Below are 72089 nucleotides of genomic sequence, written 5' to 3' on the forward strand. Positions count from 1 at the left end.
GGGTCCCGGGAATATAGTTAGTTCATATTTCAGCCACACCCTGCACACGACGACTGCACGGTTGCCACCTTTCACTCCACAGCAAAAATTTCGTTTCGTGATGTCCGGCCATATCGATTGTACTGCTCACACGACCACACAATGAACCCGGCTCCACAGTTTCCACGGTCTTCCCCTGATGAATCCCATGCACAGTCTACGTAATCCCATGGGTCATGGCTTCGGTGCACCACCAGCTACACACCCGGCCCACACCCACTCGGCGCCGTTTCCCGGGTCACGGCTTAATCCCAGCCAGACGTTTGCAACGCGCCGGCGCGAGCTTTCCGCAGATTTCACAGGGACTAAATCTGGTGCCCGTTCTCAAGTTACTCTTGCAAGTGCACCCGGACAGCTCAGACGTTGCAGACCGCTTTTCAATCCTTGTCGTTTCAATCGCTTGTTCATCCCGAGATGTCTGACAACGTAGATGAGCCACGCCCTGCAGAACAGGGCAACGTCAACACGACACAGCAACCCGCCAACGACATCGACTGGTCCCAGTTGTACGACATGTTCATGAAAATTGAACAACGTTTGCCAGATTTTGATCACATGTTGATGGCTATGAATGATTACGCGTTCCAGAGGTGAGGTTTTTCTCACAATTATTTATTATTTTACGATAGCTGGTCTTATGACTGAATAATATATATTATTATAAATTGAAAACTTGTACAAATATGCATCCATAGTTTTAAGATTATAATATTATCCTCGTTATCCACGACCTCTGTAATGCGCACTGTATATATTTTATTATCGTGTAACAATGAAATAAATCATACCCCTGCCTCGAGTTTTATGATCACTCAGTCGAATACCCTCAGTCTATCGCACGGGTATATCATATGTATTATATTGTTGTTGTGGACCGGTTACACCGGTTCCTTGTAGTCATTATTTTAACAACGCGTTTGATTATTTCCCGTCTCGTTCTTATAAGTGCTTATCTATATTGTAATATTTCGAAAGCGGCGAAGCACCGATCGAGAATTTTTTCCACACGAACGTATAAAATATTTAAATAAGTATATTTTTTTCAACACGTTTCACCTCTACCCGTGAACCCGTCCCATGTTATTATTTCGTCATATATTACATTGTCACATACATTAAATATACCATATGTTACACAATATATTATGTACTCTTTGCCGTAACCAAGCATTTTTTCGTGGGGGGGGGGGGGGCGGGGTGGTGGTGCTATAGTGCAGTGGTTCTTAACCTGTGGTTCGCGGCCCCCTGAGAGTCCGCGATACTCATGTCGGCGGTTCGCGGCAGCCTTAACACATAACATACGTAAATAAGTGCATTATTACAATATTGTTGGATTATTATAATTTATTTTACGATCGTAGTATCGTACTCAATTATAGCTTTATATTACATTTTTATAAAAAATGAATTGTAATAAAAATAATTATAAACGTGTATGTTTTGTTATGTCTACTTATGTAATTTGTAACATAAAATAATTATTATAATTTTGGTTATGATAACATGTCAACATGAGAAGTTTTGTAAAACAAGAGGTATTCTAAAATAATTTAATAAGGGAACTCACAATTTCTAAAAATCTTTCATCAGGGGTCCGTGATCTACAAAAGGTTAAGAACCGCTGTTATAGGGTTTTTGTAAGATCATTTGTTTTAATATAATATAAGCTAAAATAAACACGGGTAATGGTGTGAGGGGTTATAGCCCTCTTCATCCCCTCCCTTCTGGCAAAGATCCGCAATGTTTTTTTGTCCAAAACAAAGTTTAGGCTTCAATTTTCGAGGAAAAAATTATTAATTAGTACCATAATCATTTCAGTCAATATACGATGAAATACATTATGATGGATTATAAAATATGGTCAAGTTTTTCAGTGTTTGTGTTAAATGTTTACTCCTACAGGTACCACTTGCATGAACATGATTATTTAGTTATTGTTAAAAGCGGTCGTCTGGTATTGCAAGCACGCATGCGCACCTGACTGATCGCTTTCAACCACCCCTCTCGGCTTAATGGACCACCCCAACTACTTCACCCAGTTAAATCTTGAACGACTTACTACTTCACTCCTTCAGAATGCCAGGCCGAGCACCACCCCACCACATCTTCTTTTCAAGAAGACTACCATATCTCCCCTAAATGGCTCGATTGACTAAAACCATACAGCCCATTTGTGTTCAACCCCCTCACCCCTTCGAAACTACCTCACCAAACCTCAGTTTTATTGATCCACCACCCTAGGTTTTAACTACTCACCCCGGCACCATCTGATACGTTCGCTTCTGCGCAGCGACCAAAAATTGTGTTCATCAATCCTTTGTTAACGTGAAAGAGTTATTTCTTTTACATATTATTTATTATTTACACATATTATTTATTATTTATACATATTATCGTAGCCCTACTATTCCACAGTTCGATATGCAATTTGTTATTGCTATCCCCTCCGAAACTACTGAACCAATCTTCATGAAACTTAAAATATACATTTTTAATGGGTACATAGATTAAATTTTTGCAATTCTATGTGCCGTCATTAATTATGATTAAAATCCATTAATATCCATTAAAATGTTTTGGCTAGATACACGATTTTTGTTTCTGACCGATTTTTCGTAAGGATTGTACCAATAACTTCCCCTTTCAGAAAAAAATCATGTTTCTAGAAAAAAATGTCCTTTAATGCTTACCTATGCTGTTAGCTTTCATAGGTAGAATGTTGGGGATAACATTCGAAAATGCTATATACTCTTTTTCAAATGAGAACGCACCGGGCGGCGGACGAAAACCGGTCGAAACGCGCGCATGGCCTCCCCACTCCCGACAGTTTCAGCTGTCGTAGGTGGTGCCACCTTGTATACGTAGTGAGTTGTATTTCCACAACATTGACGGCCGTTCGCACAATATGTGAAACGATATCTACTGTTTTGTTTACGCGCGCTCAGTAAATATATTGAATTTTGGCTTGGATTTGTGCGTTTAAATTATTTTTTTTATCGTGTCCTGCTTATTGGACAAAATTATGGATGACGAAATAATTGTTACACCAACAAAAAAAAATCCAAAGGGAAAGGTTTGTATTATTGTGATTAATTATATTATAGAATAGTGTATATTATGTTATTTGCAATGTATACAATAATATTATTATCATACATTTATTTATTCCAGTTTGTTTCATCAAGTCAAAAAGTGATGATTATCAATGCGTACAAAATGGAGTTGAAAAACAATCCGAAAATCACTATTAGGGAATGTCGGATAGTTCTTTCCAAACGCCTAGGCATTGGGCAAAGAACAATTTCAAACACTATTAGTGAGTACAATACCTCAAAGACTGTGATGTCTCCAAACAGAAAACGATGTAAGAAATCGTTTAAAGACGATTTCGATGATTTACATCGTAACACTGTGCGTCGTCATGTACATTCTTTTTGGTACAACAAAACCATTCCTACATTGGCCAAAATATACGCAGTTATTAAGGACGACGATAGTTTACCGTATGTATCAGAAACCAATTTATATCGTCTTTTAAAAACCATGGATTTCGAATACACCAAACGAAGCCGCAATAGTGCTCTCGTCGAAAGAGACGAAATAGTTGTATGGCGTCAACATTACTTGGAGGATATAAAGAAATACCGGGAAGAAGGGAGACACATGTACTACCTGGACGAAACGTGGGTCAATGCAGGAGAATGTACCAACAAAACATGGGTAGACAAAACCGTCAAATCGTGCCATGATGCATTTGTTCGAGGCCTCACAACAGGGCCGAAAAATCCAACAGGGAAAGGCAAACGACTGATCATTCTACACATAGGGTCGGAAGACGGGTTTGTACCAGGTGGACTCCTATGTTTTGAGTCAAAAAAAAACACGAATGATTATCATGACGAGATGAACGGTGACACATTTTTTGAATGGATGCAAAATATATTACCAAAACTAAAAGAAAACTGTGTCATCGTTATGGATAACGCATCATACCATTCAGTAAAGGCAGACAAAATACCTACTACATCAACAAAAAAGGCGGACATAATTAAATGGTTGGAAGAAAAAGGTGAAGTTATCGACAAGCCTATGGTAATTCCTCGACTACTTGAAATAGTACGCAGAATTAAACCAATGCACGACAAATATGTAATTGACGAACTGGCCAAAGAACACAATCGCACCATCTTAAGACTCCCACCGTACCATTGTGAGTTAAATCCGATAGAGCTGGCTTGGTCATCAGTCAAACATCACGTCAAAATAAACAATACCAGCTACAAATTACCTGATGTGAAAAACTTGTTGTTGGAAGGTATCGAACGGGTAAATTCCGTTATGTGGAAAAATTTCATAAGTCATACCGAAAAAATCGAAAAAAAATTCTACGAAATGGATTTCATCGTTGACCAAATGTTGTCTGCAGAAGTAGAACCTGTTGTCATCAATGTAAGTAATTCCTCTTTCGAGTCTGAGTCTGACTAAATGTATTTTTATTTTTTATATTTGTAATTTTTATTTTTTTTTTATGTGTAATAAAAAAAGAAATATTAAACAAATGGTTTTCTGTACTTATTAAAATATCATCCATAAACCTATCCATCGTGTTTCTGTGTATAATATAATCAAATAAAATAATGAAGTATATATATTTATATACATTTATATGTATAAAAAAAAAATTTTTAAATGTTTTTTTGTTGTAAGTGATATACAATTATAAACTAACTACCTATCTGATCGAAATCAATTTAATGAACCGTTTGATTAATTTAAATACATATCTAATAATTATACAATCATGAAGAGCCAAAAAAATCTTTAAATTCAATATTATATAGGTACGATTAGTGTCGTACTTATATAAATGCGTATTATAATATATGAGTTGATATACATCATAATATATTATATATTAGGTATAATAGGTGTGTGTGTGTATATATATATATAAGTATATATATATATAAGTATATATAATTATCCCATTTAGACCCTAACACATGGATGTACTAAAAAAAATATATATATAAGTATAGCATTTATATACACGCGTTAATATTGTGTACGTATAACATAATATAATATAATGGTCCCCACGATGCTATACTTTATATATATATAATAATTAATAACACACCAAGTATATTATCGCCAAAAATGTGTACGAAATCTTCGCCGACCTGCTATGAATGTTCGAATTTCAAAACGTACATTCTCATCACAATAACCTCGTGCGGCCCGCCGCCGGACGTACACAATATATATTATACTATAGGTCAGAGTTGGGCCAAATTTTATCTAGATAATTATTCGAATAAATATGTATTCGATTAATTATTTATTCGAATAAAATGTTATCTCAATAATCATCTAAATAAAATTTCATTCGAATAACGCCCTACTCTGCTATAGGTAAATACTATGGACTCAACAAGTCCCTGTGGTGAACTGGCACCACAGCCTGCTACGACTGCTATGGACGATTTAATAATTTTGTTTTAAGAATTAAAATATATAGGTATTATTATAGATACCATATTACCACGATGCCATAATATCGACAATATGTATACTATAAGAAATACATCAATAAATAATGAATAATAATAATCCGTAAGTGTTTACGTATTTGAGTATAAAAATAATAATATTCTGTGGCGTGCAACAGTATGATGCGGTAGATAATAATTATAATAATAATTGAACATTCTGTATGCCCGGCGGCGTCGAAAGTAGCCGATCATTGGCGACTAATCAGAAATTAATTACTAACTTTGTGGGAGGGGCTTGTGGTTCCGCCTCTGATAACGATGCGCGACCCGGTGCGTTCTCATTTGAAAAAGAGTATAGTAGATATTGATGATGTTGAGTTTCAAATTGGCCTAAAGTATGTATGTATGTATGTGCTATCACAAGTGAATACCAATTATTTCAATTAAAAGTATTAATGCAGATTTTACTAAACTTTAGAGGGTCATAATTAATAAACTAGCGAAACAAAACTGATGATTTGACTATCAACATTTTCAAAAAAGAAGTTTTACCAGAATCCATTAAAAAATATGGCAGTTGCTATTTGAAAAAATAAAGTTGATTTTGCTATTGGTTCACCTGTGTATTTAAAAATTTTGAAATTGTTATAAAAAAAATTGCCTGTTAAAAATAAAGAAACGTCTTTTTTCGTTTTAACGAAATTCTATGTCATCGACCCACAATCATTAAAAAAACTTCACGTAAAATGACATAAGATACACTCTGTATAATACACTATTATTATTTCAATTTGCAACAATAAACTAAATTTTTATTTCATTATTTAGTTTATTTTTTTCTGGACAGATGTCGCCACTGTTGTATTTTTGACATCCAAATTTTCTACTTTTCCGGTGGATTTTCCTAAAATTTTATTTCATAAAAACCTTTTTTGTGATATACTCTTTCGTTTAAAAAAAAAATCAAGAATATCTGATAAGTAGTTCCAGAGTTTAGCCTGTAGAGAGATTTTCATGTCACATTTATATAGTTAGATTATAACTAATATTTGACATGAACCATATTTCGATTTAAATTCCAACAATATATCTAGGTACCTTTTTTTAATTTATTTCTGTATCAATCATGGTAAATTTGTCCAGTGATTGCATTTATTATTTGAACTTTGGGTCAAGCACTAAGATTATAATTATTTAAGAAATATTGAATTATTTGAAACAATAAAATTTACAAGTATTTCTCTTTCTCACTTGACTCCGACTTTATCAATCACACCACGGCCCAATTGACCACTAATCCTAAATCTAATTTATCATGACCTTCTAGATAGCATTAATTAGTTCTGTATTTATAGGAGGTACCTATTATCTGATCACACACATAAACATACGCACGCGCACACACACACACACACATATGCAAATACGTACGTATATCAGATATAACAATATATTATATCGTATAAATGAAGTGGTTGCCCGATATAATGTAACTCTATAACTCTTCTACCACAGTACCACCCCGCTTCACTACGTCAGTACGCGCGGTTGACAACCGCTCGAACAATCAACATTTAGTTTCTTTGTTACTACCTCGCCGCAACAACACAATCGTTAATTGATTCACCACTCACCACCTTCCCCAATTCGTAACTGCGCAGTGCGTCCCATAGTATACGTCAAGATTTGCACTCGATTTCTTCACTGTTGTTCACGAGAAAAATATATTTCAGATCAGCTCGTAAAATATTCTTTACCAAAAAATATTTTCAAAAACGCATATTTCAAACGTCTGTATCTCTTTGAATAATTATTGTTTAAGTATGAGAGTGAGACCCACACCATATTTCTTAGATAAAGACATACTTTAAATCAAAGCAAACTTATTTTTAGTGTTGAGATATTCATTAAACTTTCACATCAAAAAAAATATTGGAGTTGAAGATTGAAGCATTATATCTATTAGAAAAAGAGTCTCGGCTACAAAAAAAAAATCACACATACATCATTGTACAATTAATACTGGACCTTGGGTCAAGAAGGGCCAATCTCACTTTTTGGTGAAAATGAGATACAGTGCTTAACATAATATGTAGGTACATAACATATATTATAGGTACATAAATTGAATATGTTAAGGCACTTTTATTTCACCAAAAAGTGAGGTTGCCCCTTATTATATGTATTATACATCAATTACTTATGAGCCATTCTCTTTTGATGACTCACCTAATTGGTGATGTAAATTAATAATAAAAGTTAATTTATTTCATCCATAATAACTATCAAATAACTAATTTAATAAAATATGGCCCAATTTTCATGGCATAGAATAATAAATAATCTATATAAAGGAATATTAATTTCTGTTTAATCTAATACATATGAAAATGGTTTTTTTTTAGAACTTCGAGACAAAGACAAACAAATGATTTGAGTGAATTTTGTGGAGTGCTTAAAAAAGGTTTTTTTGATTGGTACACAAGTAGTATCAATAATGAAATTAAGTAAGTATATATTATGTGCATTTAGTATTTAATACAGTAATTTATATTTTCCTTTGTGATGTTTTTTATTCCATAAAATTAAACTTATAACATACTAAAATAACCAATAAATACCTACTTGACAAAATAATTAGGTATTGAATACCTATACATATACAAGATGTAACAGTAAGACCTGACAGAAGAAATAACTTTTGTTCTAATCAATATTTTTAAATTGTTTAGGTTAGGTTAGTTAGGTTTATATTGAAATTCATAGTCACTTGCGCTACACATAATGTAAAAATAATTATTTTTATTTTTTTACACTGAAAATAAATAATTTAAAAAACCCAATTTGTAAATCTGATTATATGAACAATTTTGATGGCAAAAATGTTTATATAAGTTAAGTAGTTTATTTTTTAGAATTTATTTCAATATTATTATTTTTTGAGTAAATTAATATAAAACGTACCTAATATAATAATACTTTTTCCAAATATTATTTTTGGGAATTTCTTGACATGAGTTTTTGATATTTCTTAAATTATTTCTTAATTATATTATAGTTTTTACAATTTTTGTCATACTTATAAGTAACATAATTTTTTTTTTGTCAGGTTTTTCTGTTACACTATATATTATCTTATGATAATAAGAATATAATTAATGCACTATGTGTTTTTAATTAAATTAATTGTTTTTAATCTAATACTCTATTATAATAACAGTTATAAATAATTCCTAATATGTATACATTTTGTATAGTAGAGTACCCAATTTTATCGATTTGACAAATAAAGTTTTTGATGATGACATATTGATGAAATTTGACAAGAAACTAGTTAGTATCACAGGTCCTAACATAGATACAGACAAGTGTATACAGACAAGTGCTAGTACAGATGCTAGTGAAAGTACAAACACAAATGCCAATGCAGATACTATTAATATCACAGGCACAAGTGCTAATACAGATGCTTATAAAAGTACACACACAAGTGCTAATACAGATGCTAGTGAAAGTATAAACACAGGTGCTAATACAGATATAAGTGAAAGTACAAACAGAAATGCTAATACAAATTCTATTAAAAGTACAGACACAAACACTAATGCAGATGCTAGAAAGAGTACAAGCAAAAATGCTAATACATGTTCTCATACAAGTGCTAGTACACGTACTAATAAAAGAGCTAGAATAAGTACGAATTCTTATTCAGTGATGATGGCTACAAATCCGAAAAAATTGTAAGGACTAATTAAACTCAATTTTATCTTAGAATTTTTAATTGATAATTTTAATTTTTTAGTTACAAATATTTAGAAAGTGCAGAGGCATTAGAAACTTTATCTCAGTTAAATGAGCAGTCGACTGAGCAGTCAACTGAGCAGTTAAATGAGCAGTTAACTGAGCCGTCAACTGAACAGTCAACTGAGACAAATGTTGTAAACGATCACAGTTTCAAAATAATAATGCCAAATATGACTGAAAAATTCACTCACATAAGGTAGGTTCTAATTTAAATCTGAAAATGGTGATAAAATATAATATAGGTTCTAGCTATATGTATAACCCAACTATTCATTTGGGTAAAAATAAACATACACAACATATGACGCTATATGCCTATATTAGTGTATCTCAGTCTTAGTGTACCTCAGTTCAATAGCAAATGGACATCGGTGTACCTTGATTTGTGAAGTAGTTCGACTGAAATGGATAATCCACGTGTGGTGGATTGAAAATATCACTTAAAATATATTATGTAAATGCTCTTTACTTTTTTTGAAATCTGAAAGAATAATCTCTGACATTTTCTTTAAAACCATTTAGTACCTAGTTTTTGAGTCTATAAGCTACGGACATTGCTTGTTGATGTAAACTTTAATAACAAACAATAAATAAATAATAATTTTCTTTTATTTAAAAAAATCCCATAACATCACATGGTAAATAAGTAACCAATGGTACCCCTATATATTATATAAACAATAAAATATTCGTATTTCATGAGCCAAAATGAAAAATTCATGAGTGAAATTTAGTGATCTAAAGGGGTTGAAAAACGAAGCTATAAACACTCCCCCAATCTCAAGGAATATGATGTGTGCAAAATGCAGCTCCAAATGGTTCAGTATTATCAAAACCTATAAGCACCATCTAAACGTACATTCATTTATGTAAAATATAGATTGATATTCTCACCGTTTCGAGCTATTGAGCCATTAAATTTATTGACGTTCCACTATATTTCATTTCATACAAGTTTAGTAGGTTATTATTTTTAATTTGTATTTATTTCGATGAGACTACTTTGTCAAATATCTTGTCATAAACATAAAAACATTAGAACTGCATAGTACGTACCTACATTTCTAAAAGTTATACATTAATATTTATTTTAATTTTGCAGGAAGAGACTACTTATCGATTGTAATATCCATCTTGGAATGGATTATGAACGTCATTGGTGGAGACAAACAAATGATAAAATTGTTTTAAATGTAAGAATACTTAAGTAAATGTACAGGATAAAACCAATAAACCTTTTAAATAAATAGATTTTAAAATATTTCGTTTCGCGTTATTTTTTGTTCAATGATATTCTATAAATTACGTTTTGCGTTATTTTTCGTTTAATGATAGTCTATAAATCATGTTTTGTTTAATGATATATATTACATTTTGTTAAGAGGACGTAATACCCGTATGCATTGTCTCCGTCTTACAAATGTACAACATAGCAAAAAACTGTTTTGTGCGGGATAGAACCACTCCCTTGGTAGTTGGTATTTATAGTAGAATTTCTAAAATTCCACAACGCATAGGGAACAACTTTATCTATGTCGTAGCGTTTTTATTTTTTTTTTTATAGCATTTACCAATAATTTATAATAATTAAATGAAAAAAAAACCCTAGGTTAGATTTTTAACTTTAATTTTCTTTATGTTATCCAAAAAAAACGCTACGACATAGATAAAGTAGTTCCCTATGCATTGTGGTATTTTGGTAATTCTACTATAAATACCGAGGGAGTGGTTCTATCCCGCGCAAAACAGTTTTTCGCTATGTTGTACATTTGTAAGGCGGAGACAACGCATTAGGGTATCACGTCTTCAAAATGTAATAAATATCATTAAACAAAACATGATTTATAGAATATCATTACCTAAACGAAAAATAACTCTTAATCGTTATGTTTTATTTTGTGGTTCTTAATTATTTTTGATTATCACTTTCCGTTATAATAACGTTTACAAATTTCTATTGTTATTTTGTCTATTATAACGTTTGCAAGCCCTGGTGGAAAATCGATTAAACATTGTATGTCAAAATTTTGATGAAAGCAAATCTGATTATCTTAATTTCTTAAAACAAATATGTTAAAATATAAGAACAAGAACTTTTATACTTGAGTAAATAGGTACATTTTTCTATTTTTAAAATATTTAATTAATCAAACAATCAAAATATTTGTAAAATTGTAATTTTTTTTATTTTAATTGATATCTTATAGTAATTTTATCAGTGATTTACAAAGACTATTAACCCTTTTAAAAAAATGTTTTGCCTATTCATAATCAAACAAAAATTTTTTTCACCATCCATTGATTCACACATACATTCCAAATTTAAACACAAAATCAGATAACTAATCTTCTTCTTCATATTCTAAAAACTTAATAAATACAGGCGCTCAGAAACACCGTCAGCTTTAAATGCCATGTCCATCAATTATTTTTGTATTTATTTTTAAATTACACAATACATATAAAATAATATTACAAAAGTATTACATTACATTTTCATGACATTCATTACACTTTTAAAAATATCATACTCAAACTTGATAAATATTATATCTGAATACTAATATTCATTATTTTTAATAAGTATAAATCAACACTATTGGAAGTATTTAATTTAATTGTTATGCATTATACATACATCAGTGTTTGTTTCTATTTTTAGGTGGATATATCTGATTTAATTGTGGAATCAGTTCCAAATATTAAAGTAATGGTATCCATTATTGGTTTCAAGATTAAAATAAAACGTTCAAATAAATGGATTGTTCTAATATCAAATAAGTTTGTAAAACCTATTAGCAAATCCAAGTGGGTAGTCAATAGATACATGCATGTCAAAGTAAGCTATTAAATAAATAATAATATCAACATTCAAAATATACCTACAATTCATTTTTTTCCTTATAAGTTAACTATGGACAAAAAGGAAAGAGAATTTTGGGGTAAATGTCTGGTTACTGAAACAAGAGAACATGATACAGCACTTTTTCAACATCATACTTGTACCAATGAGTGCGCTGCACCTATAATAATAGGTGAAAAATTAACAATCAGTTCATCAAAAGAAGAATGTTTGAAAAATTTAACAACATTTCTTAAAAAAGTATGTATAAATATCAAGGATGTAATCTGTGATAATTTATAATTTATACTATATTGTGTGTTCAATCTACTGTGAACATTTCATATTAGGTAAATAAAGGTTCATAGATTAAGTCACATAGATACTATTATAAAATGCATATAATTTGACTACTTATTCAATATGTTTAACTAAAGATTAATCACAGATAATCTTTATACGGTTGTTAAGAAGTACTTTGAAGTTTTTATAGGATGTAATCAAAAATTAATAAACTTTAAACCATATATTATGGATACCAATTTGTTTTCACTTACACCTACAGTTACATTTTTTCGATATTGATGTAACTATTTGTCTATTTCAAGTGCAAGTACTGCACAAGATTCTGATTTAATTCTAAATTTGTGTATAATATAGGGATGCAAACACACAAATCACTTTATAAAATATCTTTGTTATTAAACAGCAAACCTATAAATTATTATTTATTTTATATTATTGGATTTTAAACTTTTGTTGAACTTATTTTAAAGCAAAAAAAATGGATATACCTACTAATATAAAATAATATAAGTACCTACTTTTATGGGCCCCCATGAAATATTCTCAATGAAATAGTTCATACATTCTAATTGATAATCTTTTTTTAATAGGAATATGGTATGGAAGATCTTGATGAATTTATAGAAGGCATTGATCATTCTACAGAAACCAACTCATCGGCAACAGAAGAAAAACCGCAAGATTCAGCTATAACTTTGAAGTTGTCTGTAGATCCAAGTACAGTTGAGTCTCTAAACTCTGACTCTGAAAATCCTCAGAACACACAACAAACTTCAATGGACTCAGAAGTTTCACCAAATTTAGCAGTACAATGTAACGCTGAAGTCTCTCAAAATCAATCAGATTTTTAATTTGTTAAAGCCTCTTTACATCCTTAATATAAAAGTATTATTAATCGGTGACAGAATGATTGAGAGTAAAAATTGTTTAGCATTTTAGGCCCCATTTTGTAATTGATTTGTATTAAAAAAAAATGTTTATACTTAATTCATAAAAAGTTAACAATCCAAAATTATATTATAGGTAAAAATGCATGCGTTTAAAGTAAATCTAAAGAATAATCAGGTAGTTTTTATTTTAAGATTAAATGCTATTGTCTTATAAATTATTATTAAAAGTAATTACTATTAATGATAATTTATAATAACTTTTAAAATCAATATATACCTAAGTATCTAAATAAAGTGTTAAGTTATCATAATTCATAAATATTAATTAGCCCAAATAAGGAGGGGAACTTAGAACTTCTTGACTTTCCGTCAAATCTTTATTAAGTAGTTAACAATTTGTTGTTAATTTTGAGTGGACCATAATTTCAGGCCCGGATCTGACGGAGGGTTTTAAGGGCACTTGCTCCGGGCAGCAGATGTGAGGGGGGCATCCGGATGCCAGAATACAATAAAAAAAAGGAAATTTTGAGACCCAAGTTTTAAGAAATGTATGAAAAAAAATATTTATATTAACTTAAAAAAAAATAGTGATTTGTATTTATATAATTTTGGCTGCAAACATTGGGGCATCCAACAAACACAAAATATTTTAGTATATAATTTAGCTATAAACGATTGAGTGGTTAATACTGGTTATATTATTTATTTTTAATTAGTGCTGTAGTAGTACCCTGAAAACTCGGGTTTGATAAGATGTACCATAGACTACTTTTAAGGCCACCAGATTTTTTTTTTACATAATTTTTACTGTACACAGTGATTTACATTCAAATGTATACATACATTTGAAAACATTACATTTAATTAAACTGTAATTATAACCAATTTATTATTAATATTTAATGTAACAATGTGAAGGTTTAATTTCAAAATTTCAATAAATAATATGTTATGATATTCATAAAATATTATTTTAACTCTTCAAATTATGAAGGTTTAATACAATTATTATAATTTTGGATATTGTATTATTATATTATTTATATTTATAATTTTTGACCAGAGCTGTGAATTTAATTTTTATTGGTCATTTAAGAAAATAGTTTCTGTCAGAATTTTAATTTTTTGCATTTTATAAATCCAAAAATGCGAAATTTTTTTAGGTAAGATAAAATTGGAAATGTATGGCACAAATGCACAATTTGTTTGTAATTAAACTACCCAGTTAGCATTTTGTAATGATAATATTATAATAGTGTTATAATAACGTTATATTAATATTATTCGTTATTATAATGTTATAATAATATTACTAAACAAAAAATTGCTGTTTGGGTATATTAGTGAAGACTAGGTTATCCCCCCGTGTACGCTAGGTACTGGGATAAGGTAACCTTTAGATATATAAGGTTATTTTTGTTTTGTAATATACAATGTACCATAAGCTTATGGTACATAAGTTAAATTTATTTTATTTTTTTTTTATATTTATATTTTAGTTATTAATGATATTATGTATGAATATAATTATTTTTAATTATTTTAATCATTTAATGTGTGAACTTTCATCTACAGTATAAGCTTAACAGCTAACTGCATTTATCTATTTCAAGGGAATCTATAAATGTTAAAATATAAGATGTTTAATATATTTTACTCATAACTATTATAAGAAATTTAAACAAATAAACTGATTAAATGTTATATTAAACAATAGCACCATATGCACCAATACTTTTTTATGCATTTACACGCCATGTTGTCATTTGTTATCCACTTAGATTTTGTGCGAATTCAATTAATTTTTATTTATCATTATTTACCGTAAACAATTTTTTGTTTGAAGATATATTCAAAAAAACATAAGTAGGTATCTAAAAGATTTACAGATCTACTATTGCCAAGTCTAGAGATGAGAAGTCATTGTTATTATAAAGGGTGTGGCAAGACTATCAACAACAATTAAAATATAAAGAAATTTAGGAATCTCAGCAAATGCTGTTTGGCATCCAACCTAAATCATGAAAATCTGTTGGTGGCTTTTCTACACAAAAAAAAAAAAAACAAAAAATACAAATTGGTAAGACATCTAAAAACATATTATATCACTTCACATTGAAATCGCAAAAGAAAATAGAAATCGTTACGGATATCAATCCAAAAAAGTCACCGGGTTATGACCAAATATCTCCCAAAATAGAACAACCACAAAAACTATGATTCATATAACATTTCGTGTCTACAAAAATGTCATACTGTGTACAGCAGGTGTTCCAAAACTTTTTTGTTGCTCACAGCTCCCTATTTGATCCTAGGTTTATAAAAACCAGCAAAAATCGTAATGGGTCATATGAAAATATTTATTTAATTTAAACTATAAGTCCAAGCTAAGCAACCAACTGTCCACACTATAAAGAGGAGAACATATTTTACTGTGCAATATCATTTTTATTTTTTAGATATCAGAACTAAAAAAAAAGTTATTCAAGTTTGAAAAACTCAAAAATAATAAATTTTTAAATAAAAGGAACTTTTCTCGTATTTGTGATATTGAAAAATTAAAAAGAACGCTGAGCAGTTAATGTTCTCCTCTTTCTAGTGTGAACATTTGGTTGCACCCCCTATGTGCGCCTATATCCCTAAGAAATGGAAACGAGCTCAAGTAACTATGCTGTTTAATCCAAGAATACCTTCCAAACAAGTATAATAACTACATACCACTATATTGTAAGAAAAACGTGTTCGCGGAGTCAATAATATTATATAAAAAACATTTTTTAAATTTTTATCTAAATATTTTGACTGTAGTGTTTGAAATAAAAATGTCAGCGTGGAAAACAAAAGACTCAGCAATTGTATTTATAAGCAAAATAAAATCAAAACTAGCTTTGTGAAAGTATGAAACGTATTTGTTTCATACTCTGCTATTTTTGTGACTTAGCGATACAATTATGCGAATGCTACAAGTCCTCTGCCTACTCATAAGTTATAATAGTATAACGCGCAATACAGGAATGCACTTACAAGTTAAATTTAATTATTCTTAATTTTTAAATTAGAATTTATATAATATTAGAAAATTAAAAATTTCAAGTTAAAAGGTTTTTAAATTTTAAGAGTGCATTGGTAAAGTCTAAAGACTAAATACGTAAAGTGAAACACAATTTAAGATTTCTAGAGTAAATAACTAAATAATAAAAACAATCCTGAACTTACAATTGTATACAAAATAAATATAAAATACATCTAAGAATCAAAATCAAAAAAGGTGGGCAAGTGGATGTCGCTCTGCTGTACTGTAGGTTACAAGTGGGTCACTGTATAATGGATGGTATTAAATTTGAATTCAATGATATATCATTGTATAAGAAAAACGATTCTGAGTGGAGACGATATGTCAGTCTAGGTATAAGACATATTATACACTTATCTATGGTATTAAAAAAAAAATTGACCTATAATAAATTCCAAATTAATCATATCACAATATCCATTAGGTACATATAACGCGTTATACATCAACAACAAACCGTGATACTATCATCATAATATATCGATTAAAATATTACAAATTAGAAGTTTTAAGTGCCCACGAATAATATTATACAATCACAACAAAATAACTAAAATAGTTATTCTAGGTTTTTATGTAATTTCGTCCAAATTTGAACTTAAAATGACTATACAAATAAACTGTGCTTGTGTATTTTTTAGATTTTTTGGTAACCGAATTATCTATTTACATGGAATCTTGTTTTAAATTTTCAATCCTTAGCTATAAAAACTGAACATTTTATAATTTATTAATTACAATGGTTGATAATTTTCGAGATTTTGATAAATTCTGTCCAAATTTGATCTTTAAATGCTTATAAAAAAAAACTGTGCCTATGTATTTTCAATATTTTTCAACTGCTATTGTAAAAATATATCAGGAGTCTTGTATTAAATTTTTACACTTTTTGGCCCAACAGATAAAACTTTATTGATATTTATAGAAAAAAAAACTAAAAAAATTGAAAACTGAAAATGCCCGTAAACAGCTCAAAAAGTGTCAAAATATTTTCAAAATTGTATGGTGTATAGGAAATGCTAATATAAACATTCAGTGAAATTTTCATGTATCTACAGTTATTCGTTTTTGAATTACAAGAAAATAAGGAAATCGGTACATGAGAAATCGAGTGAATATCTAATGTTGTAAAAATATGAATTTAAAACGCTCATAAAAATTTAATTTGACTTTCTTGTAGAAATTTTTTTTTTTGATAAAGTTAGACAAACTTATGAGGAATCTTGTATTAGATTTTAAAATCTTAGATTTAAAAAGAAAATTTTTTATGAATTTCTAACTCAAAATAATTTGCAAATTTTCGTGATTTTTCCGTATTTTTTCAAGATTTGAACTTTAAACGTGTATAAAAAAAAACTGTGACTAAGGATTTTTAATTTTTTTCATCTGCCTTTGAAACAATAACCTAGGAGCCTTCTATTAAATTTTCAAGCTTTTTTACCCAACAAATAAAATTTTATTGATATTTATAGAAAAAAAATTTAAAAAAACTGAAAACTGACAATGTCCGTAAACAGTTCAAAAAAAGTCAAATTATTTTCAAAATTGTATTGTGTATAGAAAATGCAAATATAAACAACCAGTGAAATTTTCATGCATCTACGGTCATTTGTTTTAGAGTTACACCAATAACCAAAATCGATTTTGTTAAAAATCGATTTTGCGTAAAAATTCCCGTTTTTCCTTAATTTTTCTTTTGTTTTTCACATCGCTTTTGAAAACTACTGGGAAATTAAAATTTTGACCTCCCCAATGCACCAACGATATTCACTTTCCCATCGAACAAGATACTGAAGTCGAAAATCGAAGCATTATTTCGACTACTTATCGTGTACACAGACACAAAAATAAAAAAAAAAATAAAAAAAATAAAAAAAAAAATAAAAAAAAAAACACACATCATTGTAAAATCAATACATTCATCGTTTCACTCAGAATCTAAAATTGTTCTTACGCATTGAAACAAAAATAATAAAAAGAAAGTACAAAATAAAGAGAAACACTGATAAAAAGGTGGATAAGTGGATGTCGCTCTGCTGTACAGTAGGTTACAAGTGGGTCACTGTAATGGATGGTGTAAAATTTGAATTCAATGATATAATATTATTGTATAAGAAAAACGATTCTGAGCGAAAACGGTCAGTCAGCCTATGATATTACCAAGTGTATTTGATGATATAATAAACAGCTCAAAAAGAGTCAAAATATTTTTAAAATTTTATGGTGTATAGAAAATGCTAATATAAACATTCAGTCAAAATTTCATGTCCCTACGGTCATTTGTTTTAGAGTTGCATCAAAAACTACAATCAATTTTCTCAAAAACAGATTTTTCCTAAAAATTCCCGTTTTTCCTTAATTTTTCTTTTGTTTTTCACGTCGCTTTTGGGGACTTTTTACTGGGGACACCATACACTTAGTGGGCCCCCTTTCAACTTTAACTTCAAAATAATTGTATCATTTCATATTAACGACTTTATATTATTGTATAATTTTATACTACACAAAAAATATACAGAGTGGTGGCTCTTGTGTCGTAAGCGGTTTTTTTTTAACAATTATGGATCGATGATATGGAATTTTGCTCAAACAAAAAAGACGTGTTTCTTTATTTTTAACAGGCAATTTTTGTAACATTTTTAAAATTTTTAAGCACGCAGTTGTACCAATAATAAAATCGACTTTATTTTTTCAAATGGTAACCACTATATTTTTGATGATTTTAGATTCTGGTAAAGCTTTTTTTCTAAACATTTTGATTGTCAAATGATCAATTTTGGTTCCTTAGGTTATTACGTATGGTCATATAAAATTTAGTATAATATGCATTAATACTTTTAACTGAAATTCCTAAATTACAAGAGCTAAATAAGTTTTTCTTATAACTACCTTTTTGTATACTTAAATAATTAAATCGGTAATCTAAAATGCTCAAAAAAAAAAACATAAATAAAATTGTTGTCAAACATAGTTCATTATTTATAGTAATTTTTCGTGATATAAAATTGAGAACAATTTTATTTTATAATTTTTAATAATAATTTACCTACCTACTATACCTAGTACCTACCTACTTACATAATTATTATTTTTAAAGCTGTATTGGACGAGTTAAAGAAATATATTTTGTGGATAAAGATGGGCCCCCAAAATCAATAGGCCCCGGGACCGTACCCCCCTTAATCCAGGCTTGCCAATAGTAATAAAACTTTGTTTTTGATTTTGTTATTATATTTTGTCTGTTTTAGGAGTTTTTCGTAATAACGTTTTTTAAAAACGTTTTCAATCCCTGGTCTGATACATGATAAATAGTTGAAATAATATTGTGCTTTTGTTCGTTCCCACCTGGAATACGGTGTAGTGATTTGGGACCTTTGGACTATACGTGACTCTTGCCAAATTCAGAGTGTACAGCGTAAATTTTTGAAATATGCATCTTTTGCTCTACATATTGACTGCCTACCGCACGATTCTACACCAGTTCTAGAGAAATTAAATATAATTAAATATAATTAAATATATTAAAAATAACACCCACCCCCCCACCCCCCGTAAAATCGCCCCTGAATGGAACCCATCACTTCTAAACAATACTTTATTTGTATCAAAATGTTTTTATTATATTTAAGTGCTAGGTATGTGTATTATCAAATTATTAATTATTAATGTTGTATTATAATGTCAAGGGTCCGTCCCGTAAATTATTATAATTATAAATAAATAAATAATGCTTCAATTTTCAACTTCAGTATCTTTTCTAGTGGAAAGGTGAATCTATAGTTGGCAAAGCTGGGCAAGTTCGTCACATTGTTCAACAATTTAAAGTTAAGTTACTTTAATATAAAAAGTAACTAAGTTAGAATACATGTTAGTTTCAGAAATTTACCAAATTTTTAACTTAGTTAGAAGTTAGTTTTGTGAAAATGGTAACTTAAGTTAAAGTAAAAGTTAAAAGTTAGTTTTTTTGTTTAAAATATAAATTTGAAAAAACACCGTTGGAGGGGGGTAAAGGGCATTAAAAAAATGTGTGCCCAGGGCAGCAAATTTCTACGCCACTGTCCTAAACACCAGTTTGGATTTTGTGAAGCAAAATCTAAGTGTTATCTCACGAACCCCCCAAACTTTTTAACGAACCCCCAATTTAGAAGTGAAGCTTATTCACATGGTAAGTACCTATAGTCTATCCAGTGAGAGAACACGCCGCGCACTGACCAAAAATGGTTCCCCCCGCAACACCCTGCCATATCGGAACCGGTTTCGATAGCAAGGTACCGTGGGGGGATACGCAGAATCGGCACGTCCTCTCGCTGGACAGAGTATATATGAGTTTGGATTCACTGTCAATGTGTCACCGGTATACCTACTATATAATAATATTCGCAGGACCGCTACTTATAAAACTATTTGTAAAATAATTTGAAATTGGTACCTAGTGTAAATTCAACGGTATTCCATTATTAAGTGCATCAATGGTACTGCAGCAGTGAATCACTAGGTATTTTCTTTCCTAATTCTGAACATTTTGCAACAATGGTGAAATTCAGTTGTTGAAAGAACTGTGGTTTGTAGGTTTGTTAAATAGACAGTGGCGTGTATAGAAATAATTTTTGCGGTGGGACAAATAGATAGCAACTAGTAAGTGATCTTGCACTTACAGGATACTATATATTTAACAGTTTATATAAAGGAATTTTTCGACTTCGGGGGCAGGGGCGCTGCAGCCAACGAGCCCCCCCCCCCCCCCCATTGAACCTGGTACAATGTATTTGCTCTCTATTTTTGTTATTTGTCATTATGTAACCATCAACAACAATTTTTATACCACCTCCATTTGATAAAACAATTTCACAAATTTGTGCCATCTACCTAATAATATTTTTAAAATAATTTTGTACAAACCTATAACCGTATTGCACAGAACTATCAACCTACCGTCGCGTTTAAAGTCGTATATACAATTATATTGTCTGCCTAGTAGTATAGTACTATAGTAGTATTACGTACCTACAGTAAAAATATGTAAATTGAGGGCAATTGAGGTATCAGACACATTGTGTTCAAATCTTTCTTTGAAAATGTATAACTAACAAGTAGAAGTAGAGATGAGCCGACATCTCAATATCGGCGGAATCGGATTTATCAGAATCGGTTTTTTTTTTGAAACTGATATTTGAACCGATACAAAAAAAAACCAAATCAATCAGCATAATAGCACTGATTATAAATTTATAATCAATTAAAAATTACAAAATATTTGTAGTATCGGGTATCGGTTTTAGCTGATATCGATTGGTAGTATACTAGTATTGGTTATCTTTTAATATCGGTACATGCCGAAAATGTTGGATATCGGTAAAAAATGGTATCGGCCCATCCCTACGTTAGTAATGAATTACAACCATCGAACCTTTTTTATAGACTATGTTCTATCATAAAGATACTTAGATATGTACGACCGTGATCATAACTCTTAATTATATATATTTTTTTCATATTGAGTCACAAATTATACACTGAGTACTGAATAGAAAACGAAGTTGAAAAGGTAAAAAACGGTCCGCTGGCTATATTTTAAAGAATATTTTGTTATATATTTATAATACTAGGTACTAGCTGATTCCGTGCACTTTGTTTCCCGTTCAATATACCAACTCTATTTGATATAAATTTAGTTCAATTCGTTATTTAATATTCGGTGTATAGTGTTCAAAAACTAAAAATGTTCACTGAATTCCAAAATACTTGTGCCAGCACCACTTTATAAAATTTGAATTTTGGAAGATGCTTTATTAGTGCATACTATTACATGGTGGTACGAAGGTACCATGGAAATTTTAAGCCTTATGCTTTTTGAATAATAATATTATAATTAAAATCATTATTTGGAATCACACATTATCAAGTTTTTTTCTGAGCATAAACATTTTTATGAACATTCATAGAAAAAACAAATAAACAGAAAAATTAGAAAAAACCCTAACAAATCCAAAACAATTCTCAATATTTTAATAGATATTGTGATGATTTAAGTAATAATGGATTGTTCAAAATGTGAACTTCAAACGTTCATAAAAAACAAAATAATATATTAAAGCTTAATTTTTCTTGATTTCCAGTAAACAAAAACTTATGTGAAATCTTCTATTACATTTTCAAGCCTTAGTTATACGAATTTATATTGTAATGCATTTTTAACTACAAAATGATTTGCAAATTGTTGATTTTGACGAATTTCGTAAAAATTTTAAATAATAAAAATTATTTTTTGATATTTTTTAATTGATATCAGAAGGTACAACTTAAGGATGTTGTATTATATTTTCAAATTTTTTGACTTACAAAGAAAAATATTATTATACATAAATCGATAAAAAATGTATGAATGTCAACATTTGCAAATGTTTACATAAACAGTGCAAAAATGCCAACCTATTTAGAAAATAATTTTTGCGACTAGATATTGATAATATAACTAAAAAATGCTTATACGGTATAGGTACAAATATTTAACACATCCATTATTATCAATTATGACTCAATGTCTAGGGAGGTACGCTCAAAGAGCGTGATCCCCAGCTTATATTTAGTTTTATGAATATTATTATTTTAATAATATGCAACTTATTTTGAGTATTTATAATCATACATTTATTGTATTCTAATATAGTCACAAACAATTTATAGGTAGTAAAAAAGGTAAATCAACTAAAAGTTATAATAAGACAATAAGTTATAGGTGTGGGTAGGTTTAGTTAAGATATAAATATTACTATATTAGGTAATATCAAACAAAAATATTTTAATAAATTTAGTTTTACAGTCTTAGAGTAAGAGAACCTCGTTAAAAATATACCAAGTGCTAATTCCAATCCGCAACAACTTGCGGTTGCCCATCTATTTCAATTATTTCACAAAGCTATAGATACAGGCACTGATGCCGATTTATCCTTGAGCTGAGGTACTTACACTAAAACTAAGATACACCTATATAGCATATTAAGTATTATGGGATTTACTACAAAAAAACTGCACTCGGGGGAAGCCAGGATATTCAGCTAGTAGAATAATTACATCATTATATTCTAAGTTTTCTATTAGTTTATATTTGGTACAAGCTACAAATAACAAATGTACAATATATTTTAACTTAGGTACCTCTTATCTTATCTTAGCTATTAATTTTAGTTATGGGTATACTTAATAGATTTAGGTTATTATTATTATTTTTTTTTTAGTAAAAAGTAATTTACCAAAACCTTATAAAATATGTTTTTTTAAGTTTAAGACAAGTAGTTTAATACAACTAAAATATTGTTATGATATTTTCTATTAAGTAATACAGTAAATAATTTTAATTAATTAATTTAAAATAAATTTTAATTATTAATATTTTTTTATACTAAATACTTATGTAACAACAAAAATACATCAATTATATGATAGTATACATTTTTTAAAATTAAAACTTAAATCATACCTTATTCTCACATTAAAATTAATTTGTACCAGGTGCCTATACATAAAAACTATTTACACAAATTTAATTTGAATGACTTTATTGAATATCACTAAATTTGTTTTAAGTATAAATTATATAGAGCCATTATTTCAAAACAAAAAAATTATGACTGTACTGATACGGTTTGTAAGTTTGCAAATTTAAACGCTAGCTTCACATAATGAATATTTTTATAAATTGCATATACAGTGAAACCTGTCTTAAAGCACACCTATTTATAACAGTCACCACACTCCAACGAACATGATGATAATATTCTGGTAAAAGATAGATATTCAAAAGGCAAAAGCCACTGTCAATAATGGATACTTTTGATGGACCCGTGACTATCCATTATATACAGGTTTCATTGTAACATCAAAATTTCATAAAAACTGTCACTAACTGTACAATAGAAAATAGAAATCTTAGGAACAGAATACAAGCACAATTGTTTTTTTCATTCATATTATATGTTTGTGTATCTACAAATAAATACAAAAAAGTTTGATTAAATTAACTATAATACATGAAAGAATTGATAAAAAGATAATACAAAACTTTTAAATTATCAGCTTAATGATTTAGAGCATACTAGGTATGGTGTCTACACAAATTGATTTTAAGACTTGGTTAGGCTTATTGTCAGTTATTTTATAAATTTTGTTGCAATGAGAACATTTTTACAATATTATTTATCATAAAATCTGATATAGGTATATTATTTTAAAATTATATTTATTATTATTATTTACATATTTTAGACATTCATTTTAGGTTATACTTAATAGGAATAATAAGTAAAAACTTTATTTTATAGTTGTATATTGTCGCATTTCTACAGTGCTAAAATTGCCAAGAAGAAAATCTTTTGTAGAAATAGGTGAATGTATTTTAATTAGTCTAATATGACAGTTATTCCCATTTTGATGATTTTTTAAAACTGCTATTTGTAATAAATGGGTTTTTAATGATAAATTACGGATATCTTTGATCTTTATTCTTATCCAACTATATGGTTCAAGCAGTTCAACTAACTCAACCTCTTGTAAATCATTAAAATTTGTACCTGCACGAATTGATATGATATTTGGTGTATAGCTTTCATCAAGTCTATGGTTAACATACATGTATATATCACTCACAATAGTTTTACGTCTAAATTGAATATTAACTAAATGTGGAAGTTGTCCGCATGACTGCCAGTATGTTTCTATATTTTCATCTCTTAATTGATTCACACCAAAACCTAAACAAAAATATAATGTTTAATGATTTTGATTTTCAATGTAGTTAATTTAATATTATGTACCTATATTAATATATAAATACGTTATTAGTATCATAGTGAGTGAGACACGCACTTTGTTATTATTTTAAGAACCATTGATTTAAATATTATTCAATTCCTCTGGGGCTATTTAGACAAAGACAAAATATTTTATTTTTGGCCAATTAAGCTTTAGGGGACATAGATGATTATCCATTAAGAGTAATAGAAGAGATTTTATATTGGGAGATTTGGGTGGGCTAGTGATGGATTGGAATTTTCTAAAATGAGTGTAGGGATTTTGAGGTTGTTATCATAGGCGTGCGCAGACTTTTTCCACAGGGGGGGGGGGACCTTAAAAATGTCTGAACCAAAAATTCTTGTATTAATGACTACTTTTAAAAGGGGTGACTTCGGACATGTGGGGTAAATTTGTACACCATGTTTTTTTAGTTAGGTATATTAAAATTTTAGAATACACGTTTAATAAAAGTTGAAAACTGATACTCCTCGTTAATATCTATTATAACCTCCATAGAAAATAATACTTATTGATGACATAATGGTGTCATTGTGCATGTTATGAAGGTAAATACAAAATATTATATTTTTGTATTTTTAAATTACAGAACTACATTGATTACTGTAACACAACAACAAATACAAATATTTGATTGCGGTTTTTTGTAACCTATACTCGTTGACTTGTCTGTGTTAATTGGTATATGTGCAAATTGTTACTTGATCTCACATGTTGTATTAAATCATCTTAATTATTACCAAACATGGAGTGACTTTGGACAACACATTAACTATGCCATTAACTATATCAACAATGTAGGATGTCGTCCTTATATAAAAGAATTATAATCCTAATGATATTTAAAATATCGTTGATGGTGTTAGTTATAAAAATATGACAACACAATAAGTAAAAACAGAAAAATAAAAAATAAATTTTAAGTTGACATTTTTATAGAAAAGTAAAGAATTATTTTTTTAGAATGTTAAATAAATTATGTTGTATTTGTGATTAATGTATGGGGTTTTTTAATTGCAACTTATTTTTTTTTTTAAATATCTATATTGTCCGAAGTCAACCATTGTAATTATAACATCGGTTTTTAATGAAATCTAATAGGTAAGTGTCCAAAGTCACCCCATTTTACGGGTCACTCAGGACAAAATTCAACTTTTAAAAAAAGTGTGAACTTTAATGATTTTAATGATTATTCTTGTGCTATTTGATCTTCTTTTCACTCATTATAGCAGTATTTTATTTACTAGATAGGTATAATATGTAAAAGTTTAATGTAGGTAATAAGAATATTCTGTTTTATTCGGTCTAAAATATTAGTTTCTTGTAATTACTATTTTAACTAACCTATGTGGTATATGATATTATCTACAAGTAACAACCGTGAAATAACGTAAATATATAAATAAAGTACTTAGTTGATAGATATACTGTGATAAAAAAAAAGTCCACTAGCTAATATAGTGGATAGTAGAGTATTCTGTAATAATAATAAATCATTTGGTCGGTGATAACTGATTAATTAATAACTTTATTACATTTATTCACAGATATCTATACTATGAGATTAAAACTGGCTTCACTTTTTTTCATGTAAAATGTAAAAATGTTCGCTGTTTAGTATGGCATAGATATCTATGTACTTATTAAAGAAAAAGCCAGGGGCCACGGCCCCCTACACCCCATACACACACCACACACGTTAATAATATAACATTATACATAAGTTTATTGACTGGAACTTGGAAGGATTGAAACATATTAAGATTTAGTCGAATCACAAATTTGGATCACATACCAAGTCATTGCAAGACAAATCAGTTGTTTGTAAATAAAAATTGTATAATTGAGTGAGATGTCTGAGCAAATAAGGTATCTTACAACCATGAAGTTTTAATTTCAGGGATATTTTTTTTGTTTTGATGTGGGTAGCCCAAGTTGGGCATTTATTGAGACTAAGACTTTGTGATATATTTACTTAAATAAAGACTTAAATTGTTTAATGCATCATACTTGGTACAAAATCCATTGATAAATAAATCGTGCAGGTATTGTATTATCGTAGGGGTAGAATTTCTGAAGTGATTCAAGCATGATTAAATATTTCATCTCTTTCCTAAGGCATGACAGTTGACAAGGTACACCACAGAAAAATATAACATAACAATTATAATATAAGAGCTAGTGTTATTTACCGGATTTGCACGAAGACACAGACCATGTCGCTAACGACCCTACCTCACGTACTAGACCGGCACGTACATCTCGCATTGGGTCGATCGTCTCGAGGCAGAACAACCCAATATCGTCTGAAGTAGACATTTTTATCGAACCCGTACTGCTTAGTGTTAACCAAAAACAAATTGTAGCATCTCGAGTAAACGAACCCAACAAAATAAACAGTAGGTATTAGGTTTATAGAAAATAGTCCATGATAATTAATAATATTATTAGAAGAAGTCAACAAAAACAAAATAATAAAATATGTTGAATAACCTACCTTTAATATTATAGGCACAAAATACGAATGTAATATTATAATATTATTGTTTATTTCAATATTGATTGTACATTTTCTTATCGCCGTATAATAAAGGCGTAAACAGCTGTGGTTATGACCAAAGTTTATAGATAATAAGACAATTTTATAGCGGGAAACGTTTTGTAGTACGAATGCCAACGTTTGAAACGTTGAAATTTGTAAGCCCATGGTATGTAAATTAACCACGGTATATATTTCGAGGCATAATAGTTCTAATCTTAAATAAAATCAACATAGGTACTTTTGATTAATAAATTAAAATTAAAATCATAGAAGAGTAAGTAAAGTTAATTATTGATATTTGATTATAATAAATAACTAGAAGGCCTTGTCTGAGACTTGCCTGAAAAAGTGGAAAAAGTATAAACAAACTCAACCACGGTAGGTATTGGCATTGAGTATAGATAGCACATAATAGATTAAATTAAATTAAATGTAATCTGTTCTGTGTAGATAGTATAGATGGCATTGGTTATTGGAACTGAACAAACAAAACGCTGGATCATGCGGCATTTGCATTTTTCAGTGTTTTCAAACGATTACTTCATTGTTTAGCAAACAGACAGACCAAAATTCTCTGTTATTCACGTTAAGAATATTTCAATGGCACCCGAAAGACTTTCTTGTGTCTATATGTATTATATTCATATACCTTGAAAGCAACAGTGCTTATTAACCAGACAAAAAAAAATTCATTCAAGTAATATGAAGTAAAACATTTTAACAATCAGTAAAAGTTGATTTTTTTGATAATTATTTTCTACATTATTATTATTTATTTTTCATTTATATTTTGTCAAAATTCTCAGTTATCACACTAGAAAAAATATTGAGGGATCAAACTTATCATTTTAAATGGGTCATTATAAATTGTGATGAATGTTTGCTACCCCCAATAATTTGAGCAATTTGCCGCCCAAGTGTACTATTGTATTATAATTATACATTTTTTAAATTATAACTAGTAATATTAGTACAAAATCTTACCCATTTTTACAAGATTATATTAGGTAAACTGTTAACGTGTGGTTGTTTACTGACATTTTCAATTTTTTTAATTTTTTTTTTTTATAATTCTCAATAAAATGATATTCGTTGGGTCCCAACGTCAAGTATTGATTATTGTAGAATTAAAACTTATACGGTTATATAACTTTTGTAGTAGGTGGTTAGCAGGACCGGATTGGTTAGGCGAGCTACCGAGAAAATCTCGGTGAGCCGCTTAAAGTTTGGGCCGGTCGTGTGAGTGTGATTGAAAATAAATTCATGTTTAAAAAACGAGGCCAACTATAAGCTCGTAATAATTATAGACGTAATTTTGGGCCACTAAATATGTAAATGGGCCGCTTATAGAAGTGAAAATCTCGATGGGCCTATACATACCAATCCGGCCCTGGTGGCTCCTCTGCGAAGCATTTACAAATTATAGCACACCAGGATTTAGAGGTCTAGTTGCGTGTATTTTGATGAGGACGACACCCCCGCAATCCAACAGTGCGCATTCCTGCAGCGAAACAGACCTCGGCGAGAGTTTGATACGATAGAACGGACCCAGTCGACACTCGACAGACCGTCCTCCGCCGATCAGTAAGTATTGTGTACTTGTACTTGTGCTTTTGTCAGCATCTTAGATCATATACGATGGATGGAGCTATGTGTGTATTTCTCGTATACCGAGCTGTGTCCAACATAACCCCCCACCACCCATTTAATTTCAAGGAACAACGAGTTATTACGCATGCGTTTTGCCAACAATCACTATAAAATAACTAAAAAGTGGGGGGTTATGTTGGACACATCAAATGATTAAAGTAGCTCCATCCATTGTATATAATCTAAGGTCAGCATGCACTCGTTAAGGGTAAGAATACCGTATTAAAAATAATATTTCGTCTTGTACGCTGGCTGCACTGTTTTCATCGTGAGTGGTGTTTGACGAGCTAATTGAGTCTGACTGACGACAGTCTGTTGCTGTCTGGACGACCTCGGTTTCATAATATACTATCCCGGTATATCGCCACTATTGACGTGTGGCGTCGACGACCACGCCCACACCATCATCATGACCGAGGCTGCCAAGTTGAGCCAGAAATTCACCCCCGGATCCGATTCGAACGACAGCGATGATGAATACGATATGCAGCTGCAGCCGAAGGTATATACTTCGATAACACTCGTAGGGCTAAAAAAAAAGGGTGGCACCATATTGTAGGCCGACTAGACCGAATAACAGGTAGCACTCGTGCGTGTGTAATTGATTTCGGAGTAGGACTCTTGGACGGAGTGGGTATTATTGATAAATATGTTTTAGCTCGACGAGGTACGGGGGTGGCTTATTTAGGACAATGTTTAATGTTGGTTAATTTATCGTTTTTTAATGTTGTTATTGATAGTAAAAACTAATAACCCGCCTTTATGTTACATAATATAATATCGGACACCGGTACCAGCTAGCCAAGGCTGCATTTAGAATTCCTACGGTGGGTGACCCTTAAGACACCTCCAGATACAGCATTGTCTCAGATATCTATATAAACTATCTGCATATTTTGTTTATTGTTGTAAAGGTACTTTGATGTAACATAATAAGCAATAAGGATACCTTAAAATAGCATTAATAGGAACAAATTTAGAAAAAAATTGTACTAACTATGATAATACCTAACTTGAATTTTCAACTTTTTGTGATAGTAACCATTTTAGTTTGACACAAATGTCGATGGATCACTTTGATAGTACTTGTTAGAGAGCCTTTATGTATCTCGTTAGAGAGCTTTTATTATTATTCAGGCTCTGTAGTACTCGTTAATTGTTGTTGAAAAGATTTATTGTATCTCCCATATTATATCCACCTTATTATGCATGTGACAAAATGTTTTTTTTGTGTTTCAAGAATGTTTTCATATACTTTATCATGATTCTCAATATTCTCATATACATACACACCGTATTTACATTCTTATGCTTTAATTTTATAGTAGCGATATAATAATACAGATCAACAAATTTCAAAACAACTAAAAATGATTTTTATTGGTACTTATAGTCATCAAAAACTTGATAACTACTTTTTTAGGTCTTTAGGATGGTATGGGATGAATAGGAAAACTTTTTTTTGGTGTGATTTTGCTGCAATTTTTACTATAATTAATTTTTTATATCTTGTTATCCTTATATAAAGGGTACCTCTTATTAAAATATGTTTTAAGACCAAATTAAAAACAAGACTGATTTGCCATAGGATTTACCAATTCATATTAATTGTTTTTTATTTTATTATAACACTTAATACATATATTGTATAATGTATAATAAGCTTTGTTTAAAAATATAAATTAAGTTCCCATTCAGCCTTCTAAATTTATAAAAGGAATAAAGGAATATTAATCATTTTTAACCTGTGTTCCTATTCACCCCATTACCGAGTCAATAGGAACACATGTTGCCTGTGAGCTCATCTTTAAAATTCAAAATGTAAAATACCTAATTGGTTTCAAGGTGCATATTATCCTCAGGTATAGGTTTACTTATTATGTACCAAATTAGTTTCATTTATTGCTGTAATTAAACCAAAATTTTCTATAATAATAAGTACCTAATAAAATTGCTTGTTTTATTGATTTTTATAGAATTACTGATGATTTACTGAAAATAATTTTTAACTAATATTCTATTTTACCTACTTACTTTTTCTGCATACAAATTTTAACTCGTCATTATAACTTTTTACTGCAGTGATAAGTAGAAGTGGTAATAGTTACTACTTAATGCTTTCTAATGTTTTTATTTCTTATTGTATATAAATATTCAATGATCCACTAGTTATAAATTGTTACTTATGTTTAGACTGAATATTATGATGAAACCATTATAAAACAAGAATACAAAGAAGAAGAAGCAATTCGTCAATATGGTAAATTTTAATTAACTCGTTTTTTATATAGGTATTAACCAATAACTTTATATTCGTTAGATGAAAACAGTTATGATTTACCAAAGGGATGGGAAAAAATAGATCACGATAGTGGTATGCCAATTTATATGAATACAGAAACAAGAGTATGTTCATTTTCAAAGCCATATTTTCTAGGAATTCACAGTCTTAAAGTAAGTGCTCGTTAAAAATGTAACGTTTAAATTATTTTTGTTGCATTAAACTTTTTTTAATGTTTCACCTTCATTTTTAGAACCATGAAATTCCTGTAGCAAATATACCTTGTTTGAATCAGAAATTAAATAATAAAACTCAGAATGAAACCAATCTTGCTTCAACTTCTTCTTCAACCTCTACTTCAAACAGTAATATCTATACAATATTTTACAGTATTTTTATTGTATTATAACTTAGAAGTGTCAATAATGATTGTATATGAATTAAAAATTGTTTTTCAGGATGTCCTTTAACATTGAGCCATGCAGAGTATCGAAATTACTGTAGCAAAATATTCAAATTTAGGAATATTAAATTTTATAAATTTAAGTAAATATTTATTATTAAAATATTAGTTTTATTACAACTGGTATTTGAATGTGTCTTACTATAGTTGTTCTTGTTTAGGTCGTGGGTAAAGCGCCGGGCATATCTAAGAAAACAAAAAAATAATTCAAAGATAAAAGATTTTCAAAAATCATTAACAGGTTCAACTGCTTTCAATTCTGTTGGTAAGAAAAAGTAATAATTACTACCAGTGATGTAGTCCTAAAAAAGTTTATGCATACATGCCTTAATCTATGCCGTCCACACCCCCCATTATTTAGTACTCTACCAGCAACTACCACACGTTTGGTGAAAAAAGCGACTATTTTCATTTGTAGATAGCATATTAACCCAACATAGAATTATGGTAGATAAAATACTTAGGGTAGATAGCATATCAAACAAGTATCCACTATATTGTATATTTGTAAGTTGTCTATATAATATAAAATAATACCTCATAAAGTATGATCTATATTTAAGTTTGTGATCCATAATATTATTATGTATAATGCTTAACAAAATTAAAAACTGTATAATATAACTCAAAACATAAATTAACATATTATGAAACATTTTCAATACTTTTTACATGATGAAAGTAATTGTCATAATTTGTATTTTGGGTCTTCAGTTGTAGTGCTGGTATTAACTTTTTTTTACCTTAATCGTTTTTTTAAAAAATATCTCCATTTTTAGCTGACAAGAAGAAACACTTTTTCTACACGAATACACAAAACATCTATGCGTTCAACAATAGGTAGTTGTGTACTAATATTTTGTGCAAGATAAACAAGATAATATTATATTTTATATCAATGTACCTACGTGTATACTGTATAATATTATTTTTGCTGTTAACACCGTTTACTATTTAATAAATAGTACCCAATATAATTATTATTTACTTTGTAAGGTTAATACGTTTTGTTCATGGTCCGTGTATCTGCGTACCTCGATTTTCGTTAAGGGTACTCGCATAAATATGAAATTAGGAGGTGGGTACTACTATAACTATTACTATATTTTCTATTTGGCTAAGTATAATAGTTTTTACCCATTTGTATTGATACGTAATTTTTCCAGCTATGCTAATTTAATTTTAAAATTTTAGTCAAAAGAGAGAGTAATGCACTTAATCCTGAAGACCTGCAATATACAATTAATTTAGAAGGTAAAAGTTACATTGGTATATTGCATGAATACATTCAACGTGTACTGAAAACTGCATGTCATTCATTTGAGGTTAAAGAACTTGGTTAGTATGAAATAACAAACAATTTACATGTTTAAAATTAACTTCATATAATTATTTGTTTAGAACAATCCAAGTATCCTTATTTATGTACAGTAGTCTTAGATGGAATACAATATGGTATTGGTACAGGCGCGACCAAAAAACAAGCAAAAATCGATGCTGCGAGAGCTACTCTCCAAATATTATTACCTTCCGCCAAACATTTTCAAACTGATAATTCTAGTCAAACTAAGAATGAAATTCAAGAGATTAATCATCTTGAACAATACAAAGTAAATATTTGTAAAAAGTACCATAACAGATATTACAATTATTCAATTTATTCTTACATGTTATGTTTCAGATCTTTGACAAATTAACCGTAAAAGATACAATAATACCACAAATTTGTGCTCAATCCACCGAATCCACACCATATGAAATGTTAAAGCTTTGTGTAAAAAGGTATGATAATTTATTTAATTTTTTAAAACTATTGTATTTCCATTTTAACTCTCAATATTTTGTGGACAGGAGTTGAGTCCATAAAATTATGCTTAAAACTTGATCCGTTGTGTTCTCTTTTAATTTAAAAAACCTATTCAAATTCATTTGGTAATTTATGAGAATACCTGTAACTAAAAATCTTATTTCACATTTAAATATATAAAAAGACTAACTGTCCTGCCTGGCATTGTCTGTTCCAAAGATTTGTTTTTTTATAAATATATTTGTAAAAAAATGTATACGCCATATTTCTACCAATCATAATTAAAATATTAGTATCAGCCATTTAAATATACAAAAAATATAAATTTTGAGCTACCCTTTAGCTACCTGAAGGGGTTGCACAAACAATTTGTAAACACCCTACAAGTTTCAAGGAGTCTACTGAACTATTACACATTTAGTTAAATTATTATTTAATATGTTTATTAATGGTATTAAATTTACAACTCTATTACTCTAATAATAAGTTACTTTATGTAGTCAGATGACTATGCAGATGACATAAAAATGTACTGTATTATTACATTTTCAAGAGATAATTTGTTACTTCAAGATTACCGAAATTGTCTTAGTAGCTGGCATAGTCTAAATAATTTATTTTTAAACATTAAATTTAATGTCATAACATTATGACTTCCAAAATTCGCAATCCAATTTCACATAATTATTATTGGGATCGCCCTATTAAATATGTATTTTATATACTGGAACAAGTTTTGCTTTATAAGGCTTTGGGAATTGGTTGTGACTCATCTCTTTCATTTAATGATCATTATATTCATATCCAATGTTAGACTTCATAATTCGTAGCTGTAAAGACTTTAACAATCTTTTAGTGCTAAAATCACTCTACTATTCCTTTATTAGATCATATTTCGGCTATGGATGAACAGTTTTTTCCTCAAAATCAGTTGGTGTTGTATAAAATCTATTGTTTCAATTCAAAATCATTTTTTTTTACAAATTGTACAACTCAGATGTGGTAATGTGGTATCAAACATCTCCCTTAATCATTATAACAGGCGATATTATCATACTTAAAACTAGAAACGCTTGGAAATGAAAAGATTAGATGTATGCTTTATTTTTAAATTAACCAACAGGGATATTAACTGTCAAAAATTGCTTTATTTATTAAACTTAAATGTTTTAAATCAAAGAACTAGAATGTTGAAAACTTGTTATATGCCACTCTAGCGTTGGAACTATAGACAAAATGCCCCTATAAATAGATTAATACAACATGTTAACTATTCATGTAAATATTAATCTGTTTTCTGAATGTGTCTCAAGATGATTTGAACTATTATCTAAATAGTCTTTTTTCTGGATAATTATTACATTCTATATCAATGGCATATGTTTGAGTTTAACTTTCATTGTTAGGTATATATTTATAATAATTTTTTTTGTAAATTATTTTAACCATAAATGTTCACAAAGTTGAAAAACTGCGAGTGTAATAACAAAATATTATTGTACATTTAACTTAAAATACTCATAATAAAAATTGGTTAGGTATTGGTTTAACATTCTCAAAGATAATTTTATTTTTTATAGAAATTTTGGTGAAGGTACAAATCTACTGTGTGACATGGAACAGATGCAAAGTGGATCTGATACAAACAATTATTATCGCTGTACTATGACTGTAGAAAAATATTCTGCAACAGTTATTTGTAAAAATAAACTTGATGGTCGCCAAAAAGGGGCTCAAGCTCTATTAAAGGTTTACAAAATAAATACTATACAAATTAATTTAACAATTTTATACTATTAATTTTTGTGTAATTATAGGTATTGCACCCACATATCCATTACTTTGGATCTTTATTAAGATTGTATAGCCATCAACATTTTGAATACAATGAGAACAAACCAAACGAACATAAACCTAAAACCAAACAATCTAGAAATCATCCAGATATGAATCTTCTTAAAAAATTGAGAAAAGCGATGTTAGAACTGGAAAAACAAACAAATAATTAAAAGAAAATGTAAATATTATTTTAAAACAAAATAATAACCACCTTGATACAAACAGTAAAACCTCTCCATAACCGTACTTATTTTGTGCTAGGGTAATAAGAAGTTTCTACTACTTCTATTTAATATATACGTATGCATATCAGTATATCACTATTTTTAGTAACTCTTAAAATAATTTTTGGTATTATCCTGTAATTAATAGACATAATCTTCCTGTATGTTTAGAATTATTTTTAAAACCAACTTCATTTAATTTAGTTTATACTAATAAATATTATATAATGTAAGATATGATATAGAAACTTAAATATGTTATAGTTATAATATATATTAATATATATATTTAAATAATATTAATGTTTGAATAAATTCCATCTTGTACAATTTTATTTTGGTTACATAAAATATCAATGGTAATTGAAAAGTCAATAATTACAACTGTGTGATGGTATCATGGTGATCATATTTTTGCTTGTATTTTATATTATAATTTTATACTATTTATGTGTTATTTTTTGATTTAGGTATACATTTAATGAAAACTGTCACTATTTATTATTTTACAAATTGATTAGTATTAAAATATATAACTGATATTGTAATATTAATTATATTTATATAATTTCTAAACTTCATGAGATAACAAACATGATAAATGATAATTGTAATTTAAATATATTTTTCATTGGATTTTTATTTTAAGTTCAATTTTTCTATCGTTTACCTTACATTTAAAATTATTATATTATTTTGCAGTTTATACCTTTTAAATAAAAGCTAAACAAATCCTAACAAATACTGGATGTTTGAACATAAAATAATACAAGAGTAAAATTAAAACAAAACTTTTAACAAAAAAAAAACCTCACTTGTTGATTTTGAACATTTTTTATTATTTTAAATGTTTTCTCTTACGCATATTTCATGGTTGTCTATCACTTATCAGTTACCTATCTTAAGGAATGTCTACCCACAGATATTTAAGATGCAACAGATACGACTTTCAGAGTATTCTTAACCAAAAATGTATCACCAATCAAAAAAATATTATAATACAAATATAACAATGATTAAATGGAAAAAATTATTAGGGAATAATAATTGATACAAATGTATCGGATTTTGAAGTATTGCTTTTATTTTTGTAATTTTAACCAAATATAATTCTTAAGTATTGCATTTTAGATCATGAATTAATAATTATATTTAAATTAACTTATAGTTCCTATGTTATTTATAATTATTATATATTATCTAAATGGTCTCTTAAACTTAAGTTTGTATTCAGACATATAATGCTATGCTGATGATACAGACATTTTTACTGAAACTTAAGAATTATGATGATTTGTTTAAAATTGGCAATATATGCTTGGAAAAAGTTATAAATCTAAGAATATTATAACATTTACATTTAATCTAGGTGTGATATTTGATCATATTTATATTATTTTTGTATTATTCGTTTTAAGAGGACGTCGCACCCGCATAATATGTTGTCTCCGTCTTACACGTGTACGAGATAACAAATTTTACGCTCAGCAGATCACGTTAAGCCCCATTAATTTTAATATTAGAGTAAGTTGACCTCTTATAAAATTTAAAGGTAAGAATATTATTTAGGGAATCTCATCGGCTTTTTGTTAAATTTTAATTTTAAAATGAATAAATTATGAGTATTTTTAAATTGTAAATTATTTATAAATCTTAATACTCATAACTCAATTTAAAATTAAAATATAACAAAAAGCCGATTAGGTTGCATGGATAATATTCTTACCTTTAAATTTTATAAGAAGTCAATTCATTCTAATTTTAAAATTAACGGAGCTAAACGTGGTCTGCTGAGCGTAAACTTTGCTATGTCGGACACATGCAATACATGCGGGTATCACGTCCTCTTAAGAGGACGTCGCACCCGCATATTATGCTGTCTCCATCTTACAAGTGCGTACCTAACATGGCAAATTTTACGCTCAGCAAAACATGTGTAGTAATTTGTGTGTAAATTGTAATATACAATGTGTAATTTAAAAATTAAAGTGAATTGACCTTTATTTTGTTACTGTATATACATATATCTTGTAGCTACATTTTCATCAGATTGATACTATGCACAATAATAAATTATAATAGGTGCATATATGATTAAGTATAAATGTATAGTAAATATTGGTATAGGTAAAGCATTATCATATACAAGTTGTTTTTAATAATTAGTGTATTACCTATGTAGGTACTAACAAAATATTTTATTTAGGCATATATTATAATATTATAACCATTTATAACCCATAATGGCCATAATATAATAAGTACTTTAAAATATATTTATAAATAAGATCAAGTTAAATTATAAAGTGCATTTTAGTCGGATGTTTTTTCGTGTGGCTGTGTGGACGCTGGAGCATCGACGATAAATTGTACTAAAATATCGAGGGCATAGATATATCGTTGACCTAATATCGTGATCAATGTATCGATATATACGTACGAATTTGGTCACCCTATTTTAGTCTTCATGCTAAAATTCTAATAATATAGTAATATTGTAAAATCTATATAATAGGTATTAGGTAATTTAAGATCGTGCTAAAAACCTTGACGAAACATATCGCTCGAGAATATTTCAGACGCTCGGCTATAGATAGTACAATCTACAACTGTGCCTAAGGCCCACAGAATTCTATACTACTTCTGTGCTATATAGAAATCTGTGCTATAACCATCAATAACCTCCCCAACAATCGAAATAACCGATCAAATTAAATAACCTTGTATTATCTCTCGATCATTCCCATCACCAGAGTACCAGACTACCAATTACCATAGACATATTAATAAAATATGGAGCTATATATATTCTATGATATAGAGTATGGACTAGAAAGTAGAGTAGTAAGGGAGGTTCACATGCCATCATTGTAAGAAAGAGATAGCATACAACTTAAGACCGTCATTAAAGAACAAATCACATATCATTGAGTAAAAAACATTGTAACACATTGTTTTAAAAATGTATATATCATAGGCATATTAATAAATGGACTACGCTTTCCTCACCCTCCATCTATCCGAATCTGAAATGTAAATTGTGTGAGTGATATAGAAACTGTTGGGGGCAATCATGAAAGAAATAATAATTATATTTCATTCATTCAATAAAATTATTGTAATTTATAGATTATAAAACTGATAAGTAGATATAACCATCATCGATATTTGATAATGTCATAAATAATATCATGGAATAATTTGAGTATTCAATTATTTCCCCCATGCTTGCCCCCAACTGTTTTTTTCTCTCTCATCAATGTCGGTTTCATGATTTCTCTCTCTAAGCGCAGTCCATTTATATATATATGTCTATGGTATATATATTATATACTATTGATCTTAGTCCACTAAAAGTTCGTCAACCCCCTCCTTTTTTAGTTTTGTAGTATCGAAGCCCCTTCGCCCACTTTGATGTTAAATAATGTTGGCCCCCCTGAAATTTTAATGGATATCCTCCGCCTATGAAACAAAGTAGTGAAAAATATACAGTACCTTATGCGGGCTCCTTCACTAATTTATATTCTCTCTCTCTTAGTTATATCATTATATGGTTATATTATGATCGCCAAGCATAGATGGTAGGGTGGGGTGGAATGCGCTGTCCATTAGTCTATGATTATTTCTATACCAGCGCGCGCGTAGCCTGATTTTTAGTGAATTGTAACACTGTTTGTCTTGATTGACAATACTGGCAACACTGTAAACCGCTATATTTCCCTGCATTTAATGATAGTGTTTGATACTTGATAGAAGATTTTAAGATTCCCTGTGCAGCCATAATATTCTTATATACGTGGTTTTTGTGGTTACTGCTTTCTGCCTACTGGTGGTGACTGATGTGTAAATTTTAGCCTACAGCGAATATTCTTTAATTTTTATTCTTTAATGAACTCAAAATAATTAACTGTAATTACCTTGGTGTAAACTTAATATAATATTATTATTTTAAATTGTATTAATAAAAAAAACTATTAAGTATCATGTTCAACAAGTCGAGTTTCAATTTTGGGACACCCAAAACCACAAATCAGACTTCAGTGTTGACGATGACTACACCTGCCAATACTTTGTGTAAGTTGTTAGTTGATTAATAATGTGACTCAGTGGTGATACATGAAATTTGTAACATGAACTTCGTAGGTTGCAACTTTACAAGGTAGTTCTTTTAATGTAATTTGTGTTCATGTCAACTTCTCTCCAGATAATTGTGCATAATTTTACGGAATTCTTAGTCAATTTTCACCTTACAGTTTTTACTTTTTAGGGATGGGAGATAATTGACAGTTTGACACTCATAAATATGACAATTATTGAAGCATATAATAAAACACAAAACTCCTGTCAGATTGGTTCACTATAGGCACTATCGTGTATTATTAGTTATTTCATAATTATAATGTATATTGTAATGAACCCCTGACTATGTTAGTTTAATATAACAAAATGAAAGTAATTTGTTAGTCAGCAACTGTTTGGAAAGAATTGCTCAGGTATAGGCTCATCTTGTGTTGTGAGTTGACGTAAATATGTAATATGAGTGGAAATGCATAGAGTGTAGACAGAGCCTTTGTTAGGTACAGAACCTTCTTTCAAAACCTTAAAATGTAAAATAACATGCTTTACGTTATTAATTAATTCTTATAATATCCTACTTTGTAACATTTTTTATTTATGTTTACATTCTTATAAATTAAAGGAAAAAGTAAACGTTTTTAGTGATTTACATGTGTCTGTAATTTGATTTTTTTCAATAAGTAGGACAAAATGGTTGAATTTTAAAAATTTAGGTGATAAAAGAAATAAGAAAACTGTATTTCAGAAATTAATTTATGTATTTCAAAACCAATAAAAACAGTAAAAGATAAACGTGTTGCGTACAAAAAAAATGGGTGTAAATTGTCTTTATTAATACCTTTGATAGCTATTAAAAAATATTTACTGAATACAATCATTAATCTAATCTAAGAAAAGTAGCAGCAAAACTTTTTTTGTGTAGAATCAAGGGAAAATAAAATAAAAAATATCTTGTATTACATTACCATGTATCATGTATTAAAACGGTTAATAGCATGATGGATAGTAACAATGTAAGATTACCAAATACTTATATGGTTTTTAAAAAGTAGTTAGATACTTATTTAATTTATTCATGTTTTACTGTAATGTTGATTGTATAAATATATTTTTAATACATTAATTTAATTAAATACATTTAATACTTTTTTTCATGTAACTAAATTGTTAAACAAATTTTATTTTTTTAAATTTTGATGTATCTAAATCATAATTTCTAACAAGTAGTATTTGATTTTTTTTACTTTTCCTACTAAAAATAATAGATTTATGATAATAAGTTTAGAAGTAATATGGACTTATGATGATTTGAAAACTTAAGTAATTAATATTAATCCATCAAAATATTTTTATAGTTTGTAAATTTGTCGGAGTACTTATAATAAATACAAGATCCAATATTATGTCTGTTGTATATTTTATTGATTATTATCTTTAGAATATACATAAAAATAACTCAGAAATTACTCATTCTAATATTGATTCGGATAAATCAAAATTTTCAAAAAGGTCATCTGTTTAAATAATAATATACAGTAAAAAAGGGTTGGTTCTAATATGAGAAAAATAAGTTTCTATCGCTACTATAGCTATCCTAAGCCTTAAACTCTATAAAAAATCTAAATAATTTAATATTATATTATGTAGGTATACTTAAAAATTTTAAATTTCAATAAATTCATAAGTAAAATATAAATTGAGCGTGGTCTTGATGATATCACTGTATACTTTTCTAAGCCACCAATGGCAAATATTGTGTTCAAAACACGAGTTTAATAATTTATAGTTGAGAAACAAGCACTGCTGGTAGATTATAATTAGTTGGTACTAAAATTGTTATAGCTGTTACTGCTTTATTATATATACAAGGTAATGTTATGTTATTGAAGTGGGTTTGTTAGCCAAGCCATATAAAATAAATAATTAAAAATATTTTGGCATCTTGGCAGAAAAAACTGAAACTTGAGCATCACAGGTTTTAGTTAACAGCAATTTCTACTTATCAAACTTCTATAGATTTTTCACTGAGTATAAATTAACCATTTAATTATTTAGGGAGTTCAACTCAAGCTTCGGCTGGTTTCTCCTTAGGAAGTAATACCCAACCAACTTTCACTGGTTTCTCATTAGGCGGTACCACACAAGCATCACCTGGCTCCACGTTGGGTGTTACAAACCAACCATCTACTGGCTTCTCATTGGGAACAACTTCAGCATCTGCTGGATTCTCTTTAGGTACAACTCAATCATCTAATGCTTTCTCATTGGGAAGATATAAAACATCAAATGCTTTCTCTTCGGGTGCATCTCCAACTGCAACTACTGGTTACTCATTAGCTAGTACCACCCAAGCATCCACTGGTTTTTCATTAGGTGGTACCACACAAGTATCTACTGGTTTTTCATTAGGTAAAACCACACAAGCATCAAGTGGCTTTACGTCAGGAACAACTTCAGCATCTACTGGATTCTCATTAGCTAGTACCACCCAAGCATCTACTGGTTATTCATTAGGTAGCCCCACACAAGCATCTACTGGTTTATTGTTAGGTGGTACCACACAAGCATCCACTGGTTTTTCATTAGATAAAACCACACAAGCATCACCTGGCTTTTCGTTTGGTGTTACAAACCAACCCTCTACTGCCTTTTCACTGGGAAAAACTTCAGCATCTACTGGATTCTTATTAGGTACAACTCGAGTATCTAATGCTGTCTCATTGGGCAGAAATCAAACATCAACTGTTTTCTCTTTGGGTGCAACTCCAACTTTTTCTACTGGTTACTCATTAGCTAGTACCACCCAAGCATCCACTGGTTTTTCATTAGGTGGTACCACACAAGTATCTACTGGCTTTTCATTAGGTAGAACCACACAAGCATCAAGTGGCTTTACGTCAGGAACAACTTCAGCATCTACTGGATTCTCATTAGGTACAACTCAAGCACCTAATACTATCTCATTGGGCAGATATCAAACATCAACTGCTTTCTCTTTGGGTGCAACTCCAACTGTTTCTACTGGTTTCTCATTAGCTAGTACCACCCAAGCATCCACTAGTTTTTCATTAGGTAAAACCACACAAGCATCATCTGGCTTCTCGTTGGGTGTTACAAACCAACCCTCTACTGGTTTTTCATTGGGAACAACTAAAGTATCAACAGGTTTCTCTTTGGGTACAACTCAAGCATCTACTGTTTCTACTTTCTCTTCGGGTACAACTCCAGCAATGTCTACCAGTTTATCATTAGCTGGTACCACTCAAGCATCTACTGGTTTGTCAATGGGCGCCAAACAAGCATCTACTGGGTTCTCATTAGCCACAACTAAAGTATCAACAGGTTTCTCTTTGGGTAAGTCGTCAGCAGTTCCTACTGGTTTCTTATCAGGCACAACAAGCACTCCTGGATTTTCATTGAGCTCTTCCGGAAAAACTACAGCCCAAGCTACTACAATACAAACTATTCCAGCAATTACTACAAAAGCTCCACCTGTTACATCTCAGTAAGTATAAAAATAAATATATTTCAATTATAATAATAATAACATGATACATTTTTATAACAGATTAGATAGTCAATCCAGTGCAGTTCAACAGACAAATTTCCAACAGCTTATTGATTTAATTAACAACTGGACTGTCAGTTTAGAAAATCAAGAAAAACAATTTATTAAGCAAGCAAATGAAATAACCGTTTGGGATAATATATTAACAAATCAATCTGCTAAAGTAATTTATATTTTATTTTATTAAAAATATTAATTAATCATATAAATTAATTTGTAGTTGGTAAAAATGTATGATATTCTGGAGCAAAAAGAAAAGGAACAAGTGGATATTGAAAATGAACTTGACTTCTTGTTATCCCAACAAAAGGAACTTGAAGATTGTTTAATTCCAATAGAACAAGAATTACAATCTTGTGAAGTATTAAGTAGCTTGAATAATGAAAGAGAACCAATGTAAGTTATTTAAAATTAGTGTTTAGTTATATTTAACCAAATCATATTTTACATAGATATAAAGCTGCTCAAGAAATCGATAGCCAAGTAAAACTACTGTCAGGGGATATAAAAGAAATAGTAAACAGTTTAAATAGAGCCAACTCGAAAAAAGATTCTGATGATGATGTAAGTATTGTCAAAATTATATTATGTATAAATAAAACAATTGCATTTAATACATATTTGTACTATGATTAATTTAACTTTGGTTTCAGCTGAATTCAATTTGTCGAATATTGAACTGTCATATGACAGCATTACAGTACATAGAACACAATGCAGAAAATTTAAGTTCAATGGTATCTGAAATGAATGAAGAGCATTCTCGTTTCTTTACAGCTGTTAATGATAACTCTTTGTCTTCCTTCAGGAAATAAATAATATTATGAAATTGATACTTACACATTTTAATATAATATTGTAATTGGTATTTTTTGATATTTTAAATAGATACTTACTGACATTTATTGGTTCAGTAAATTATTTTTATCCTTTATTATGTGTAATTGTTAAATATAATATTATGTAGAATATGAAAAGATATAAACAATATTAAATAATTATGAAAATTATGTGTGTAATAATTAGTTAAGATTTAATAATTTATCAATGATGAAGTATTTCATAAAATATAAATACTTATTTGGTGACTTAGAATTATAATTATTTGATTTTGCCCATAGGTGGTACCTGGTACACAATGGGAGATTTAGATTTTTTGTTTTTTTATACTAAAATGTTTACAAATATTAATAGAAAACAAAAATGGGTTTCACTATTTTGTCTTCTTAGATACCTAATCGACTGATAACAAAATTTGTAACAATATTGAGTTTTTGCTCTTTAGAGCTTAGATTAAACTTGTACACTAATTTGCCATATTATTTTTTATTGATTTATAATTGATATTGTTATTTTGTTAGTCAAATATTGGATAAATCTTTTTTTTGAATGAAAAAATGTAGTGTAACATGATAAAACTAATGTCGGGTAATGTAAATTTAGTTTAAATAAAATTAATCAGTATAACAAGTAACGTAATTTTATTACTTTTCAATATTAATTTACCCAACACTGATGTTAAAATACTAAATAACTATTAATTCAGTTTTATGTATTGTATTTAATTCAGTATTAATAAACACATTTTTATATTTTTTATTTGACGAAATATTACTATTATATTATATATTATTAATACTGGATATAGTATTATTAAAAAAGTCAATTTATTTTATCCATTTTAATTGATATGTTTGAATAGCAAATAACTGTTTATTTTTAAAAGTAAAAACGTTTTAAAATGTCTATTAGTACATTTTTGTTGTTATAATATTTACCATGATCTACTTACAACGACACGAATATTATAAATAACTAATAAGAGATTTCAATATAATATGATTTAATACTGGCCACAGTTCAGTTCCGTGTTTAGACACTCCTCAAAAATGAAATTTAATGTTCCTTTTTGTTCAAAAGTCTGATTTACTATGTTAAATAATCACAATAAGAAAATTGATAACTCCATATAGGGAATATAAAAATTTATTTAACTTTTTTATTTAAATTAAAAAAAAATTATAATTATATAAATATTTATATTTATTAAAAGTATATTAGAGACATTTTTAATTTTATTTCTATTTTTTTTTGGAAAATGGCAAGGTACCTAAATTAACACTTTTATTTTAGTTATTGTTACTTTAAATTATATGACTACATACTAGAACATCTAGAACTAAACCCAACTGCATACAAGCTTGCTTTTTGGTTGGGTTTTGCAATGAACTTTTTTATTTATGATATATTTTTTTTTCATGCAATAAACAATAACATTATTATTATATTATATAAATAATTTTATTTTTTTTTGTATTTTCATCATCATTTTTCAATACTTGTAGTTAATACTTTTTCTAAAAATGTATGTTAATAATAATTTTCAACACTCAACAAGTACATTATTTTTTAATTATTGAATTGTATTTTGCTATGGAGCTAATAAAACCAATTATAAACCAATTATATTATATGTAAACATTTGATGAATACTTAATTTAAGACATAATATAACTTACATCTGTCTAAACTGTACAAACATTTGCTTGAACTTAACGTTCAATAGATATATTATAATTCTTAATAGCTTATTAAAATAACATTTTTTTTTCGAATTATAATTTTCATTTTTATTTATACCTATACAAGTTTATAATTTTATAACATTTTTTTATTGAAAGAAAAAACAGGTCGGTTAAAAACTATGGTTTTTTCAATACCCATTTTCGTAATTACATATTTTTTGATTTTTATACATTACAAAATATTTATTTCAATTTTATTTTCTTCCTGCATGACTAGGACATAAAATCACGTTGCGTGATTTAACAATCAAGTTTCATATCTAGCGGAAACTGGTACGCAACAAATATCTCGTGTGTTGTTATTCTTTTTTAAACAAAACTTACAAGAAACAACAACAGCTAGTGTTATTAAAATCGAGTTCAAGAAATTGTGTTTTGAAAAAATCGTGTAATTTTATCATTTGAACGGTGGACGGTTGACAAATTTATTTCCAACATTTTTTACTTCTGAGCCTTTGTTTAAAGTCGATACTGATTCCGTTAACTTTTTTTTTGACAGAGAAATATCTTTTGTATTGTCCTTTGAACATATATTACGTGTATTTTGTTTTTGAATTCCGTGGCAGATATTTCCAGGTTCTAGGATGATCATAGATTTTTTTTTATTGGTCTTTAAACATAATATTTTATCCAATTTAGGTTGATCAATTTTTTTACTTTTGTTTGCAGATAATCTTTCAAACGTTTCAGCATTTACCGAATGAGTTTCCAAATTGTGGATACTATCTCCACCAGGACCTTGCTTTTTAATTATAGTATACTGCCTGGATATTGTTGTGTTTGACTAAATTGTAGAAGTTTGAGAAACATATTAAATAAATATCATTAATATTATATTATTTTAAATAAGAAATCGTTTACAGTTTACATATTAAGAACTAGGTAGTTAATGTTTTACCGATATTTGTAAAATGAGGCGAGGTGGTTATCCTTATCAGTAGGTACCTACAATGATACAATGTAAGTTATAAACCTATACAACTAAAGGTTATAATGATTTTCTATGGAAATTGGGATTATAGGTATATATTTTTAATTCGGCATTATAGGTTGGTACCACGATAATTTTTTTACGTTTAACTAATAGGTAGGTTATTATAGGTATTTAAAATCATGATACACAAAATAACATTATAAAATAAAATTTATTAGGTACCAGAAAATAAAAATTCAAGGGGTACCTAATAAATACGAATAAAAAGTTTAATTTTAAAATACAATTTAAATATTTAACAATAAGCATAATATTTAAAAAAGTACCTAGTTAAAAATAAAAATAAATAACAATAAAAAAAAATAGAGGTAAGTACATAAATAATTTTACTCATCTACATACTATTAAACACTGTCTATCTGTCTATAACTTACTTTTTGATTTATTTTGGATGAGTTAACTATTGATTTATTACATAGCAATTTTTCAAACTCTCTCATTTTATATTCATACTCAGTATCCTTAATCTCATAAAAGTATGGCTTTCGTAATAATCGATTCGCTGAATACCTCTTGGATGGATCATATACTATCATGTCTTTCATTAATTCATATGCTGGGCGGTATGGTTGATACACTGAATGTAGTCCAACTCCAGCGGTTCTTTCATTTCGTTTATTAATTTCGTATCGTTCAATGAACACATCAGATTTATGTTTTTTAAATTTTTTAGTTAATTTTTGGTCTGGAGAGCCTAATACCCGGTCAACCTTTTCAATTTGGTCACTTTCATCTCGACCATCAAACAACGGAAGGCCGGTAGCTATTTCATAAAGTACACATCCCGTGGCCCAAATGTCCATCTTTGAATTATACCAACCTCGTGTTAATAAGCATTCAGGTGAGCGGTACCATCTGGTTGCCACGTATTCTAGGTACTGAAGGTCATTAATGGCATGACACGTGGTCCCAAAATCACCAATCTTTAATATCTTGTCCTGCGATCTCAGCAAAATATTTTCTGGCTTGATATCCCTATGGATAAAGCCATTCTCGTGCAAATACTTAAGGCCTTTACAAAATGTTCTAATGAATAATAATTATTATTATAGATTATTACAACAATTATACCTTCCAACATTTGATACATATAAGTTTTAATTCTATATTCTGATAGTGGACATTCTCCGTTTTCTATAATATCGTACAATGATTTTTTCATCAATTCCGAAACTAAAATAATTTTTCCGTTTTCTTTTTCATGGTATGCGCTTTTGAGCATAAGTAAGAACGGATGATTTTCCAACGAGTTTGATACATTAACTTCGGATACAGCGTTCCATGTCTCAGCGTCCACTGTATATCCATAATTTTTTTTCAATATTTTTGCTGCATATTCTCGATCGTTGCTTCGTTGCACACATAACCATACTTCAGAAAACGAGCCTTCGCCAATTTTTTTCTTTAGATCAAATTCAGAATAAAAACTATTAGAATTGTCTCTATTAGATAGTTGTACATTAGGTGACATTGAGTCGAATAAGACTTAGTATGTAAAGTAAGTATAGGTATATTGTGTATTAAATATGTACAATATTGCTTATGAACATATTATTAAAACGTTTTGGTTTCCATACAAACACTGGAAATCGATTTTCATTAATGTATATCTTAAAGGTATAGGCCAGAAATGTTAAAATTTAATTTTAAAATGCGTGCGTTATATTCAATTTAATAATCTATTTAATTAACAATAATGTCGTATTAAAATAAATAGTATTAATAGTAAGTAGTTTGCCAGTAGTTGTCGGGAATTTAAAATCGCCCAATCTGAAAGCGTAATAATAGCCGGACAATAGGTAATAAAGCCGGACAATAGGACTGAGACGGAATTAAGCTTCTTGTACAGTTGTACACTTGTTACCTACACATTGGTATTTATTTTGTATTGAAATGTATTTCAACTGTAGGTACTACTTGGATTTAATAGTGATATTGAAGGCAACTGACGTAGTGGATACCCAGAATCTCTTAATAATTAATGCTTATAACAGGGTTCAGTACTTATAGCGCTCATAATCATCAAAATAAGCGCTGGAAAAAGCACTTAAATACCTAATATGTCTAGGTTTTTATTAGTGGCACGTGTTATCATAAATCATAATGCAAAGATATATAAAAAAGCAAAAATAACCACAAAACTGGAAATAAGCACTTTCAAATTTCATAATAATTTAACTTGCTTTAACATATGACATACATTTCCAGGTTTCCTACTGAAGAATTACCTAATAGTTTTATCTAAAAGTGGTTTGACATGAATAAGATGAATATTATTTATTATTAATAAAAATATTATCTAGATTATAGTGTTTGCAGGCACGCCCGCAGATAAGTAGCTCACTAGGTGCAAAATAATTTTAGTGACAATATAAGCTGTGGGTGGCTTGCCCCCTCCCACACCCCTCCCCCATTCTCAACACTATTTTAATGATTTCTTTATGGTGAATTTTTAAAAATATAAGGATTCATAATTTATATTGATTACCTAATAATTAGATACTTCCATACATAATGGTTAATATAAATTGGTTATTAATTGTAATATAAAATAGTTAATTGATTGGAAAAATATACCATTTGATGAATTAGCCCTAATTTTAATGATATATACATTAATTTCATTTTTTATATTATATCCAAGTAATTTGGAGTTACAGGAAATGTATTTTTATTTTATGTAGCACATAGCTTTTATTATAAATAGTTCATCACTAGTTTATTTTAAAATTTTAATTGCAATATTCAGCATTAAATGTAATTGTTTTACAATGCAATAAAAAATTCAGAATGTTTATAAGTGTTCAATAATAACTAAACTATTATAATATTTGATTTTATACAGTATACACCAATACACTATTATAATGAATGGATCAAACATACCCATAATAATGTACCACAGTTAATAGGCCTCGCTACTGCCATCAATTTTAGCTCAGAAGATATTAAGTTTTAACAAAATTAAAGTAAGTTTACGTTGTCCAATTTCACACTTTGTAAAAATTAAAACTTATAATATTGTAAACTGTAATTGATTAAAAATTGCCCAAGTGTTGCCCCTCAAACAAAAGCCGTAATTAATATTAATATCTCGTACATTTCCCGGCCAACGTATAAACAATTTTGGTATTAAAATGATCATTCTTACATTGCTTAAAATGTTCGGGCACGTCATCAAGGGTCCTCTAAGAAAATACGTATATCTATAGGCTCCGTCGCTACGAACTGGTCACCTCAATTTTATTTTTAAATATTATGATATTTAATTGTCCCAAATCCCGGATGTTTTTTTTTAGGTATACTCTGTATGATTAACAATCGGACAATCCTAAATCGTAATTAAATTTCAAGATTTTATTTTGTAAACATTCGTCACTCGACAATTAGATATAACACAATAACACGCCTAATGTTATGTTGAAAGCTGGAAAACACTATTTAAACTTAATAACCAATACAGACAATACCTACTACATTCTCAAAATGTATCATTTTTTTTATAGCTATTTAGGGATAAGGAGAGAGGTGACAGGGGGTAAAAAAGTAGAGAGAGACCAAAAAGTGTTGACCCCCTTATGGAAAAATGTCTGTCTACGTGCCAATTGGAGGGTTGGGATTTATTATTTTCTGAACCCAAATATTCTGTATCTTTTTATATTTTACTTTATTCATTATAAGTACTCGAATGTCACAGCCGTAGCGGGTCATACTTGTCTCGGTGGGCGCACGTAAATTCCACCGTTCTACAGGAGGTCGTGTAAACACAACCAGAAAATTTTTTGCAATACGAAATGTAACTAAAGAAGATATGGATATATTATATGTATAATATATTCTTAGTTCATGTTGAAACTACACCGATAAATTATTAATATAAATATATAATAATATTTAATATTCAATTAATGAATTTTATAAAACCCGTAGAAACATAAATGAATATCTCCAATTAAAGCACCATTGACTACCAGGATCCTATGAAGACGATACGACATTACGACGGCCATCTGGCAGCTGTATTATACAATAATATAATAAAATAATAATGGCAGCCTGTATACGTGCCGTAAGTAGTTACGTCGCGGGGCAAGACATATACTATATTAGTATATTATTATAGGTGATCGTAAAAAAACGTAATATATTATTATATACATTTATACATTTATTATTATTGTAACACACTATCATGAGCATAGCTCGGATTTTTATGTAATAATAAGTAAAAATGTGTTAATTTCCCAAAATATGTATTAGAAAATATGAAACATAAATCATAATAAGTATACCTTAATAAAAAATAGAATAAATATGCTTTTCAGATAAGCAAATTAGATTTAGTTAGTACTTTGGAGAGGCCAAAATAGCAGGGCTTGAAACCGTTTTCAAAACTGATTTCAGAAACGAATATAAACCGTTTTAAAACCGAAACCAAAGTTGTAATCAAAAACGAAACCGAAAAAAAATGGATACCGGTATTAAATTCAAAACCAAAATCTAAAAAAATTGGAAATCGTTATTTTTTTTTAATTGACGTGTTTTTAAATATGTAAATTCCATTAATACGCTTAATTATTAATACTCATAATAAAATTGAGATCATGATTAAAATGTTGATAATCATTTCATTATTCGCAAAAGAAAATTGGGAACCGGTATACAAAATCGAAACCGAAACCTAAATTATTTCAATAATGGGTTTCAAGCCCTGCAAAATAGAAAATGATTCAATATAAAATTCTGTAATACATACATTGAAAAAAATAACGACATACCTAATATTTTGTATTTTTTTTATATTGTAGGTTATTTTAAAAATGTTACGAACTAATCTAATCGGCGTAGGTCAGTCGTTGAACACAGTTAATATCACACAATATCTACCTACTGAGTACTGACTAATGTGTAACACTATGACGAGTACAAAGCAAGATAAACATTAAAATGAAATAAATTACAATTTTTTTTTAATAAACATACCCTACAGTTTACAGAAATGGGATGTGAATTGTGTGCATGTTAATTTATTTTTTTGATGTGAATGTTATTTTGAATGTGTAATTATTAATTTTGAAAGCTCAGATGATTAATACTTACGAAAATGCCAAATGAAAACAACAACGTAGTATAGTGTACACTCGCCCTCGCACGAATGACACCAAGAAGGATGGAGAATGTATTGATGCGATATTGAACGATGCTGCACTGGTATATAACAGACGGACAATTTTTTGAAAAAAGTTTGACGTACGATGTATTTACCAACGGAGAGGTATCCGCTGAACAAATTTTTAAAACAAACACTCCGATAGCTCGAATGTTAACAACGTGAGTATAGATACTGCTAATACTAATATACTATGCTCAAAATATGTTGATGAAGCAAAACAGTATGCTCATTGAACTATTAAAATTACAAAAAAATATATCACTCAACGATATAACTATTGCTCCGAATTTAAATAAACCAAGATCAGTTTTCAACGGACTCAGTAATTTGGTTACTAAGCGTTGCCCGTTGGATTGGTTGAGTACAGTGAACGGTGTTAGTAATATACATCTGTAATAACTTAAATGTACGATAGAATATAAAAAGCGACACCTGTCGATGGACGATGGTTATATTAAATTCAAATATTAAAATAGTAAATTTACGCTATTGCCTTCCTCCAGGTGTTCGGAGAGCTCTCGAGATCGTGTATTCGAGAATTAGATCAAATACACAGTACAATATAATTTTATGGAAAAAAAAGGAAGCACGTAGAATGTAATAAATGCAGTCAATATAAAATATTATATTAATTGCTTTACCAGATTCGCAGTCGTTTGTATACTATATTGTAGGAGTTTTAGGTTTTAGATGAAACAAAGTAATACTTCAAATGCATAAATTGAAAAAGAACGAAAGCACTAATTATGGCTTATTATAAGAAGTCCAGATTGTCGTTCGTTGAAATCGGTTTTGAGACTTGAGAGGTTGTTACTTGGTGGCTGGTGCTCATGCACTGATTTAAGGGACGACGCGAGGATGCTGACCAGAGAGTGGTAGGCGGATTTATCAAAAAGTTATCGTGAGCCTGAGAACTAGATTATTCTTTGGCGTCAGCATAAAATAACACACATCCTACGTAATACCAATATAAGTGCGTGCCGATATCTTAATTGTCGTTGTTAATGGTTTTATTTGATGTGAACGATTTCTACAAACGACAGTCTGGCCGTTGTTTATTATTCTGTAAAATTTTAGTTTATTATAATGGTGTGTGAGCATATCATTACACATCGGTGGCATTATCATTTTAAGATACAATCTATACGGGCGAATTTAGAAGGTGCAGCTCGACATGTTTATGTCGCGTGACATCGAAAATTGGCTGGACTTTTCGACAATTTCGTAAAAACTTTTGTTGGTACCTTTATGACCGGATACCGGTGGAAAGAATTGTCCCGTCGTACTCAAGTTCATGGTGAAAATGTAGGTAGGTACGTGAGTAATTCCACGAAAAAGTACATCCGTATAAGATAATTGGCATGTCTTTTCACAAAACAAAAATAAAAATATTAGAAGGTTCGTACTCAAAAGACTTTTGAGTTTACTTCATACTTGTTTGGTCGTAATCACGGAGACGAGAACTGTTGGCCGGTCAGACAAATACTACAACAGCAGGCGCACTAACTTCGCGATCTTAACTGTAGTTCGAAAGATCATATTTCGCCCGTGTCCGAAAACGATAAAGGAGAAATGACTGTGTCCACGCCTCATAAAATAGGATCCTGTTCAAACCATATGAAACAAAACGAGAATGAACCCATTTCATTTTACCCAAGAACAGCGAGCAAGGTATTTTGTGTAATATTACTAACGAGCTGTTGGTCGAAAATAAAATTAGACCGAGTACAATATTCCTATAGTATCCCGATTGTGTAACTGAAAAAAAAGGTTTTAGATTATGCTTAGGTTTTCGAGGGTTGAACAAAATTACTGTGAAAGACAATTATTCGATGCCTTTTCCATATACGTATTTTGTAACACCCTTAAGACAATACGAGTAAGTACAACAATAATACAAAAATATATATAGGTACATTTCCCCAGCCCCCCCCCCCCCAATTTCAGAATTTGATATTTTTTTTTCCATTCGTTTGTAGCCGGTTTGTATTGATTTGTAATTTAATTTTTTTCGTTTGTAGAGATTTGGTTTTTTTTAAAATCACAATTTTGGTGGGGGGCTGGGGAAATGCCCTAAATTGGTATTTTGATTTTTTTTTTACCATTCATTTTTAGCCGGTTTGTATTGGTTTGTAATCTAATTTTTTTCATTTGTAGAGATTTGGTTTTTTTAAACCAAAATTTTGGTGGTGGTGGAAAACTCAGCAAACATTATATTGCAGTGTTGATTAAAGTAATTAAGTAATTAATTACTTATTACTTAGAGATAAATTTAATAATGTTACTGTGCTCATTACTATAATAAAATTGGAATGAAATCTCTTTACTTTTCAAATAGAAAAGTAACTTTCTCGTTATAAAAAAAAAAAACTATTATTTTTTAAATTATAAGAAGTGTATTTTTGTTTTACAAGCAATACCTAATAAGAAATGAATTTTGGTAAAATCGTATATTAATTTGAAAAATATTAACCATGAATACACGATACCGGCATATGGCTGTCAACTGATGGAACGACGCCGAAGACGGAATAACAATTAACAGCTACTAATCGTGTTATTAAGTATTACCAAAGCTTAGTAACTAAGTTATTTCTTTTTATAAATAATTGTAACTTACCTTAGTTATTTTATTAAAATTAAAGTTATTTGTAAAAAGTTATTTGTAAAAAGTTATTTACAAAAATTTTCCTATTATGATTTATGAACTGTATATTATTTGCATTGATATTTCTGAGAACCGCCAGGATTAATTAAGTAATTTTGTCATTTTGAACACTTCTATTAGTTCTAATAGTTTGATTGCTACTTTTAATAAACTGATGAGATTAGGACTGTAAACATATTTTTGAAGTAACATTTTAATATTTTATATTTTAATGGGAACTATAAATATTTTCTTTTTTGTATCAATGTTTTAAACATTTTCCTTCAAATTCAAAAAAGAAACATTTAGATTAGACAACATTTAAAACTGAAAATAATTATTAATTTCATAAGTTTGCTTTATAGCAGAACTAGCAGTAGTAGATTAATTTATATTTTTTGAGTAGAATATGATTAAATAGGTACTATATTACTATATTCTATTCTATATGTCTATTGTATTTTAATGGAAACAAATGGAAAAAAATCACATTTCAAGATTCAACTACCACCTATATTTAATTGTTTTTAATAAATAAATACTAACATTTAAATTATAGTGCAAATATAATATAATTTTGATCTGTATGTAAGGTACAGCTATAACAATAATCTAAAACAGTTGTATAATTTATAAAATAATATAATCTGTGCATTTGTTATTAATTTGTTTTACTTTATAGTTTATACCAAAACTAGATATTTTCCTACGATGAGATAAAAAATGTTTATGAGTAAGTTAAAGGTATTTAAAAAAAAAAGTAACTTAACTTAGTTACACAAATTCAGTAACTTTTTAAAACTAACTTTAACTTAGCTTAGTTATTTTTTATTTTAGGATAACTTAACTTTAACTAGTTAAAAAAATTGGTTAACTTGTCCAGCTTTGAGAATTACCTATATGGCTATATAAAAATAAGATCATATAATATGTTTAATATTTATATATGATAATCATAATTTATAATTTATAACGCTGCAATGTAAATATTTTATATTTATCATTTATCAGTGCCTACAAAATATTATATGCCTATCTATCAGAAAAATAATATTGTATACTAATTTTAAATATTATAGTTATAAGAATTGTAAAATGTAATAGCTTCTGTTGAACAACAATTGATTAGAGTTTAGACTTCAGAGTATTAAAACTAAAGATAAATGAATTGTATACAGCGAAACCTCTAAATACCGGACACTCTCGGTTACCAAAATTGTGTCCGCTATTCAGAGGGTTCAGAGTTCAGTTTGTAGACATTTTGGAGTTGGTTCTCAAAACAATTTCAGCTATTGGGAGTTGTCATCTATTTAGAGAAGTCCGTAAAGGGAGGTTTCACTGTATACTGTTTATTTTATGTAACTACCTACTAACTAAGACTTAGTAGTGTTTTCGGTAATTTTTTACACATTTATAATAATAGGAACGTATAACATTGAACACTCAACAATAATAGTTTAGATTTTTTATTTAAAATTACAATTTGTCTCGAATTAATTTCAATAGTGAATACAAATTAATCTTAAAACCTGAAAAATTTATCTTAAAAACTATAAATAAAATTGAACCATAAAAATGATTAATATAACTGACTAAAAAATTAATGTATATTTATAATTATTATTTTATTAATTCGATAAAGATTGAAGTTTTTACTAAAAATCAAATTTAATAAAAAAAATCCAAATATAAAAGTATTGTTGAATAAAAAAATCTTAAATGGATAAAAAGTCTTTTTGGATAAAAAATCTGAATTAGATAATAAAAAAGACTAATTTGAATAGAAAACTGATTTGAAAAAAAAACATAATTAAATAACCATAATTTATTGAAAAATCTAAATTGAATAAAAATCCTAAATAGGAAAAAAAATTTAAATTGAATAAAAAAGCCTTGTTGAATAAAAACCCCAAATTAGATAGTAAAATCTAAATTAAATAAAAAAACCTAATTTTTTATCCAATTAAGATTGTTTAATCGACAAGGCTCTTTTATTAAATTTAGATTTTTTAAAAAAATTTTTTATTCAATTAAGATTTTTATTCAACAAGTTTTATAAGATTTTTATTCAACTTTCCATTTTTTTTTATCCAATAAGGTCAGATAAAAGTCTTGTTGAATATAAAATTTGAATTGGATAAAAAAAGGCAGGTTGAATAAAAAATCTAAATTGGATAAAAATTTCAAATTAGGGAATTTACCCAGCACCCTACCAAAATGTTGGTTTTAAAAAAAACCAAATCTCTACAACGAAAAAAATTAGATTACAAACCTATACAAACCGGCTACAAACAAATATTAAAAAAAAAAATCAAAATTCCAATTTTAAGTAAATTCCCCGGCCCCTCACCAAAATTTTGGTTTTAAATTACAAACCAATACAAACCGGCTACAAACAAATGGAAAAATAAATATCAAATTCCGAAATTGGGGGGGCTGGGGAAATGTACCTAAAATATATAATATTATAATGTATTTGTACGATCCTATATTATAGTACCTACATTATGCCTTGCCGCACGACGTATGTGCCCATCGTTATGACATCATGAGACCCTAGTACTCGGTGGCGCTTAAATTGAAGATCTTCATTGTTGACGTGCCATATAGGTGAATTATTGATATATCAAATATTAATAATCATCATATTTTATCGGCGTCGTTTACATTTATTTTTACAGCTCAAAAAATTTACTGGTGGAGATTACATGGATGATGGATGTGAATAGGTGAAATTTATTTATAATCCTGACATTACGCTGCCGGCCGCGGTGGTCCGATCGGTCTGTTTCGGTGACGTTTCAACCATGAACTAACTTAGTTCATGGTTTCAACCGTATAATTATTCCTGCCACTGAGCAAACTCGACTCCGTCTGTTTTCTACCAAAATGATATGCGACTGTATCCTAATTCCTAGTCAACGTATAAAACTGCTGAAAATATGTCATAAACTTTACTTGAAAACAACTTTTTAACTTTTTGAAAATGAACTATTTTGATTAGCTGTAGTAACAAGATTATTTTTGTAGTTCATCACAACAAGAGTATTATAATTCTCGTTAATAATTGAATTACGAAACTAAAATAATATCATTGTTGTATTATATCAGTCGTCGACATATTTGTGCTGTTTATACCTTCAATGGTAGATAAAAATCGCATAGAAATTCACTTAAGTTCCCGTTCAAAGTCATTGTTTACCGGGTACCTACGTGATAAAAATGTTAAACATAATGTAATATATAAATAATATACTCGATGCCTTAATAAATATAAATTAATGTAAGTAATCCCAATGACCAATACGAGCATAATTTTTTGGTATGTAAATTCTAACGCAATTAAAACATATAGTACGTAGTATAAAATAATGTTAAATAATTTACATTCCTTTTCCATACATCATACTCATAAATAGATGAAAAACCAACACAGCACTATATCAAGCTATTAACTACAGAACTTCCTAGCCGTCCATGTACAATTAATTATGTATTTATGTGATAAGCATGATTAATGCAGCAGTATATACTGCTTTAACACTTAAATATGTACTTAATAGAACATTTAAGAAAATTAAATTATATTAATAACGTTATCATGTATGGAATATGGCTGTATAAACATTTTGGTAAAAATTTAAAGTATCTAGGTATGATTACTTATTAGTTTTTGAGTTACATCAAAAAAATTAAATCGTTACTAGATGGTAAATGATAGTTATATCTATAGATATATAAACAAATGGACAGCGCTTAGAGAGAGAATTAAGGGGTACGATATAGAGTGAGCAAGAAAAGAAACAAAGTAGTACAATTTATACAGTTCCTAATGCGGGCTTTATGTGGACTCCTTAACTACTTTATGTTCTTCCTCTCTCAGTTATATGGTCGTATGATCGTCTAGCCTATGAATATTTGGAGCAGAAGTATTTTCTCATATTCCAAGGGAAAAATGACAAAAATGGGATGCTAAGAGCAAAAAGGGTATATTTGTTGGTTATAGCAATAATACGAAAGGCTACAGAGTATGATTTCCAGGTCCAAATAATATTAGTGTGTTTTTATATTGTTTTAATTATAGGTAAGCTTTTCTCGTAATTTATTATATTAAACGATATAAATAAGTATCAGAGCATGGAACAGGTCGAAATTGCCGCCATTAGTGTATACCTAACCATGGTTTGTACAATATATGGACATAATATTATCGTTTATACACAGATATATACTATAATACTATAATACTGGATGCCCGACTCGAAGGCCATACTTGAAGCCAATCGTCCTATACCCTAACCTATTTGGTTGGGCAATGTTTACAAATCGATGTTATCAATCTTCCATCTATTATATTGTACTATAATATTGATAACAGATTGTAAGCATTGCCCAACGAATTACAGAAGATATACAGGTCGATACGAAACGAACTTGTGATAAGTGAAACCCGCACCTTCTCACGTTGCAGCTAGACTACTAGTGCTTTATAGGATTGTTGTGTTAACCGGGAGAATAATGAATTATTAGTTTCTTATTCTCCCGGTTATCACAACTATCTTTTAAAGCGCTAGTAGTCTAGCCGCAACGTGAGAAGCGGGCGGATTCAGAAAACCGTTGATAAGACCTTTCCGTTTCGTATCCTGTTTATCTCAATTCGTGCCACGTCAGCTGCACACCGGCCACGTCAGCTGCTGCTGTTCTACGCGTAGCCACGTCACATGACTCGTGGACCAATGGCGCTCTTTAAAGTTGTGTACATGACAATATGGATTTTTTCATCATTTTTGTAAACGCCTCTATAACCTATATTAATATATTTTATTCGCCTATGAGTTTCCAAATTTTCAATGTGTGATTTATAGTCATACAGTTTTTTTTATCCTTGTTTGTTCACTTCACTGGACTTAAATACTTTATAGCGGATTGGAGTACTGGAATTTGGAACCATAGTCCATTCTAAACTTCTATGTGTCTGCCACTGCGACCGGAATACGTATAAAACGTTATATGCGGAGTGCTTTTAAGTTTTGACGCCATCTGTGGATCACCACCTCGTCGTTGTCGTATAGTGAGTATAAGTAGTGTATGCTAGGAGACATGGCTAAATACATTATTATAATCTCAACTTGGACGAAATATCGTACAGTCCACACGTCACGCATGCATGTTTTTATGGGAATTGTGCCACTATTAACCTTTTGTCGTATACAGTGATTGGGCCACTATTTTCAACGACTTTTATTATCGTCTATAAGTAGGCTTAATAAGTAAAGTATATATAGATTAGACTTCTGAAATAGGTAGGTAAAATGCTAGGAAATATATTTGTAATTCCATTTTGAAATCCAGAAGAAGTAGGTAACTGCGTTGTAATGGATTTAAGTATTAGATGTGGCTTGTGGCTGTACTTAATATTATTGTATTTTTTCTGTGGCTGGAGACAACTATTATCATAATTCCAAATAGACATATCTTTAATAACCGTGAACGTTTATGTTCCCATCTTAATTCTTTTTATTTTACTTAATTCCTGATTAGAGCAGCCTATAAAGCGCTTAATGCTGACGTGATTGCATCATCATATTATATTTTGTTGTTTTTTCTATACACTCCCCTGGATAGAAAACCGAATTATTAAAAAAACAATAATACAACACACAAAACATGCAGTTACTAATTAGATATTTAAATATATTTATTATTTATATTATATTCATTCTAATGTACCTACTTATTAGAATACATATTTTATTTTGCAGTTGATTGACAACAGACTTGGTCGAAAGTTTATGTGGATCATTATCTGCCGTCTTTATTTGAAAAATCAATTGTTAATAATATTTTAAACTATGGATTCGTTATTATTGGTAAGTAATATTTTAATAATTTAACCATGTTTATGGGACATTTGTACGAACTATGATTTCATTTTAATCAAGAAAATCCTATTTTTCAATTTGATTTTTAAAAGGGCTCTAGTTACTGAATTGATAAGTACTTTAATAACAAATAGATTCACCTTATATATATTTTTTATTCCCATAACAGCAGATTAATAAAGCTAAATATGAGCACCTGAACATTGTTTTGCCATGTACTATACTTTTAAGACAAAAAATGTGTATTAAACTCATTTGATTAATTTTAAATATAATATATACTTTAAACAAATAATAATTATAACACTTACAGGATGTACTTTGTTCAAAATATTCAGACTCTGAAGCACCGATATCAGTTATTACAGAGATCTTATCAAAAAATGACTCTTCAAAGTAAATATTTACAATTGTTATTAATATTACCATGTATAGGTATAGATCTCAATTTTTATATGTCTGTTTACTAAATTTGTTTACTTAATTCATTTATTTTAAAATTAATTGTTTTATTTTTTTTTTTTTAAGATTTAAAAATATCTCTGATGAATTTGGCAAATTAGGGTTTACCAAAGTGAAGGATTTGGCTCGAGCAACCCTTAGGAAAGCCAGCTCGGTTAAATTGTCAAGAGTTACCCTAAGGCAGCTTTATGGGGCTATGAAGGTATAAACTAATAACATAAAACATTCAACATTTTTAGATTATATTTATATAATAATATATATTTTTTTCAGATATATAGCGAACGCCTAGGTAAGTTATAATTATTATCAGTATTATCTATTGCTATGTTATATATTCTAGATGACCATACGTAAACTACGACCAAACAAGCATTTTTTTTAAACTGCTCCAGGATTAGTATCTGGGTTTAATAAAATATAATGTTAACTTCACTCTGTTTGTTGTTACCATATTTATATATGAAATACACAACTTAAAATATATGACAAACATTTTAAGTTAATTTTCTGTATAAACTACTTCAATACTCCCTTTGCTTTATATATATATAATATTTTTTAACAAACTTAAGAGCTTCCTGGTATTATGACATATAGTCATCCACTCATATTAGTCCAAGCTTTTTTTTTTTATAAATATTTTTTAATAGGACTCTACCTACCTATGCATTTGTTGTCTACATCTTACACACATAAGAAATGGCATTTTTTTGTTAACTAGTTTCAATAGTATGCTGTTAGTTTTGATATTAGAGTAAATTGACCCGTTATCAAACCTTAAGGTAAGAACTTCATCCGTGCTTAAGCGTTAACAATTTTTTCGATAACTTAATTTTCAAGAAAGATTTAGGTGAAATATATCACAAATTAAAATGCTCATTATATCTCCCTTGAAAATTTAAATATTGTATAAAATTCAATGATTTAGCATAGATATGTCAACATCTATAAGTTTGATAAATATCAATACTAACGATATAATATTGAAACATGTGAACAAAAATTCAAGATGAGACATCCTCTTAATAAAATAAATAATTAGTATGTATAACTTGCATAAACAATTTTCCATTTTTTGTATTGTCAAAATATTTTTATTGTTATTGATCTCTTTATACAAAAATCTTCAATTTTTTAACATCAATAAATAAATGTTTGATCAGTGAAAGGCATGATAATGTAATACAATGTTCCTCATAAGATGTTATATTAGATAATTGAAAACAATTAATGATATATATTAGAATGGCATTTAAAGTTTGAATTAGAACTTGGTCGACAGACCTTATTCTACATGGACAGAACCGTCATGTTCTCCCAAGAAATAGAGTATATTAGACTAATTTATATTTTATATACATATTTCACACATTGTTGATGTTCAAATAATTTTTGAATTTTTAGGAAAATAAGTATATATTTTTGGTATTATTTTACTTACTTTTATCATCGTTGGTCCACAATAAAATAATACATATTTTAACTAAACTATAAATTCACCTTTTAAACTTTTATGCGCTATATGCAATTAAATAAACTAAAATTCAATCGTTTTATACTAATTTGTAGTTTTTCTATAAAATTATACATTAAATATTCATTAAGTCCACACAACCACACACACATGCCTACACAAAACCCTTAATAACAAATTTTTGAAACAACTTCAGTCTTTAGCCATTTAAAATATTATTTATTTGTATAAAAAAGTTGAATGAAAATGAAATGTCATTAAACACAATGAAACTGCTTCTTTTGCATATATCTAGTATTATGTTTATGATCTGATACAGGTATTAAATGTTTATGTTTATACAAGTCTACTAATACAGCTTAATTATAAATAATTTTAAAATTATTTACATTGAGTTTTTTATAAATTAGAATAGTAAGTTTGTATAGGAAGATTTAGTAAATATTTAATAACACCATTTATTGTTGTAACATTGAGCTTAGGGATAATGTTATTAAAAGTTCCTCCCAAAATAGATATACCATATGAGAAAATAGATTGCACTAAAGCTAAATAAAATATAATTCTTTTATAATTTACATCTAATATATACCTGGCTTTATGAAATACAAAGAAACATTTTCATAAAATACCATTAATATAATTTACATGACTATCCCATCTAAGTCTATAATCTATTATTAAGCCAAGATATTTTATTCATTAACTTTTTAAGTTTTACACATTTCTGGTCACATTTGGTATTTAAACTAGGATTACATTTTAGATTTTAGATTACATTTTACAATCAAATTTTGTTCATGTAAAATATTATTATCAGGTGAATTAAAATTTAATACAAATTAATTTAGACTGTAGTAAATTTAACAAAACCAAGCATACATATTATTTAAAATCTCATTTGCTTTGTGCTACCAGCTATCAACTGTTGGTTCAGGTATTAATATAGTTGTATCATCAGCAAAACTTAATAATTCCATATTACTATTTATATTTGAGAGGTGACATTCCAAAACATACCATTGCCATAAAGTTGATTTTGCAGGAAGAGCAGTTTTGTTTTTGTTAAATATTATCTCCTATAGTGATACTGTGTGAATAAGTACGTTTTGGATGATTTCTACGTTTATGAACCGATTTTTTTCATGGAATAGATGATTAAAGTTTAATTCTGATAGGCGCCAATCGACTTCCCGCCTTTTTTTATACAAGAATCGATGCGTATCTCGATTTTGTATATTTTGGCAATAGTACGTTTTGGAATGTCACCCCTCATTTATATTAAATATTGCTTCTGGCCTTACTAAAATAATCATTTACTTTAACTATTTGAGCTCTTTCACTAAGGAAAGATTTTAATAAGTAATAAGCAACTCCATGAATACCTGAAAATTTAATTTTTTTTAGTAATAATTCAGGATTTACACAATCAATGGCTTTTGGCACATCTAGAAAAATACCCACTTCTTTATAATTAACAACAATAAATAAATAAATAAATGTTTGATCAGTGAAAGGCATGATAATGTAATACAATGTTCCTCATAAGATGTTATTTTAGATAATTGAAAACAATTAATGATATATTTTAGAATGGCATTTAAAGTTTGAATTAGAACTTGGTCGACAGACCTTATTCTACATGGACAGAACCGTCATGTTCTCCCAAGAAATAGAGTATATTAGACTAATTTATATTTTATATACATATTTCACACATTGTTAATGTTCAAATAATTTTTGAATTTTTAGGAAAATAAGTATATATTTTTGGTATTATTTTACTTACTTTTATCATCGTTGGTCCACAATAAAATAATACATATTTTAACTAAACTATAAATTCACCTTTTAAACTTTTATGCGCTGTATAAACAAAGTTATCTAGTTTAAAAAGCGCATCTTTTCTTGAAAAAACCATCTAAAAAACCAAACTGTGAATTTGAAAAAAAATGATGTTTTTTAATTAATTTAATAAACAATTTTTGATACACTTTTCGAAATTTTTTGATAAAATTAATGATATTTTGATAGGTTTATAATTTCTAGATAATAATTTATTACCTGATTTACGTTTATAAAAAAGTCATTAAGTTCATTACAAATTTCAGTTTTGGATTGAATGACATTACCATCTTTATTTGTAATCTTAATTAGTTTTATTTATATGTTTGCTCGGTTTACCAATGATGTCATTAATAATGTTCCAGATTTGTTTACTGTCAGATTTAGTTTGTTTTAATTTTCTTATCAACAAGTTTAACATATTCCTATATAATTTAAAGAAGTTCTTAAATTTTAAATTAAAAGGGCCTATATCTCAGCTTAGAAATAAGTTTTTCTCTATTTCTAATAGAAGTAATAATGCCAGGTGTAATCCATGCTTTTAAATACAACATTTTTTTTGGTTTACTTTTATCAATAGAGATAGATGAATATTTAATAAATTCTTCCATCCATATCATCATTGGGTGATCTATAAATACAAAATAGAGAGAATAAATCATTTTTCATTATTCACAAGAATAATATGTAATGAATTGCAATTTTTTAGTACTTATTTTTCAACTATTATTATGTTTAAGGATTCTCTAACCAATACAGTTACACCATCACATTTATTTTATATCTTAATGAGTTAATAGTTTTATAGCCATTTAATTTAAATTCAGGTTTCACATAATACAATAACACTAAAATGATTATTTATTGAGCCTATAAGGCTATAAGGCTACGGCATCATTGAAATGTGCCTTAATACTAATTATATTAATTTGAAAAACGGAAAAACTATTTTTAGACAAAGGTCCACTAAAGAGTCAACATAAATGGAATATATATTAATATTTGAAATATTGTTTAAATATAGCATATTATTTATTTAAGAACTTAAAATTTACTTTCAAATAGATTTTACATTATATACTAATTGATTACAGCTTATCAAATTGTTAGAATTGTATCAACTGTTATTCTACCAATTTATTTACTGAAATAACTTAATTTAAGTATCGTTCAATATTATAAATTGTATATTATGTAATATATATATATTTATTTTTAGATAAGTTTCTATACTCTGCCAAATCAGAACATAAAAATGGAAATTACAAAGAGACCCAAAAAAAATGTAAAGAATTACTTAGACATCAACCGAAAGACTTAAATGTTATACTGCTTTATGCCAATTCATTTTTAAACTGCGAAAATTATGAAGAATGTATTGACTGTTTAGAAAAAGCAAATGAAATTAATCCCAATTGTTCAGAAGTTTTAAATACCTTTGCATTAGTTTATATGAAAAAATCAGAAAATGATAAAGCAAAAGAATACTTATTTAAAGTATGTACATTAGAACCTTCTTCAGTAGATGCATGGTCAGATTATGCTGATTTTTTATTTGAGACAAATGACTTAATCACAGCTGAATTTGCTTATTTACGTATTTTACATATACAACCGGAATTTTATAAAGCACGTAATCAGTACGGAAAACTACTATTAAAACTAAACAAAATAAAAGAGGCTAAAAATCAATTTAAGATTGGCCTTAAGAATGTAAAAGAATGTCCAGAAATATTAAACAATTTAGCGGATGTATATTATAAGTGCGGTAAATTTGAAAAATCAATTTTCAAATATAAACAACTTTTAGAAATAAATCCCAATCTGGCGAATGTTTATTATATGTTGGGAATGGCCCATATAAAAGTTGAAGAGTACCAAAATGCATCAAATGCATTTAAGAAAGCAATAGCACTAGAACCTGAAAATATATCTTTTTTAAGAAAGTTAGCAGTTACATACTGTCTCCTAGATAATATGGATTTGTGTGTTAAAACGTACAAAAAGTGTTTAAACATCAAGCCTGAAGACTTTAATTTAAATTTAAAACTGGCTCTAGTGTATTTGAATTACTTTCAAAATTATCACAAAGCTGAAATATATCTTAAAAAATGTATAGAGTTAAATCCGGATAGAATTGACCTGTATGAAATGATTTTTGAAGCATACACAAAATCTAACGATCATTTAAATGCGTCTGATGCTTGCATGTCCATAGGGGATTTGTATCTGGAAAAGGATGATCAAGAAAATGCAAGAAATGCATTCTGTTGTGCGGTACTTATGAACCCAGGGAATGCATTTGGTTATTGGAAAATGGGCCTAACCTTGTATAAACTGGGACATTTGGATTTGGCTCTTGAAAAGTAATAATTAATCAACATAATTAAAAGTTTAAAATATGCTCTAGAAAGACCCTCCAAACATTCTCCTATTAATCCTTAAATTGGTAAAATTTGCAGAAAATACGCTTTTCTTTTACTTTAACGAGCTTCAAAATGTATATACAAGTTACTATAAGAAACATAATATGTATAATAGGTATAAGACGTTTACTTTAAACTTAAAATATTTACATTTACCATTTAATAGTATGCTTAAACTTAAAAATATGTAATGTACATCTTTTCTATGGTAAATTATTTAAAATCAGTCAAATTTAAAACATTATTTCCAATTCAACAAAAAACAAGTTATTGACCAACTTCTATAATTTTTGATTTTTAATTTAAAAACATTATTTTCTTGCAACTAAATACTTGGTTATTTACTACTAAAATTAATTCTTTATGAACAAGAACACAAAATATTCTTAAATATGAATTAAAGGCTAAATTCTCTAATCTTCTAAGTATGCTTAAATTTACAAAATACATTTTTTTTCTATGAATTCTGTAATAGACAAGTTTATTCGTTCACATTTTCCACGGCGATTGAACTGCATATAAAGTAGTAACTACATAACATAATAGATTTTGGATATTTATTATTTATCATAATTCCATTGCATGTGTTGATTATTTTTTTTGTATCTTGCTATATTTTAAATGTTACATTTTTGCTTATTATCAATAATAGAGAAACTGAATCAATCTTAATATATAAGTTCAGAATATAATATTAATAATTCTCATTAATAGATGGTTCATTATTTTGCATGTTTAATACTCTTAGTGTACATTTTATATACATTTGCATACATCCATTTCATTTTTGCTATTTTTTAAATGTTGATTATTAGTATCTTACAACTGTTCTTTTTTATACTTACCTTCTATGTTATTCATTTCTGTTTCCCATGTCCCATGATATAAATATAGTACTTGCTACTTAATTTATATCTTTAAAAATGTGTATCTTTTCAGTAGAACTAGTATTATATAATTATTTTTTCAACAGATACAAACATGCTATAGCAATAAAGAAGGACTTTTCTGATGCCTATTGTGATATGGGGGTAATACATCATGAACGTGGACTTCTCGAACAAGCTAAAGGATATTACCAATTAGCAATCCAGTTAAGTGCAAATGATCATATCAACGCTCGGTTTAATTTGAAAAAAATTTTAAAGTACCAATTGGATCTTGCTATGACAGACAGTAAAAAGCAATAGAATATGACAATACGCCTGTCAAGTAGATGTAATTTGATATTCTACATCTTCAAACGACAATATTCCATCCTGGTAAATATTTGATTAAAATTATTTAAAAAAGTAAAGTGTGGAACTTATAGACTTTTTTTTAATAAATTACTACAATTATTATTATTTAGTAATAAAAAAAATTCTTAAAAACAAGGATTTAATTTGATGTGTTTTTCAATTTCTTAGAAATGGATAATTTGTAATTTAACATACAGATTAACTAAATTCTTCAAAAGCACTTTGTAAACTCTTATTAGATTCTGAGCGAAGCGATGAATGTATTGATTTTACAACGATGTGTGTTTTTTTTTTATTTTTTTTTATTTTTGTGTCTGTCATCACCTTTTAGGACAGTAAAAGTGCTTGGATTTTCTTCAATAGTAACTTTTCTGATAGGAAAGTGAATCTAGTTGGTACTTTGGGGGGTCAAAAGTAAAAATTTCACAGCAGTTTTCACAAGCGACGTGAAAAACAAAAGAAAAATTAAGGAAAAACCGGAATTTTTACGCAAAATCTGTTTTCGAGAAAATCGATTTTGGTTTTTGGTGTAACTCTAAAACAAATGACCGTAGGGACATGAAGTTTTGACTGAATGTTAATAAAATTTACAAAATATATTGACTCTTTTTGAGCTGTTTACGACCATTGTCAGTTTTCAATTTTTTTAGTTTTTTTTTCTATAAATATCAATAAAATTTTATCTGTTGAGTAAAAAAGCTTGAAAATTTAATAGAAGGCGCCTAGGTTATTGTTTCAAAGGCAGATGAAAAAAATTAAAAATCCTTAGTCACAGTTTTTATTTATAAGCATTTAAAGTTCAAATTTTGACAAAATACGGAAAAATCACGAAAAATAGCAAATTATTTTGAGTTGAGAATTCATAAAAATTTTTCTTTTTAAATCTAAGATTTGAAAATATAATATAAAATTACTCATAAGTTTGTCTACCTTTATCAAAAAAAAAATGTCTAGAAGAAACTTAAATTAAATTTTTATGAGCGTCTGAAATTTATATTTTTACAACATTTGATATTTACTCGATTTCTCATGTAACAATTTTCTTATTTTATTGTAATTAAAAAACAAATGACTGTAGATACTTGAAAATTTCACTGAATGTTAACATATTAGCATTTTCTATACACCATAAAATGTTGAAAATATTTTGACTCTTTTTGAGCTGTTTACGGACATTGTCAGTTTTCAATTTTTTTAGTTTTTTTTTCTATAAATATCAATAAATTTTTATTTGTTGGGTAAAAAAGCGTGAAAATTTAATATAAGGCTCCTTATATATCGTTCTAATAGCAGTTGAAAAATATTAAAAATACACATGCACAATTTTTTTTTATAAGCATTTAAAGTTCAAATTTTGACAACATTTATCAAATTTATAATTTATAAATTATTTTGTAGTTAAAAATATATAAAATGTTTAACTTTTATGGCTAAGGATTGAAAATTTAAAACAAGGCTCCACGTAAATAGGTTATATATAAATTACTTTATTCACAATAATATCATCAAATATACTTGGTAAAATCATAGGCTGACTGACCGTTTTCGCTCAGAATCGTTTTTCTTATACAATGATATTATATCATTGAATTCAAATTTAACACCATCCATTACAGTGACCCACTTGTAACCTACTGTACAGCAGAGCGACATCCACTTATCCATCTTTTTTTTATCATGTATCTTACTCAAACATTATTTTATTCAGCTATCATCCTTTATTATTGATTTTAATATTATTTATGTAATACATTTTTTATTTCAGGTTAAATGACTGAAATATTTGCTTTGAGTCCGGCTCCAAAACAAGTTTCATGGATTGGTTAGCTTAGTACCAGTGGTGCAACATTCATGGATTACTTCATTACAAATAATATATGTTCTCCTCTAGAACTTCAAAATGTATATACTGAACAATTGGCATACTATTTTTGTTGTTGACCACAAACAGAAGTTTTCTAATTTACACCATACACATAATTAATTAATTTTTTTAATCCATATTTGTTAATTTTTTCTTAATATATATTATTAAAAGTGTAAATTCTAAATAAACAATTTAAGTATCAAATATCCTGGTATACAAGACGTGTCTAGTGTACCATACTACCATGTCTATTTTTTTTTATTCACCCACTTCCCAACAGTCTTTTGCCTAATCCAAATATATATATACATCATGCGCTCATTAGTTCTTCATTCTATGATAATGCAATTATGAGAGGGTGCATTTATTATAGAGAGTTGTGCAACCAGTATATCTACAATTGTGGTCGCAGTGGAGCAGGTTAGATGCCAATAACTAACAAAAATTAATTTTCTAAGGTGCCAATAATTGTACACTTAACTACCCAAACATTTCGAGTTGGGTTCAAGCAATAATTACTTCTTTAACACATCTCGAAACAGACGATTGTAACTTAGGTCGAATTTATTAATTAACAACAACATTATTATACTATAATAATTAAAATATTATATTAATACCTAATTTATAATATAATATAGGTACTTGGTACCCACCTTCCTTATATTATAGTTTACCCATTACTCAAATACAATAAAACGAAATAGCAAATACCTGCATGGCTGCATATTATATTATAAAGTATAGGTAACTTAAATATAACAACAGACAAAAAATTTAAATTGTTACTAGATGTAGTTATATCACAGATTATATTATTAAACCAAATAATATAAGGAAACCGTGAAATTTCAAGAGTTAGGATTCTTATTCAACTATACCTATTTTATATTAATTTTTTGTCGGCAATAGTGATGGTGATTTTTTCGCAGATATTTTGATGTTATTGTTTTTTATTATATGAAATAAAACGTTCCTCATTATGTTCTACATCTATCCCGATAACGTTAATTTAACAAATTTATATTTTAAAAATGAGGAAAGTGTTTTTTTTACTATTATTTTTATAATAAATAGTTATCCAAAAGTTTAATTATTGTGCTTTTATTAATTATATTTATGATTTATTAAATTTAACCCATTAAAAATATTTATATTATTCGTTATATTGGCGGGTAAATAAGGTTAGTTATCTAGGGTTAAATAACTAACCATTTTGTAATAATTATTATTATTATTCCTTTTTATTGAACACTTATATATCTTATGTCAATTCGCACAGTAATTTTATGTGTCACATAAAGCATAATTTAACATGTCTAAATGTCTTATATGACACATACTTGACTATACTTACGGGCATTAGTCAATATTTAAGTATGTATGTGTTTGCTAATTGAATTAAAAAATAATTATTTTTTTTTTTATTGATCTTAAGATTCAGCAACTATGGCCATTAGCTGTAGTGGTTTGTTTGTGGGTTGTTAGTGTCGGTAGGGAAAGGAACACGTGTGTGTTGGGTTTGGCAGAATTTTTGATTGGGCACCCGTAGGTATCTGCCATGCCCGGGTGGGGGATGGCGGCACTTGTTCTCCGGACACCGTGACTTGCACGGAGAAAAATGCCGCCCTGTGGTCGAGGATCGAACTCGGACCGGCTGTGCCGAATCCGTCGCGTTAGACCGCTCGGCCACCTCGTCCCCAATAATTATTTGTTTAGTTTATTTTTAAAATCATTATTATATTTTACATTGTGATTAAACAAAAATATATTAAATTATCT

At 28.5% G+C, this 72089-nt stretch overlaps 7 protein-coding genes across 8 annotated transcripts; 5 read left to right on the forward strand and 2 right to left on the reverse strand.

The window, feature by feature from the left end:
* The first annotated feature begins 400 nt into the window (after positions 1–400).
* LOC132941574 (uncharacterized) lies at positions 401–13487 on the forward strand. The gene is made up of 9 exons (XM_061009685.1): positions 401–629; positions 7940–8041; positions 8792–8988; positions 9037–9274; positions 9337–9534; positions 10441–10531; positions 12001–12177; positions 12247–12441; positions 13077–13487. The coding sequence occupies exons 1-9, from the start codon at positions 454–456 to the stop codon at positions 13335–13337; spliced, it is 1635 nt and encodes a 544-aa protein (XP_060865668.1). The 5' UTR covers positions 401–453; the 3' UTR covers positions 13338–13487.
* On the forward strand, positions 2794–5879 carry LOC132935041 (uncharacterized). Its single transcript, XM_061001480.1, has 2 exons — positions 2794–3112; positions 3211–5879. The coding sequence occupies exons 1-2, from the start codon at positions 3062–3064 to the stop codon at positions 4522–4524; spliced, it is 1365 nt and encodes a 454-aa protein (XP_060857463.1). The 5' UTR covers positions 2794–3061; the 3' UTR covers positions 4525–5879.
* An 11269-nt stretch (positions 13488–24756) lies between the features above and the next one.
* On the reverse strand, positions 24757–27582 carry LOC132937301 (anaphase-promoting complex subunit 10-like). The gene is made up of 2 exons (XM_061004132.1): positions 27450–27582; positions 24757–25196 (listed from the first exon to the last, which is right to left on the reverse strand). The coding sequence occupies exons 1-2, from the start codon at positions 27574–27576 to the stop codon at positions 24757–24759; spliced, it is 567 nt and encodes a 188-aa protein (XP_060860115.1). The 5' UTR covers positions 27577–27582.
* Positions 27583–29788: 2206 nt separating this feature from the next.
* On the forward strand, positions 29789–36181 carry LOC132937044 (microprocessor complex subunit DGCR8-like). Its single transcript, XM_061003874.1, has 11 exons — positions 29789–29951; positions 31643–31709; positions 31770–31903; positions 31984–32095; positions 32189–32276; positions 32355–32458; positions 33388–33531; positions 33595–33803; positions 33875–33975; positions 35581–35749; positions 35818–36181. The coding sequence occupies exons 1-11, from the start codon at positions 29859–29861 to the stop codon at positions 36007–36009; spliced, it is 1413 nt and encodes a 470-aa protein (XP_060859857.1). The 5' UTR covers positions 29789–29858; the 3' UTR covers positions 36010–36181.
* Positions 36182–40046: 3865 nt separating this feature from the next.
* LOC132941384 (nuclear pore glycoprotein p62-like) lies at positions 40047–44536 on the forward strand. The gene is made up of 9 exons (XM_061009421.1): positions 40047–40137; positions 42196–42270; positions 42691–43005; positions 43042–43212; positions 43393–43645; positions 43709–43871; positions 43929–44104; positions 44161–44272; positions 44362–44536. Exons 1-9 carry the CDS (start codon positions 40047–40049, stop codon positions 44521–44523), a joined length of 1518 nt encoding a protein of 505 aa, XP_060865404.1. The 3' UTR covers positions 44524–44536.
* Positions 44537–46690: 2154 nt separating this feature from the next.
* On the reverse strand, positions 46691–48758 carry LOC132933046 (MAPK/MAK/MRK overlapping kinase-like). Its single transcript, XM_060999382.1, has 3 exons — positions 48359–48758; positions 47662–48299; positions 46691–47077 (listed from the first exon to the last, which is right to left on the reverse strand). The coding sequence occupies exons 1-3, from the start codon at positions 48756–48758 to the stop codon at positions 46691–46693; spliced, it is 1425 nt and encodes a 474-aa protein (XP_060855365.1).
* Positions 48759–59900: 11142 nt separating this feature from the next.
* LOC132935663 (UDP-N-acetylglucosamine--peptide N-acetylglucosaminyltransferase-like) lies at positions 59901–70474 on the forward strand. 2 transcript variants are annotated; one of them, XM_061002265.1, is made up of 8 exons: positions 59901–60178; positions 60870–60977; positions 61303–61385; positions 61518–61653; positions 61725–61743; positions 65993–67139; positions 68173–68461; positions 70206–70474. In XM_061002265.1, the coding sequence occupies exons 2-7, from the start codon at positions 60960–60962 to the stop codon at positions 68387–68389; spliced, it is 1620 nt and encodes a 539-aa protein (XP_060858248.1). In that variant the 5' UTR covers positions 59901–60178; positions 60870–60959; the 3' UTR covers positions 68390–68461; positions 70206–70474. The 2 variants fall into 2 exon arrangements, with proteins under 2 accessions (XP_060858248.1, XP_060858249.1); XM_061002266.1 differs by lacking the exon at positions 70206–70474 and having other exon boundaries at positions 65993–67050; positions 68173–68312.
* The last annotated feature ends 1615 nt before the right edge of the window (positions 70475–72089 follow it).

Source organism: Metopolophium dirhodum, chromosome 1 (assembly GCF_019925205.1).
Source record: "Metopolophium dirhodum isolate CAU chromosome 1, ASM1992520v1, whole genome shotgun sequence".
NCBI lineage: Eukaryota > Metazoa > Arthropoda > Insecta > Hemiptera > Aphididae > Metopolophium > Metopolophium dirhodum.

Coding starts and splice junctions, on each gene's coding strand:
- LOC132941574 (XM_061009685.1), top strand. CDS start 454: ATGTCTGACAACGTAGATGAGCCACGCCCTGCAGAACAGGGCAACGTC. Junction 8,989..9,036: donor TATTAATATCACAGGCACAA/GTGCTAATACAG, acceptor GTGCTAATACAG/ATGCTAGTGAAAGTATAAAC. Junction 9,275..9,336: donor GCTACAAATCCGAAAAAATT/GTAAGGACTAAT, acceptor TTAATTTTTTAG/TTACAAATATTTAGAAAGTG.
- LOC132935041 (XM_061001480.1), top strand. CDS start 3,062: ATGGATGACGAAATAATTGTTACACCAACAAAAAAAAATCCAAAGGGA. Junction 3,113..3,210: donor AAAAAAATCCAAAGGGAAAG/GTTTGTATTATT, acceptor TATTTATTCCAG/TTTGTTTCATCAAGTCAAAA.
- LOC132937301 (XM_061004132.1), bottom strand. CDS start 27,576: ATGTCTACTTCAGACGATATTGGGTTGTTCTGCCTCGAGACGATCGAC. Junction 25,197..27,449: donor TGTGTCTTCGTGCAAATCCG/GTAAATAACACT, acceptor ATTTTTGTTTAG/GTTTTGGTGTGAATCAATTA.
- LOC132937044 (XM_061003874.1), top strand. CDS start 29,859: ATGACCGAGGCTGCCAAGTTGAGCCAGAAATTCACCCCCGGATCCGAT. Junction 31,904..31,983: donor TAGGAATTCACAGTCTTAAA/GTAAGTGCTCGT, acceptor CTTCATTTTTAG/AACCATGAAATTCCTGTAGC. Junction 32,459..33,387: donor AACTGCTTTCAATTCTGTTG/GTAAGAAAAAGT, acceptor TTAAAATTTTAG/TCAAAAGAGAGAGTAATGCA.
- LOC132941384 (XM_061009421.1), top strand. CDS start 40,047: ATGTTCAACAAGTCGAGTTTCAATTTTGGGACACCCAAAACCACAAAT. Junction 40,138..42,195: donor TACACCTGCCAATACTTTGT/GTAAGTTGTTAG, acceptor TTAATTATTTAG/GGAGTTCAACTCAAGCTTCG. Junction 44,273..44,361: donor AAAAAGATTCTGATGATGAT/GTAAGTATTGTC, acceptor CTTTGGTTTCAG/CTGAATTCAATTTGTCGAAT.
- LOC132933046 (XM_060999382.1), bottom strand. CDS start 48,758: ATGTCACCTAATGTACAACTATCTAATAGAGACAATTCTAATAGTTTT. Junction 48,300..48,358: donor TATGTATCAAATGTTGGAAG/GTATAATTGTTG, acceptor CATTTTGTAAAG/GCCTTAAGTATTTGCACGAG. Junction 47,078..47,661: donor CATCCAAAATAAATCAAAAA/GTAAGTTATAGA, acceptor TCTACAATTTAG/TCAAACACAACAATATCCAG.
- LOC132935663 (XM_061002265.1), top strand. Junction 61,386..61,517: donor TCAAAAAATGACTCTTCAAA/GTAAATATTTAC, acceptor TTTTTTTTTAAG/ATTTAAAAATATCTCTGATG. Junction 67,140..68,172: donor TTGGATTTGGCTCTTGAAAA/GTAATAATTAAT, acceptor TTTTTTCAACAG/ATACAAACATGCTATAGCAA.